Raw genomic sequence first — 69789 nt, 5'->3', positions numbered from 1 at the left:
GGGATGAGCCAGTGCATCAGCACCCGCAGTAATCGAGTTACAAACTCCATCACTGACTCACAGCTCCTCTTCTCCATCATCCCAGCCTCACGGACACCCCAGACTCCCGTCTGTTTCCAATTAGCCCGGCTCCCCTGGCCCCGTGCCGAGGTGATTTGTGTGCTCATCATCCTCACCCCATGCCCTGGGCACGCAGCCCCAAGGGAAAAGGGGGAACAGAATCACGGAACCTCAGCACAGACCTGAAATTCCATGGGCAGGGACCCTCCCTGCATCCCAGCCGTGCCCAAGGTTTGGGTACCCCGTGGATGGAGCCCCTGGATCTCTGTGGGGATGAGGAGAGCCTGGAATGGGATCCTGCAGGAGCCAACAGAGCTGCCCCAATATTCCCCTCCCTGCTGCTTTTCCCCTTCCAGGCCCATTCCCAAGGGGCTGATTCCCATTTTCCTGGAGAGTGCAGCGCTCCCCCATTGCACTTTAACCTTTATCCCATTATTGCAGCCATCGGCCCCTTCCTGTCCCCAGAGCCCCATCAGGGCCAGGCCCAGCCCCTCCTCCTGCCCTGACCCCCCTCTCCAGGGCTCCTGGCTCTTTTCCTCCTCAATTATTTGGGATTATTGATCCCAAATCCCCCTCGAGGGGCTCTGCTCTGTTATGGCTCCGTTTTTCCCACTGCTGTCATCCCAACAATCCCACAGCCTTCCCCCTCCCCCTGCATCCAACAGGAGCATGAAGGGATTGGGAATTCCAGGATTTCATGGGCAAAGATCAAAGAACCCCAGGATCAAAGATTCCTAGGATTGGAAATTCCAGGATTTCGTGAACAAAAATCAAAGGGCTAGGATTGGGAATTCCAGGATGTTGTGAGGAAAGGGCCAGGATTGGGAATTCCAGGATTTTGTGGGCAAAGATCAAAGGGTCAGGATTGGGAATTCCAGGATTTTCTGAACAAAAATCAAAGGGTCAGGATTGGGAATTCCAGGATTTTGTGAACAAAAATCAAAGGGTCAGGATTGGGAATTCCAGGATTTCATGAACAAAGATCAGAGGGCCAGGATTGGGAATTCCAGGATTTTGTGAACAAAAATCAAAGGGCCAGGATTGGGAATTCCAGGATTTTGTCAGCAAAAATCAAAGGTCCAGGATTGGGAATTCCAGGATGTTGTGAGGAAAGGGCCAGGACTGGGAATTCCAGGATTTTGTGAACAAAAATCAAAGGGCCAGGACTGGGAATTCCAGGATTTTGTGGGCAAAGATCAGAGGGCCAGGATTGGGAATTCCAGGATTTTGTGAACAAAAATCAAAGGGTCAGGATTGGGAATTCCAGGATTTTGTGGGCAAAGATCAAAGCAGGAGAGGAGATGGCTCCAAGCAAACCCCCCAGGCCGGTGGCAAACAACGTTTCCCCTGTGCTGGGAGTGCTTTCCTTGGGAAAAAGGGAGAACATTGCCCAAACCCACCTTGCCACACCCCAGAAAAGTCCAAAATTGCCCTCCGGGGCTTTTTCCCCCTAAAAAAACCGGGATTTGGGATGGAAAGCTGCTCCCAGCTGAGTGCCACCAGCAGGGATGGTGGGAATGAGCCCGGGTGTCCCCTCAGGGACAGGAGGAGGGCTCTGAGACCCTCAGGGTGTCACCGGCTGTGAAAACGGCGAAGGACCAGGAAAAATGGGATCACTGAGGGCTTTTCCCACCCGAAGAGGGACAGACCAGGAAAAATGGGATCACTGAGGGCTTTTCCCCTCCTGAAGCAGGACCGGGGTGCAGCTCCCTGTCCCTCAGGATGCTCGGCCTCCCTCTGCCTCCCTCTGCCGCCGGAGTTTGTCTGTTTGGGCCAACAAACGAACAAACAAACAAAACAAACCAAACCAAACAAACAAAGCTCTGCCAGCTCGGCCTCCCCCCATGCCCGGAGTGGATGCAAATCAATCCCGGAGCGGCAGCGGCACCCGAGGACCGGCAGAAGCTTCTGGAATTGCAGAGGGAGCCCGACCTGCGCCTGTGACAGCGGCCCCGGCTCCGTCCTGCGGGGCGGGGATGCGGGGAGGGGCTGCGGGGTCCGGGAATGGGGGAAAACGAGCCGGGAATGGGGGAAAACGAGCCGGGAATGGGGTTTGGGGTTTGGAACGGGATGAGGGCGTTCACGCCATGAACAGGGGATGTGGGGTCAAGGAGTGGGGGGAAAATGAGTTGGGAATGGGGTTTGGAGCAGGATTAGGGTGCCCAGATGGGGTTTGGAAAAGGATTTGGGTGTTCACACCACAGGAATGGGGTTTGGAACATGATTACGGCGTTCACACCCCAGAACAGGGGGTGCAGGATCAAGGAATGGGGGGAAAACAAGCCAAGGATGAGGTTTGGAGCAGGATTAGGGTGTTCACACCACAGGTATGGGGCTTGGAGCAGGATTAGGGTGCTCACACTGCAGACAGGGGATGTGGGATGCAGGAATGGGGCGGCACTGAAGGTGGGTGTAGGGTTTGGGGCGGGATAAACATGTTCACCCCACGGGGATGGGGCCTGGAGCAGGATAAATGTGTTCCCATGACAAGGATGGGGCTTGGAGCAGGATTAGGGTGTTCACACCATGGGGAGGGAATGTGGGATGCAGGAATGGGCTGGCACGGGAGGTGGGGATGGGATCTGAGGCAGGATAAACGTGTTTACACAACAGGATTGGGGTCTGCAGCAGGATTAGGGTGTTCACACCACAGGGATGGGGCCTGGAGCAGGATAAACGTGTTTACACTGCGGGGATGGGGTCTGGAGCAGGATAAATGTTTTCACCCCATGACGATGGGGTCTGCAGCAGGATTAGGGTGTTCACCCCGCAGGAATGGGGTCTGCAGCAGGATTAGGGTGTTCCCATCACAAGGATGGGTTTCGGGGCAGGATTAGGGTGCTCACCCCGCAGGGATGTGTTCTCGAGCAGGATTAGGGTGTTCCCACCACAAGGATGAGGTCTGGAGCAGGATTAGGGTGTTCCCATCACAAGGATGGGTTTCGGGGCAGGACAAACGTGCTCACCCCGCGCACGGGCAGTGCCCTGCACTCACCCCCCGCTCTCCCCTCCACCCCCGCACCCGGAGCCGCTCCCGCAGCCCCCGGCAGGCCCGGGTGCGGCAGGGAAGATTAGCGCTGTTTCCTTTTCGCCGCCGAGGAGCGTAATCCCCCCTTTGAAAGGCGCATCCCGCGCTTGATGCTTCCTGACATTAATATTATCATCCCCGAGCAGCCGCAGAGCGCGGCTGTCGCCCGCGATTAGGGCACTGACACAGATCGGTGCGAGATTTCACAAGCGGCTCATTACGGCTGACTCGGGCTCGGCTCGGCTTATATAACTCATCTTGCATAAAGCTGTCACCTGCAGGAGCTGCTGCCCCGCCGGGTGCTCGCCGAGGCTGCTCCGGGGCGCTCCGAGGCCACCGAGGCTTCCCCTGCCCGGCCCCGCCTGGATGAGCGTCCCTGCAGGGAGGGTTCGGGCATTTGGGGCTGGGATGGGCTGGGATGGGGTGAGAGGGAGGTGGTGCAGGGTTGGGAGGGGTTGAAGGATGGCTGGAGCCTTGGAGGGGTGAAAGGAACCCCCAGAAATCCGCTGGGGAGTCAGACTGGTTTCAGTGGTAGAGGAACAACTTCTAGGGGAATGGTGCAGGTTTGGGGGGGTTAAAGGATCGCTGGAGCCTTGGAGAGGTGAAAGAAGCCCCCAAAGTCCCACCCTGGATGGGACCCTGTGGAATTGTTCCCAGTCCATCCCATCCTGGCTGGGAACCTATGGAATTATTTCTGATCCATCCCATCCCAGATGGGACCCTGTGGAATTGTTCCCAGTCCATCCCATCCTGGCTGGGAACCTATGGAATTGTTCCTGCTCCATCCCATCCTGGCTGGGAACCTGTGGAATTGTTCCTGCTCCATCCCACCCTGGATGGGACCCTGTGGAATGGTTCCCAGTCCCTCTCATCCTGGATGGGAACCTCTGGAGTTGTTCCCGGTCCATTCCATCCTGGATGGGAACCTGTGGAATCATTTCCATCCCATCCCATCCCATCCCATCCCAGATGGGACCCTGTGGAATCCCAGGCTGGGAACTGGGATGTTCCCAGTCCCCCTCATCCTGGATGGGAACCTCTGGAATTGTTCCTGCTCCATCCCACCCTGGCTGGGACCCTGTGCAATGGTTCCCAGTCCATCCCATCATGGATGGGACCCTGTGCAATGGTTCCCAGTCCATCCCATCACGGATGGGACCCTGTGCAATGGTTCCCAGTCCATCCCATCACGGATGGGACCCTGTGCAATGGTTCCCAGTCCATCCCACTCCTCTGCAGGCCCCCCCAGCCCTGGCAGTGCTGCCGGTGTGACCCCGCTCCCCAAAGGGCTCATCTCATTAATCTGCAATTAATCAGAGCCCTCATTAGCGACTGCAGACCAACCGCGCCTCTGCTGGCTCCTGCCAGGCCTGGGGGCTCACAGGCAACATTTTGGGGCTTTTCCCTCTCATTTCCCAACGTTTTGGGTCTGAGCCTTCCCCCGGAGCTCCCAGCCCACGTTCTGGGGGTTTTGCTCCATTTCAGGGGCCCTGAACTCCCTGCTGAGGCGTTTTTTGGGGGTGCAAAGCCTTCCCTGGGGTTTGTACTTCCCCAATCCATGTTTTAGTGGCTCCGTGTGTTGTAGGGCAACATTTTGGGATCGGGCGGGCCTGGTGAACCCAACAAACCCATGAGACCCGAGCTGTGGAATCATTTCCACGCTACCTGAGCGAGAGGAGGCAACCCTTGCCAGCCCTGCTCGTTCCCAGACACCCCGGAGCCAAGGATGCCAGGGGATGCTGGCGCTGGCCAGGCCGGCCTAATTAAGGATAAATCATTAATGAGCAGCCCTGCCTCGCTGGCAGGTGGGGGGATGTGGCTCTGTGACCGTGCTCACAGGGGTTCGAGGATGAGGGAGGAGATGAGGATCCGACTCCATGGTTCAGAAGGCTGATTTATTATTTTATGATATATATTACATTAAAACTGTACTAAAAGAATAGAAGAAAAGATTTCATCAGAAGGCTGGCTAAGAATAGAAAAAGAAAGAATGATAACAAAGGTTTGTGGCTTGGACAGAGAGTCTGAACCAGCTGGGCTGTGATTGGCCATTAATAAGAAACAACCACATGAGCCCAATCCCAGATGCACCTGTTGCATTCCACAGCAGCAGATAACCATTGTTTGCATTTTGTTCCTGAGGCCTCTCAGCTTCCCAGGAGGAAGAATCCTAAGGAAAGGGTTTTCCATGAGAGACGTGTGCGCCATGGCACCGGGTTGTGGCACGGCGGGTGACAAAGCCACGGGCGCTCCGCCGGGGTCCCGCTGGCGCCGCCACCTGGGTTCCTGCCCCACCCCTTTCCTGTGTCCCCTTTGTCCCTCCTGTCACCGCTGTGACATCTCCTCCCGACACCCAGCCCCAGCCTTATCATTACATGGAAATTACGGGCAATAATCGCAGCCGGGAGAGAAATCGGGATGGGCTGGGACGGGGAAATGGAGAGCGAGGATAAAACCGGGACCATCAGGAGGAGGAGGAGGAGGAGCGGCCGCTCCCGCTCCTCTCCCGGGCTAAATGAGAGGGAGAAGAGGAATCCAGGCGGTGCCCGCCCTTCCCGCTCCCTTCCAGATCCCAAATCCCCTTTTCCCCGCACCCACGGAGCCTCCAGCCCGGCCCCGGCTCAACCCCTTTAATCTGCTGCTGTCAGCGGCTGCCAGAACCCAAATCCACCTCCCGAAATCCGGCAGGATAATGCCAGGCAGGGAGGGAGATGCTATCGGCTCCTCTCTACCTCCTCTCCCCGCTCCCTCTTCCCTCCCCATCCCTCCTGGGATGCAGGAATTGCTGTTTTGGGGTGCAGGAATTGCTGGTTTTGAACGCAGAAATTGTAGTTTTGGGGTGCAGGAATTGCAGTTTTGGGATGTAGGAATTGCTGTTTTGGGATGCAGGAATTCCTGTTTTAGGGTGCAGGAATTGCAGTTTTGGGGTGCAGGAATTGCTGGTTTTGAATGCAGAAATTGTAGTTTTGGGGTGCAGGAATTGCTGGTTTGGGATGTAGGAATTGCAGTTTTGGGGTGTAGGAATTCCTCTTTTGGGATGCTGGACTTGCTGCTTTGGGATGCAGGAATTGCAGTTTTGGGACGCTGAAATTCCTGTTTTAGGGTGCAGGAGTTGCTCTTGTTTTGGGATGCTGGAATTGCAGTTTTAGGATGCAGGAATTGCTCTTGTTTTGGGATGCTGGAATTGCAGTTTTAGGATGCAGGAATTGCTCTTTTTTTGGGATGCTGGAATTCCTGTTTTGGGATGCTGCAATTGCAGGTTTTTTCCAGGACACAGGAATTGCAGTTTTGGGATGCTGGAATTGCAGTTTTGGGATGCTGGAATTGCAGTTTTGGGATGCAGAAACTGCAGTTTTGGGATGCAGGAATTGCAGTTTTGGGACGCTGAAATTCCTGTTTTGGGATGCAGGAATTGCTCTTGCTTTGGGATGCTGGAATTGCAGTTTTGGGGTGCAGGAATTGCTCTTTTGGGGTGCTGGAATTCCTGTTTTGGGATGCTGCAATTGCAGGTTTTCTCCAGGATGCAGGAACTGCAGTTTTGGGATGCTGGACTTGCAGTTTTGGGGTGCAGGAACTGCAGTTTTGGGGTGCTGGAATTGCAGTTTCGGGATGCAGGAATTGCAGTTTCGGGATGCAGAAACTGCAGTTTCAGGATGCAGGAATTGCAGTTTCAGGATGCAGGAATTGCAGTTTTGGGGTGCAGGAATTCCTGTTTTGGGATGCTGCAATTGCCGGTTTTTTCCAGGACACAGGAATTGCAGTTTTGGGATACTGGAATTGCAGTTTCGGGATGCTGGAATTCCTGTTTTGGGATTGCTGTTTGGTAAGCAGAGCCCCGGGCTCCCACCTGAGCCTCCTGCCATCCTCTGGATGCTCCAGCACCAAAGCCCGCGCAGCAGGGGCTGCTGTCAGGACAATTGTCACCCTGGCGGGTGACAGCAGCCGCTGTCACACACGCGTTGTCTCCAGCCGGCGCTGGCTCCGCTCCGCTCCCAATTCCAGCATTTCCTCCGGAATTCAGCACAGCGGGGAGGGAAAAGGGCTCCTCCAGGCCCCTCTGCCCGTGGGGTGGCAGTGCCACCTCCCTGGGGACAGCAGGGGACGATGCCTCTGTCTCCTCTCGCTGCTCCATGCTGGGAAAAGGATTATTTTTATTTTAATTTTTTATTTTTATTTTTATTTTAATTTTTATTTTTATTTTTATTTTCATTTTCATTTAAATTTTATTTTTATTTTTATTTTATTTTTATTTTTAATTTTTTAATTTTTATTTTTTATTTTTATTTTATTTTTAATTTTATTTGTAATTTTAATTTTTATTTTATTTTTTATTTTTATTTTTAACGCCTCCTTCCACCTCTCCCGGCTTTCCTACCTGCGTAGGGAAGTGGGTGTGCCAGGATTGGGAATTCCAGGATTTTGTGAGCAAAGATCAAAGGGCCAGGATTAGGAATTCCAGGATATTGTCAGCATCCCAAAACAGCAATTCCAGCGCCTCAAAACAGCAATTCCAGCACCCCAAAACAGCAATTCCAACACCCCAAAACAGCAATTCCAGCACCCCAAAACAGCAATTCCAGCGCCTCAAATCAGGAATTCCAGCATCCCAAAGCAGGAATTCCAGCATCCCAAAACAGCAATTCCAACACCCCAAAACAGCAATTCCAACACCCCAAATCAGGAATTCCAGCATCCCAAAGTAGGAATTCCAGCATCCCAAAACAGCAATTCCAACACCCCAAAACAGCAATTCCAGCATCCCAAAGCAGGAATTCCAGCTTCCCAAAGCAGGAATTCCAACACCCCAAAACAGTAATTCCAGCACCCCAAAAGAGCAATTCCTGCCTCCTGAAAAAAGCAGCAAATCCTGCATCCCTGGGGAGGGGAATCCATGGGTTGTGGGAAAAGCCGTCCCACAGTGAAATCGCCCATCCCAAGCTGGGTGGGATTCCCTGTGCCCGGGGGTGGGGAGGGGGTGCCAGGGCTGTCCCCCTGCCCAAGGGGACCAGGACACAGGGACAGAGGCTCAGTGACCCCCCTGGGCCTGGAATTCCGGCCCCGGGAGCTGCCAGGCCAGGGCTGCCCTGGGATATTTTCCAGACCATTTGCATGGGCACCTCCAGGTCATTTCGATCACTTTAAGCCACTTATCCGCCCATTTCCCTGCCCATAATATTCCCTAATTCGATTACTGCAGCCTCCGCGCGCTGCAGGGAGATCAGCGGGGATGTCACCGGAGCCAGCGGCTGCAGCCACCCCCAGCGGCTCCTGCTGGGGACACCGGGGACACCGGGGACACCGGGGACAGTGGGGACATTGGGGACACCGGGGACAGTGGGGACAGTGGGGACATTGGGGACACCGGGGACATTGGGGACAATGGGGATGCTGGGGATACCAGAGACATTGGGGACAATGGGGACACCGGGGGCAGTGGGAACACTGGGGACAATGGGGACATTGGGGATGCTGGGGACACGGGGGACAGTGGGGACTTTAAGGACACTGGGGACAATGGGGACATTGGGGACACTGTGGGGACACTGGGGACATTGGGGACACTGGGGACATTGGGGACATTGGGGATACTGGGGATACTGGGGACATTGGGGACTTTAAGGACAGTGGGGACACTGGGGACAATGGGGACATTGGGGACATTGGGGACATTGGGGACTTTAAGGACACTGGGGACAGTGGGGACAATGGGGACACTATGGGGACATTGGGAACATTGGGGACACTGGAGACATTGGGGACATTGGGGACAGCAGGGACCTCAAGGACACTGGGGATGCTGGGGACATTGGGGACACTGGGGACATTGGGGATGCCAGGGACGCTGGGGACATTGAGGACATTGGGGACACTGGGGATATTGGGGACGTTGGGGACACCAGGGACTCTGGGGACACCGGGGACACAGGGGGTGCTGACAACACCAGGGACATCGGGGATGCCAGGGACACCAGGGACACCAGGGACACCAGGGACATTGGGGACAATGGGGATTCTGGGGACACCGAGGACACCCCCGGGGCCTGTCCCAAGGAGCCCCCAGGGAGGTGCCAGCCCCGGCCCGGGGTGCAGCCACCCTCAGGTGGCTCCAAGGGTTCTGATTTATCCATTCCAGGAAAAACGGGAGGGAGTGGGATTGAAATTCCAGCTCTGATCCCAAAGAGGGATCAAAGGGGATGGATGGAGGGAGGGAAGGGAAGGGAAGGGAAGGGAAGGGAAGGGAAGGGAAGGGAAGGGAAGGGAAGGGAAGGGAAGGGAAGGGAAGGGAAGGAAGGATCAGGAGATCAGGGATGAGTGGTTGGATCTGATCTTTCCCAGCCTGAAGAATTCCCCGACCCCGTGAGAACAGAGAGAGGAGATTCTGCCCCTGCCCATCCCAACCCCTGCTCGGAGCTGCAGGACCCGAATCCTTTCCAGGCTCATTCCCGCGGCTCCAGGGGGAGCCCTGCAGGCCAATCAACGCCAGGGCGCTAATGAGAGGCCCCGCGTTAATTGGCAGCTGCCTAAATGAAGCTTCCGTGTGCGCAGGAGGAGCCGGGATCGGTGGATTCGGAGCCGGGCACATCCAATTTGTGCGGGCAGCAGCCTCGGGAAGCTCAATTAAGCTGCTCTGGCTTTTCTAATCAATCCCACCCCGCTCGCCCTGGGCTGGTGAGGGGGTGAGGGCAGCACGGCCATGCCTGGATTCTGATTCCAATGGAATTTCCATCCTGGGATCCGCAGGCAGCCGGGAATTTGCCACCCTTATTCGTATTTTGTTTTTTTTTAATTATAAATCAACCTCCAAGTTTTGGAATTTCCATCCTGGGATCCACAGGCAGCAGGGAATTTGCTGCTCTTATTTGTATTTTGGGTTTTTTTTAAACTTATAAATCAGCCCCCAAGTTTTCCTTTGGAAAAGGTTTCCTTTGGAAAGGACGGGTTTGGCTTTTGGGTGGTGCTTGAAACGTCGTTCCCAAGGGAGATTGGCTCTGACCTGCAGGATCTGCTTCTTCCAGAGGGTTTGGAATATTTGGAATATTCTCACTGCACCCTCCTGCCCTCCTGGAATGTTCCTCAGGACATGGGCAGGAGAATGGGATTTTCCCACCCATGAGGATGTGGAGCTTTTGCTGTGTGGAAAGGAAGGAATTTTCCAAGGTTTCTCCAGCAGGGATTCCTTGCCTTTCATTTCAATCTCACTTATAGTTCCTATATTCTCAAAATCTTTTGCCAGACAATCATATTGATAAGGCTTTCCTGTTCCATCTTTCCCAACCCCTAATTAAGCTGGAAAAGGAAAGCAGCAAATCCCAGCTGGAGAGCCCCGACCCCATCCCTGCCCTGCTCATCTCCGGGGAATTCCCGAGGAATTCCCGAGGAATTCCTGAGAAATTCTGAGGGATTCCCATCTCCAGAGCGCTCCAGCCCCGGGGATGGGAACACGGAGCCGCCTGGGGAGGAAAAGCAGCCGGGGTGGAGGAGCCCGGAGTGCCAGGTGGGGATCAGATGGCAGCGAGGCCGCTCCTGCAGCTATAAATAAATAAATAAATAAATAAATAAATAAATATCGCTGCTGACACAGCAGGCAGGGCTGCAGGGCTGAGACAGCCCGGAGAGCCAAAGGGATCTGGGGACCTTGCCAAGGCCACCGGGGCTGAGCGGTGCCAGCAGAGCCGGGAGTGGCTGTGGCATCTCCTGGGTGGCATTGCCTGGGTGGCATCGCCTGGGTGGCATCGCCTGGGTGGCATTGCCTGGGTGGCATCGCCTGGGTGGCATTGCCTGGGTGGCATTTCCCGAGTGGCTCCTCCCGTGATGTTTTCCCAGGATGTGTCCCCTGCACGCCCCCGATGTCTCACCCTGGGGTGGCACCACCTTCCCTGAGCCTTTCCCAAGGCAGGGATCCCATCCCAGCTCCATCCTGAGCATTCCTGAGGCAGGGATCCCATCCCAGCTCCATCCTGAGCCTTTCTCGAGGCAGGGATCCCATCCCAGCTCCATCCTGAGCCTTTCCCGAGGCAGGGATCCCATCCCAGCTCCATCCCGAGCATTCCCGAGGCAGGGATCCCATCCCAGCTCCATCCTGAGCCTTTCCCGAGGCAGGGATCCCATCCCAGCTCCATCCTGAGCATTCCCGAGGCAGGGATCCCATCCCAGCTCCATCCTGAGCCTTTCTCGAGGCAGGGATCCCATCCCAGCTCCATCCTGAGCATTCCTGAGGCAGGGATCCCATCCCAGCTCCATCCTGAGCATTCCCGAGGCAGGGATCCCATCCCAGCTCCTGTTGGAGCCTTTCCCAAGGCAAGGTGGCCCTAGGGGGGGACAGACCCAGTGCCACCATGGATGCTGTGTCCAGCTCTTTCCTGTCACCGAGTTTTTGGGAGTTCACAGTGACCTGCACATGGCAGGTGGCCCTGTGAGGGGACAGACTCAGTGCCACCATAGATGCCACAGCCACCCCCTTCTATCACTGAATTTTTGGGAGTTTGAGGTGACCTGCACATGGCAGAGCCACCGCGCTGGTGACATCGCAGTGCCACCAGGGGTGCTGCAGCCACCTCCTCCTGTCAGTGAATTTTTGGGAGCTCACAGTGACCTGCACACAGCAGAGCCACCACTGGTGGCCTCGGCTGGGGACAGACCCAGTGCCACCAGGGATGCTGCAGCCACTTCTCTCCTGTCAGTGAATTTTTGGGAGCTCTCCGTGCCCTGCACATGGCAGAGCCACCACGCTGGTGGCATCCCAGTGTCACCATGGATGCCGCAGCCACCCCCTGCTCTCAGTGCATTTTTGGGAGCACACAGCAGAGCCACCACTGGTAGCCCTGCAAGGGGACAGACCCAGTGTCACCATGGATGCGGATGCTGCAGCCACTTCTGTCAGTGAATTTTTGGGAGCTCTCCGCGCCCTGCACACAGTGAAACAACCACGCTGGTGGCATCCCAGTGTCACCATGGATGCTGCAGCCCCCCCCTGCTCTCAGTGAATTTTTGGGAGCTCTCCGCGCCCTGCACGGGGCGGAGCCGCCGCGCTGGTGGCCCGGGTGGCCGGGAGGGGGGGACAGGCGCGGTCCCTCCCCGCAGGAGCCGCTGTCACCTCCGCTGCTCTCTCGGCCGTCAGCCTCGGCGAGCCCAGATCGCTGCTGACATTTCCGTGCCAGCCCTCGGCACCTGAGCCAGACGCCGGCGCCGGGAGGGAAACGCTGGGGAATTTTCTGTGCCAAGGAACAGATTCCTGCCCATCCTCGCTCTGCGCCGGCGTCCGAGCGGGGCCGGGATCACCGGCAGGGATCACCGGGAAGGGATCACCGGGAGGGGCCGGGATCACCGAGAGGGGCTGGGATCACCTGCAGGGATCACCGGGAGGTGGAGGGATCACTGAGAGGGATCACCGGGAAGGGCAGGGATCACCGGGAGAGGCCGGGATCACCAGGAGGGGCTGGGATCACCAGGAAGGGACAGGGATCACTGAGAGGGATCCCTGGGAGGGGCCGGGATCACCGGGAAGGATCACCGGGAAGGGCAGGGATCACCGGGAGAGGCCGGGATCACCTGGAAGGGACAGGGATCACTGGGAGGGATCATTGGGAGGGACAGGGATGACCGAGAGGGATCCCTGGGAGGGGCCAGGATCACCAGGAGGGATCACTGGGAGGGGCAGGGATCACCAGGAAGGACAGCGCAGGAATGGCCGGGATTTGGGATCGCGACACTGCTGGGATGGGCTGAGATCTTCCGTGGGGGACCAGAGGGTTCCCGTGGGATGGAGGGGGGAAAAGAGAGGGAATTGTTCCCATGGAATGCAGGGAGCAGGGATGGTGACAAAGGGAATGGTTCCCATTGGGTTGAGGGAACAGGTTTGATGAAAAAGGGAATTGTTCCCGTGGGATGGAGAAAACAGGGATGGGGGGAAAGGAGAGGGAATTGTTCCTGCTGGATTGAGGGAACAGGAATGGTGGCAAAGGAGATGGTTCCCATGGGATGGAGAAAACAGGGATGGGGGGAAAGGAGAGGGAATTGTTCCCATGGAATGCAGGGAGCAGGGATGGAGGCAAAGGGAATTGCTCCCGTTGGATGAGGGCACTGGGATGGAGATGAAGGGAATTGTTTCCATCAGATAAGGGCACAGGGAATCATTCCCACTGGATGAGGGCACAAGGAATTGTTCCCATCAGATGAAGGGAAGGGTGACAAAGGGAATTGTTCCCATCGGATGAGGGCACAGGGAATTGTTTCCAGTGGGTGAAGGGCACAAGGAATTATTCCCATGGGATGAAGGGAAGGGTGATAAAGGTAATTGTTCCCATTGGATAAGGGCACAGGGAATTGTCCCTGTTGGATGAAGGGCACAGGGATGGAGGCACAAAGGGAATTGTTCCCATTGGATGGAGATGGGATCAGGATTGGATGGATAAGGATGGAGATGAAGGGAATTGTTCCCATCGGATGAAGGGCACAGGGAATTGTTCCCATTGGATGAAGGGAAGGGTGACAATGGGATTTACTCCCATTGGATGGAGGCACAGGGAATTGTTCCCATTGGATGGAGGCACAGGGATGGAGATGAAGGGAATTGTTCCCATCAGATGAAGGGCACAGGGAATTGTTCCCTTTGGATGAGGGCACAGAGATGAAGGGCACAGGGAATTGTTCCCATTGGATGAAGGGAAGGGTGACAATGTTCCCACAGGATGAAGGGAATGGTTCCCATTGGATGAAGGGCACAGGGATGGCGGCAAAGGGAATTGTTCCCATGGGATGAGGGCACAGGGATGGTGACAAAGGGAATTGTTCCCATCAGGTGAGGGCACAGGGATGGTGACAAAGGGAATTGTTCCCGTTGGATGGAGGCACAGGGATGGTGACAAAGGGAATTGTTCCCATGGGATGAGGGCACAGAGATGGAGGCACAGGGAATTGTTCCCATGGGATGAGGGCACAGGGATGGAGGCGCAGGGAATTGTTCCCCTGGGATGAGGGCACAGGGAATGGTTCCCAATGGATGGAAGCACAGGAAAGGGTGACAAAGGGAATTGTTCCCATGGGATGAGGGCACAGGGAATGGTTCCCATGGGATGAGGGCACAGGGAATTGTTCCCATTGGACGAAGGGCACAGGGATGGTGACAAAGGGAATTGTTCCCGTTGGATGGAGGCACAGGGAATTGTTCCCATGGGATGAGGGCACAGGGAATGGTTCCCAATGGATGGAAGCACAGGAAAGGGTGACAAAGGGAATTGTTCCCATGGGATGAGGGCCCAGGGCAGGGCACCCAGCCCAGGGAGAAGGGGCCCTTGCAGAGGCTCGGGAGCACCGCGGGAGCAGCCGGAGCGGGGCCGGCTCCCTCCTCACGCACTCCCGGCCAGGGAATGCAGCAAATCGAGTTTGGCTGAGAGCTGGGGCCGGGCCGGGCGGCTGCTCCCGCCCCCCATTCCCGGGAATGAGATTTCCAGGCACTCCCAGGATGGTAAATGAGTAATTGCAGCAGCGCTGGCCTGGACGTGGCATCCTTGGCTGGTGCTTCCTGAGCCTCCACGGCTCCAGGGGAACAGCAGGGCTGGGAAACGTCTGGAAAAACACTGCATTCCTGTGTATCAGCAGAGCAGGCCAGGGTGGATGTCTCCTCATTCCTTGGGGGGACAGGAGAGGATCCCCATGCCATGAAAAATGGGAACGAGGCGTTAGAAATCCTCCCCTGTGAGGGTGGTGGGATGGAATTCCCAGAAAATGCCACCAGTGGTGGCTCTGCCACACACAGGTCATGGAGAGCTCCCAAAAATTCGGTGACAGGAGGGGGTGGCTGCAGCATTTATGGTGGCACTGGGCGTGTCCCCTCACAGGGCCACCTGCCATGTGCAGGTGACCTCAAACTCCCAAAAACTCGGTGACAGGGGAGGGTGGCTGCAACATCCGTGGTGGCACTGCCTGTGTCCCCAGCTGGGGCCACCAGCGCGGTGGCTCTGCCGTGTGCAGGTCACCTCAAACTCCCAAAAATTCACTGAGAGCAGGGGGTGGCTGTGGCATCTATGGTGGCACTGAGTCTGTCCCCAAACAAGCCCACCTGTCACGTGCAGGTCACCTCAAACTCCCAAAAATTCACTGACAGGAGGGGGTGGCCGCAGCATCCATGGTGGCACTGGGTCTGTCCCCAACTGGGGCCACCTGCCACGTGCAGGTCACTGTGAATGCCCAAAAATTCACTGACAGGAGGAGGTGCCTGCAGCATCCATGGTGGCACTGGGATGCCACCAGTGTGGTGGCTCTGCCATGTGCAGGTCCCAAAATTCACTGACAGGAGGGGGTGGCCGCAGCATCCATGGTGGCACTGGGATGCCACCAGCGTGGTGGCTCTGCCGTGTGCAGGTCCCAAAAATCCTGTGACAGCAGGGGGTGGCTGTGGCACCTGTGGTGGCGCTGGCTCTGTCCCCAGCTGGGGCCTCATGTGCAGGTCACCGTGAGCTCCCAAAGCTCGGTGCCAGGAGCGGGTGGCATTTCTCACCGTGGCTCCCGAGCCGTCAGGGAGCAGCAGGGAAGGGCTTGGATTGCCCGGCAGAGGTTAAAGAGGCGAAATCAGTTCAGAAACAGCAGCGAGGGCAAAAATAGCCTGAGCTTTGCGTGGAGCTGTCGGGGTCCATCAGTGTCGGGGTGCTCCAAGGACTCCCGTGGCCCGTGGCCACTGTCAGCAGCCGCCCTGGGAACGCCATTCCCGAGGAATTCCCTGCGGGAAGGGCGAGCTGAGGGCCGGGCTGGGCCCCGCGGCTCCGGGAGCGGAGCGAGGATGAGGATGAAGATGAGGATGAGGATGAGGACGCGGGGCTCTCCCAGCAGCGGGAGGAGCTCTGGCAAAGGGGAGGGACAGGGAATGTCCCCGAGGGTGTCCTTGTGCCCGCAGTGACCCCGCCGCGCTGCCGGGGCTGGGGGAAAACCTTGCCCCGAGTGAAAAATAATAAAAAATATCAAGAGTCACATCGGCAAGGGCAGGAAATGAATTCCAGGCCGGGCTTGGAGCAAGCTGGGATGGTGGGAGGTGGCACTGGGTGGCTTTAGGGTCCCTTCCAAGCACAGCGAGCTGGGGGTCTGTGCTGGGTGGGATTCCAGAGTTTGGGAGCCGGAGGATTTAATCAGAGGGGCTCGGTTTGGTGCACAGCCCGGGAGGGGAAAGCCCCGATCTGGGAATTGCCAGCCTCAAACCGGGCTCAGGGAGGTGATGCCCTACTCCTGTTCCCTCACTGGGATTCGGGAGCAGAGAAGCAGAGGTGAGGCCCCCCCTTCCAGCCATCCCTGACACCCTAAAAACTCCGAGGGGAGTTAAAAAACCCCAATTTTGGGGCTCAGGCTGCTGCAGGAGCCCAACACGGGGCATTTGAGAGCAGAGCCAGGGCTCGGCAGGGGGAGAAGCAGCATCCAGGTGCGGATGTCCCCTCTCGTCACCCAGGTGTGCCCGCGGCCGAGCTGCTGGGGCTCCTCCCGGCGTTTTTAGGATGAGGAGCGGGCGGGAGAGCGGCTGTGTCCCCAGGGATTACACCGCTAATGCCGAATCCATCACGGTAACAACCTCGGCTCCCATTAATGTGATAACGCTCGGCGGAATTAAAGCCCGCAGTCGGGAGGGTGAGCAAATCCCACCCATGTTAATGGGGCTTAAAGGGAGGGAGGGAGGGACGGGAGGGATCCGCCGGTGCCATCGATCAACCCCCGAGCGGGAACAAAGCCAGGGAGGGCTCCCGTCCCCAGGGACTTCCATCGGGATCCTCTGGAAGTGGGGGAGAGCAGCCAGCCCTGGCTGTGCCGCTGGCGGCACTGGGAGCACTGGGAGCACTGGGAGCTGGCTGCCTGTAATCGGCTTTGCTGATTAACCTTATCACCCCTCAAAGGCTGCCAATAAAGTTGTGGAGTTTCTTGTGTTTTCGTAGTTTTGTGGTTTTTTTTTTTTTTGGTAGGGTTTTATTTTTTTCCTCCCCTCCCAAGCCTGAATATTTCCGTCGGTGCTCGTTCCTCTCCTCCACCACGGTGAGGCCTTGCCGGTCTCCTGCGATCCCAAAACCCGGATCTGCATCCCACCCTGACCCCTCCGAGCCTCCTTTTCCTTCTGAGCAGGACGGGCAGCTCCAGACAGAGTCCCCTTTGTGCAGGGACGGCTGAGCAGGGACTGTCCCCTGCGTGTCCCCTGCGTGTCCCCTGCCTCTGGAGAATCCAACCTCCCCTGCCCCCAGAACCCGCCGTGAGGAGGGACCATGAACCGCGGGTGCTGCCCCCGGTTTGAGGAGCTCCCAGGCTGCAAATTGGGCTGGAATAAAGAAATTTAATTTTAAATTAATGGAATAAATTCGGGCTGGCTCCCCCAAATGAGAGGCCAGGGAGCTGCCGGTTCCTGGACAGGGAACACTGCGGGATTAACCCCACGGGATCCATGACCGCGATCCCACCCCGAGCTAATTAACGTGCTCAGGTAATTAGAGGGGGCGTTTCCCGCTGGATCCCACCCCCGGCAGGCTCTGGGGCGGGGGCTGAGGGAATAAAACCCGGGAAAGGCCGGGTGGAGCTGTGGCTTCCCTGCTGGAGCAGCTGCGGGGACAAAAACCCTGCGGGGTCACCTCGGGGGGACCGAGCCCCCTCTGGCACAGCCCTGGGAGGGGATGGAGAGGGAGAGAGGATCCTGCTCTGGGAATCCTTTCCCTGGAGCCGAGGGAACAAAGATGGGAATTATCCAGGGATCCAGGTGGGATTTATCCAGACATGAATTAACCAGGGGTTATCCAGGCAGGAATTATCCTGACATGAATTTTCCAGGGATCCAGGTGGGATTTACCGAGGGATCCAGGCAGGAATTATTCAGAGATCCAGGTGGGATTTATGCAGGCATTCAGGTGGGATTTATCCAGACATGAATTAACCAGGGGTTATCCAGGCAGGAATTATCCAGACATGAATTTTCCAGGGATCCGGGCAGGCATTATCCAGGGATCCAGGCAGAAATTATCCAGGTGGGATTTATGCAGGGATCGAGGCAGGAATTATCCAGACATGAATTAACCAGGGGTTATCCAGGCAGGAATTATCCAGACATGAATTTTCCAGGGATCCGGGCAGGCATTATCCAGGGATCCAGGCAGAAATTATCCAGGTGGGATTTATGCAGGGATCGAGGCAGGAATTATCCAGACATGAATTTTCCAGGGATCCAGGTGGGATTTACCGAGGGATCCAGGTGGGATTTATTCAGAGATCCAGGTGGGATTTATCCAGACATGAATTAACCAGGGGTTATCCAGGCAGGAATTATCCAGACATGAGTTATCCAGGGATCCAGGTGGGATTTACTGAGGGATCCAGGCAGGAATTATTCAGAGATCCAGGTGGGATTTATCCAGGCAGGCATTATCCAGGGATCCAGATGGGAATTATCCAGACATGAATTTTCCAGGGATCCAGGTGGGATTTATCCAGACATGAATTAACCAGGGGTTACCCAGGCAGGATTTATCCAGGGATCCAGGCAGGAATTATTCAGATATGAATTTTCCAGGGATCCAGGTGGGATTTATGCAGGGATCCAGGCAGGAATTATCCAGGTGGGATTTATGCAGGGATCGAGGCAGGAATTATCCAGACATGAATTATCTGACGATCCAGGCAGGATTTATGCAGGGATTTTTCCAGGGATCCAGACAGGATTTAGCCAGGGATCCAGGCAGGAATTATTCAGGAGGGTGTTACCCAGGGATCCAGGTGGGATTTATGCAGGGATCGAGGCAGGAATTATCCAGACATGAATTAACCAGGTGGAATTTATCCAGGGATCCAGGTGGGATTTATCCAGGTGGGATTTTTCCAGGGGTTCAGACAGGAATTAACCAGATTTTTCCAGGGATCCATGTAGGATTTTTCCAGGGATCCAGGCAGAAATTATCCAGACATGAATTAACCAGGTGGGATTCACCCAGGGATTCAGGCGGGATTTATCCAGGAATTATCCAGGCAGGAATTATCCAGGAGAGCATTACCCAGGGATCCAGGCAGGATTTATCCAGGCAGGATTTATCCAGAGATCCAGGCAGGAATTATCCAGGTGGGATTTTTCCAGGGATCCAGACAGGAATTTTCCAGGCAGGATTTTTCCAGGGATCCAGGCTGGATTTTCCCAGGGATCCAGGCAGGGAAGGAGCAGGAATTTGCTGTCCTGAGGAAGAGGCAGAGGGGCCTGGCCATGGCCTGAAGCGGCTCCCACCGCTGGGATCCCATCAGAGCGGGAAGGGGAGGGAGAGCAGCGGGATCTGTGTCCCGGGAATGGATTTTGGGAAATCCTGGCCAAGTGGAAATGTCCTGGTCACTGCTGGGGAATGGGGACACCCCCAGCACCGGGAGCCCCCTCCCCTCCTGCTCCCCAGGGCCTTCATCGGGGTGATCCCAGTGGAGCATCCTCCTCCTCCTCCTCATTCCTGCTTCCCACATCCCTCGGGCTTGGGGGGTCCTGACCCCAAAGCAGGGGCAGAGAGAGGGGTGAGGGGTTCCAGCACCCTGTTGGGGCTGGGGGATGAGGATGAGGAAGGCTGCACCATGGCCCTGCAGGAGGTGGTGACCCCAATCCCACTCCCAGTGTGGGGCAGAGGGTTCAGGCACTGGGAATCTGGGGTTCCCTGGAACCTGTGTGGGTGTGACCCCCAAAAACCCCGCAGTGGGGAGGGCCCAGCCCCGGCTGGGTGCCCCTTTTGGGTGGGGTCCCCCTGGCACCGGGTGGCACTTTGTCCCCTTGTCCCCCTCTGCCACCCCCATGGCTGTCACCCATCACCACATCCAGGGATATGGCACCTTGTCCCTGCAGCGCCCTGGTGTCCCACAGTCACCCACCCGGGGATGTGGCACCTTGTCCCAGTGTCCCCCTGCCACTCCCATGGCTGTCACCCATCCATGGATGTGGCACCTTGTCCCTGCAGCGCCCTGGTGTCCCGCTGTCACCCCCATGGCTGTCACCCATCTCGGGATGTGGCACCTTGTCCCAGCGTCCCTCTGCCACCCCCAGGGTGTCCCCATTTCCCATCCCCACGGTTCTCACCCACCCATGGATGTGGCACGTTGTCCCTGCAGCCCCCATGGCTGTCACCCATCCCGGGATGTGGCACCTTGTCCCAGTGTCCCCCTGCCACCCCACGGTTGTCACCCACTCTGAGATGTGGCACCTTGTCCCTGCAGCCCCCATGGCTGTCACCCGCTCTGAGATGTGGCACCTTGTCCCAGTGTCCCCCTGCCACTCCCATGGCTGTCACCCATCTCGGGATGTGGCACCTTGTCCCTGCAGCGCCCTGGTGTCCCTCTCCCATTCCCACTGTTGTCACCCGCCCAGGGATGTGGCACCTTGTCCCATTGTCCCCCTGCCACCCCAGTGGCTGTCACCCGCCCATGGATGTGGCACCTTGTCCCTGCAGCCCCCATGGCTGTCACCCGCCCATGGATGTGGCACCCTGTCCCTGCAGCCCCCACTGCTGTCACCCGCCCATGGATGTGGCACTTTGTCCCTGCAGCCCCCGGGTGTCCCCTCCTCTCCCCCCCTCGGCGGGAGCAGCACGGGGGGCCCGGGGGTGGAATTTGGGGAGGGCTGGGGGGGGCGGGGGGGGTCTCGCCTTGGGCTCTGCGGCAGCGCGGGAGCCGCGGAGGGGCCGGGCAGGTGCATCCCAGCCAGGACGGACGGACGGACGGACAGACGGATGGATGGATGGATGGATGGATGGATGGGGACACGGGCATGGAGGATAACGAGCACAGGTCCGCACCGAGCCCCCCCGACCCCCGCCCCGGGCGGAAGGGCGGCCCCGGCGGAGGGGCGGGGAGGGGACGGCGGCCCCGCCGGCTCTGCCCCTTCGCCGGGGCTCGGCGGAGCGCAGCCGCCCCTCGCCGCGCCCCCTCCCCGGCAGCCGGAGCTCGGCAGAAGCCGGCGGGAGCCCGGCGGAGCCCGGAGCGCGCAGCGGAGCCCGGCGGGGATGCGGGAGGCGGCGAGCGGCTGAGGACCCGGCTCCGGCCGGGCGGAGCAACCCCCCCTTCCTTCCCTCCGCTTCGGATTTGGGATCTACCTGACCGCCTTGGGAATTATTCAATTTTTTTCCTCCCCCCCCCTCCCCCCCTCTTTTTTTTTTTTTTTTTTTTTTTTTTTTTTTTTTTTTTGGTGCCTGATTTTTTTTAACATAATTTTTTCGCACACGTGGAGGAGCGCGTGGATTTCCTACCATGATCTTGGCAAACGCCTTCTGCATCGTCCTCTTCGTAGGTGAGTGGCCCCGGCGGGGGTGCCGGGGGCGGGGTGGCGGCTGTCGCCCGGCCGAGGTGGCGCGTCCCCCCCTCCCTGGGCGAGGGGCTGCGGGGCTGGGGCGGGGGGCGAGCCCCTCCGAGCTGGCACCGCCGCTGCGGCAGAGAGAGAGAGAGAGAGAGAGAGGGGTTCAACTTCATCCCCTATTCCCCGTCAACTTGAAACGGGGAGGGGGGCTCGGGGGGCTTCGGGGGACACGGGGGACTCGGGGGACACCAGCCCAGCCGCCCCCTCGGGGCCGGAGCGGGCAGGATCACCCAGCAGCGCAGCCCTGCCCGTCTCCCATCCCCGCTCCCCTTGGCAAAGCGGGATTTGCCTTTCGGGGCAGATCTCCCCCTCCCGCTGCCCTCCATCCTCGCCCCGATCATTCCAGAGCTTGGGAACGCGCTGTGGGCACTCGGCGGGCAAAGTTGAGCTCGGTGGCTCCGGTTCCTGCCTGGGGAAATCGCCGTCCCCGCGCCCCGATCGAGCCGGAGCCGCGGGCTCGGCTCGGAGCTTTGTGCCCGGAGAACGCTCCCGATCCCCGGCAGCCGCCGCTGGCAAGGGGAGCACCCGCAGACCGCGCTGGGTTTGGGGCGAAAAGGAAAAGAAACGGGCAATGCTGGGGGTTCGCCCTCCGCGGCTCGGGCGTGCCGCGCTCCCGGCGCCGCTCCCGGTTCCCGCAGCCCCGCGGCTGCCGGGGATGCGATCCCCGCTCGCTGCAGCGCCCGGAGAACTTTGCGGAGCCATCCTGGGCTCGGGGACAGGCACAGGGGACAAGGGACGAGCGACAGGGACAGGCACGAGGGGCTGGAGGCCGCTGGGGGAGACTTGAAGGTTGGCACAGCCTCGTCCCGGGGGGCTCCCGGTGGAACGGGGGGCTCGGGCTCTGCCCGGCTCCCAGCGATGGACGGGCGCCCCCCAAACCTTTGGGGAGGGGGCACCGAGCCCTGGGTTGGGGGAGCCCCTGCCCGGGGGGTGCCGGGGTCGGGGGGCTCGGGTGGAGCCCTCAGACACAGAGAAAGGGGCACTGGGGTGGGGACACGAGTGGGGACAGCCCCGTGCAGAGCGGGGGAAGAGTGCTCCAGCCTGGCCGGGGGCACAGCTGGACGTGTGTGGGCACAGCTGGATGGCTCGGGGGGAAATTTGGGGCACAGGGACCTCCAGGGGGACAGGGGTGCCCGACCTCAGGCATCCGAACCAGGGCCCACCCGCCCTCACAGCGGGGTTGGCATCAGAGCGGGACCCTGCACCCCCATTGCTGGGTGTCCCCCCACATCCCTGGGTGACCCTGAGCAGGGACCCTGCACCCCCAGATCCAGGGATGGGGTGACCACGGTGTGGCCTCGCTCTGAGGATCCTGGAGCAGGGAACATCCAGCTCTTCCCAGCCGGGATCATTCTGTGGGGTTGGCATCAGAACAGAACCCTGCACCCCCATTGCTGGGTGTCCCCGAGGTTCTGGGGACCCCGAGCAGGGACTCTGCGCCCCCAGATCCAGGGATAGGGTGGCCAAGGTTCTTTCCACGGCGTGGCCTCGCTCTGAGGATCCTGGAGCAGGGAACATCCAGCTCTTCCAAGCCGGGATCATTCTCGGGAAGCCAGAAAATCCCTGGCTGGTCCTGGCTGGGAATCTGCGTGTTCCGGCGTGATCCCCGCCAGGAGAAACATTTCCCTCTAAAGCTGCCGAGTGTCCGGAGGTCTCCGGCAGCAGCAGAGCAGGAGAACATGGATTAGAGCTCGGGAAGAGGCTGCTGGAGCCGGGAGAAGCGGCAGGAAAAGAGGCCAGCGCCTTGTGCAAATCCTCGCTGTGCTCCGGCACCCCCGAGCCTGCCGGGGATTAGCCGGGAATTCTCTGCAGATGTTTCAGCGCCGGGAGTTCGGGGAGGGCGGCTCTGTCGGGAAGGGTTAATTTTTATTGGGGATAGAAAATCATCCCCGTCCTCAGCTTCCCCCTCCACACAAACTGCCCGGTGGAAATGAGGAGCCGGGGGCTCCAGGGGAAGTGGCCAGGCTGGGAAAAGCCCCAATCCTGCGGGATTTGGGGGCAGCACAAAGGGCTGAGCCCGCCCTTCCCACTCCCGGCTCCGGCGGTGCCACCGAGGGGCCGGCAGGACCCCGTTCCCGGCAAAACTGCGGGGGAAAAGTGGGAAAAATGGCAAAACCCAGGAGGATTTGGGCCAGGTCGCCCACACAGCTCATCCTGCTCCCCAGGGTTGGATTTCTTGTGGGGCTCCCAACCCGGCCCAGCTGGCACCAGGAGGGCACCCGAGGATGTTCCAGGTGGTGCCAGGGCGAGGATGGGGCCCTGCCCTGTCCGTGGGGGACAGGAACGTGGCTGGAGGAGAGGATTTTTGGGGAGAGGCTTCTGGAGAAGTGTGATTGGAGCTGGAGCTGAGCTGGGAGAGGCTGGAACGTGGTGGAGCTCTGGAATGGTTCTCCACACCCAACAGAGCTCTGGAACGGTTCTTCAAGCCCAGCAGAGCTCTGGAATGGTTCTCCACACCCACTGCAGCTCTGGAATGGTTCTCCACGCCCAGCAGAGCTCTGGAATGGTTCTCCACGCCCAGCAGAGCTCTGGAATGGTTCTCCACGCCCAGCAGAGCTCTGGAATGGTTCTCCACACCCAGTGGAGCTCAGGAATGGCTTTTCACGCCCAGTGGATCTGTGGAATAGCTCTCCGTGCCTGGTGGAGCTCTGGGATGGCTCTCCATGGCCACGGAATTCTGGAATGGCTCTCCAGACCCGGTGGAGCTGAGGGATGAATCTCCAGACCCGGTGGAGCTCTGGAAAGGCTCTCCATGGAATTCTGGAATAGTCTCCGTGCCTGATGGAGCTCTGGAACAGCTCTGCACAGCCAGTGGAGCTCTGGAATGGCTCTCCATGGAATTCCGGGCCAGCTCTCCGTGCCCGGTGGATCTCTGGAATGTCTCCAATGCCCTGGAGTGGTTTCCCTGTGGCCATGGCTGCAGCAGGATCAGCTTTTCCCAGTTTCTCATTTTTTTGGGTGCTTCAGGATGGGATTTCCTGGTGTGTGAAGGGGCAGAGTCCCAAGGCACCACCCGAAGGCATCACCCATGGCCCATGGTGAGGGTCTGGCACTCCCAGCCCCGGGATCAGCGTTTGGGGTCCCGTTTCTCCTCTGGTCCCTCCATGGATCCTGTGTGGAATACAATCCTGCCAGGCCTGGCCTGGCCTGGCCTTCCCAAGGGGGATCTACTGCTCCAGCCTGGATCTAACGTGGCTGTGGGGGCTCCTGGGTGCTCTCCAGACCTGCCAGAACCCAGCGGGGCCCGTCTGGGGACATCGGCCGGACACCGGGATCTGTGGGATCTGTGGGATCTGTGGGATCGGTGGGATCTGCTCCTTGGAGTGACCGCAGCCAGCGGAGCTGTCCCCGCCTGGGCACTGCCCACCCTGCTCCTGTCCCGCCTCAGAGGCCCCTGAGGTGCGCAGAGCTGCCCAGGGACGCGCTCCAGGGCCAGGGACCTGCTCCGGTGCCCAGGGACCTGCTCCAGTGCCCGCTCCAGAGCCAGGGATCCACTTCGGTGCCTGCTCCAGTGCCCAGGGACCCTTTCCAGTGCCCAGGGACCCACTGCAGAGCCAGGGGCCAGCTCCAGTGCCAGGGACCCTTTCTGGTGCCCAGGGACCCTTTCTGGTGCCCGGGACCCACTGCAGTGCCAGGGACCCACTCTGGTGCCCACTCTGGTGCTGGGGACCCACTCCGGTGCCCAGGGACCCTTTCTCGTGCCCAGGGACCCTTTCTGGTGCACGGTGCCCGCTCCAGTGCCTGCTCCAGGGCCAGGGACCCGCTCCGGTGCCCAGGGACCCTTTCCGGTGCCAGGGACCCGCTCCGGTGCCCGCTCCGGCGCCAGCCGCTCCCGAGGGCGCGGGCCCCGTGCCCAGCCCCGGCGGTGGCAGGGGAGCCGCCCCGCCCGCTGGGGGGGACACACGGGTGGCCCCTGTCGCGTTCCTGTAGGTGTCACTGTCCCCCTGCCAGACCCGGGCTGGGAAGGGGCTGCCAGCGGTGCCAGGCGGGAGGGGACAGGGACGAGGGGTCCCCCGTGCCCACCGCCCTCGGGGGGCACCAAGGCGGGCACAGAGAGGGGCCCAGGGTCCCCTCCAGGTCCTGTCATTCCCATTTTTCCCTGCTCCAAGGCGGGGGAGCTGTGGGAATGCGGGGCAGGGTCCGAACGGGGACAGGGACAGGGACAGGAGCCGGCCGGGCGGGCACAGAGAGGGGTCCCCTCCCCATCGCCCCCGGAGCGGCTCAGGGTCCCCTCCAGGTCCTGTCATTCCCATTTTTCCCCGCTCCAGGGCTTTCCCTGGGAGCTGGGGGGTGGAGGAGGGGCCGGCAGTGACAGCGGGTCCTGTCCCCACCACCCTGGGGACGTGGGGGGACCAGCGCCGCCTGTCCCCAACTGCGCCGAGAGGGGACAAGCCAGGCTGTGCCTGGGCCGGATTTAGCAGCAATATTTTATTTCCAGGGGGAAAAGCAGACGCGGAAATGCTGGGGATGGCGGGGGAGCGGTGGGAATGCGGGGGCAGGGTCCGAGCGGGGACAGCGACAGCGACAGGAGCCGGCCGGGCTGGCCCGGTGCCACCCGAGGGGGAAGCGCCTGTTGGGAGCCGCAGCTGCCCCGCGGCCCTGCCAAGGCTCCAAAAACCATGAGTCAGATGCCCTAAAAATCCCGTGACGGGGATGGGAACGATGAGCAGCCAAAGGCAGGATCGGGAATGGGGCTCGGGATGGAGCCGCTGCTTCCCGGGAACGGATCGGGGCCATCGATCCATTCGGATGGAGCAGGGAACATCAGATCCCCCGGCTGAGGTGCGGGGTTAACCCTGCACCTTCCCACCCCACCGGGGAGTCTCGGCTGTGGAGATTCCACTTCCCTGGAAGTGCTGCAGGACAGGATTTTGGAGCCCCGCGGCCCTGCCAAGGCTCCAAAATCCGTGAGTCAGATGCCCTAAAAATCCCGTGATGGGGCTGGGAACAGCCAAAGGCAGGATCGGGAATTGGGCTCGGGATGGAGCCGCTGCTCCCGTGGCTCCGGAGAGCTCCGGGAACGGATCGGGGCCATCGATCCCTTTGGATGGAGCAGGGAACAGGGATGGAGCAGGGAACATCAGATCCCCCGGCTGAGGTGCGGGGTTAACCCTGCACCTTCCCACCCCCACCAGTTTTTCCCAGTTTCCCATTTTTTGGGAATCTCGGCTGGGGGGGAGCAGGGACATCCCTGGAATTGCTCCAGGACAGGCTGGAGGCGGCTCCCTGCCCGTGCTGGTTTTAAGGTCTCCTCCAACCCAAATCCTCCCGGGATTGTGGGGTCTCGTTCCAGCCCCTGCCATGGGCAAGGGCACCTCCCACCATCCCAAGGCGGCCTCGAGCACTTCCAGGGACGAGGCAGCCACAGCTCCTCTGGGAATTCCATCCCAGACCCTCCCAGACAGGAATCCCTTTCCTTTCCTCCCCTTTCCTTTCCTGGTGTTTTAATCTGAAATTCCTTGGGGTTTTAACCTGAAATTCCTGGGAATTTCATCTGGGGGTTTAGTCTGAAATTCCTGGGATTTTCATCTGGGCTTTTAACCTGAATTTCCCTGGGTTTTTAATCTGAATTCCCTGCCCATTTTCCCTCCTGGGGCCTCCATCTGCCCTATCTGAGGTGCTCACGTGGGTGTTTGAATTTGAATTTCCCGGGGGTTTTCACCTGAATTTCCCGGGGATTTTCACCTGGATTTCCCGGAGATTCTAACCTGAATTTCCCGGGGATTCTAACCTGAATTTCCCGGGGATTCTAACCTGAATTTCCCGGAGATTCTCACCTGAATTTCCCGGAGATTCTCACCTGAATTTCCCGGAGATTCTCACCTGAATTTCCCGGAGATTCTAACCTGAATTTCCCGGAGATTCTAACCTGAATTTCCCGGAGATTTTCACCTGAATTTCCTGGGGATTTTCACCTGAATTTCCTGGAGATTTTCACCTGAATTTCTTGATGTTTTCTCTGAATTTCCTGGGAAAATTCAGGAAAATTGAGGTTTTCCCCATCTACCCTATCTGGGGCACTCCTTCATGTCAACGCTCACCTTCCTCCCTAACCGTGCCCTCCTCTCGCTCCCTCCCCGTCCCAGACGAGATGCTGCACTCACTGGCCGGGCCGCCCCCGGTGATGCCCGTGGACTGCGTTCGAGCCACGGAGCTGGGCTGGATTAAAACCCCCCAGATCAAACCTGGGGGTTCTAACCTGAATTTCCCTGGGTTTTTAATCTGAATTCCCTGCCCATTTTCCCTCCTGGTGCCCCCATCTGCCCTATCTGGGGTGCTCACCTGGGTGCTTTCACCTGAATTTCCCGGAGATTCTAACCTGAATTTCCCGGAGATTCTAACCTGAATTTCCCGGAGATTCTAACCTGAATTTCTTGATGTTTTCACCTGAATTTCCTGGGGATTTTCACCTGAATTTCTTGAGATTTTCCCCATCTACCTTATCTGGGGCACTCCTTCGTGTCAATGCTCACCGTGCCCTCCTCTCGCTCCCTCCCCGTCCCAGACGAGATGCTGCGCTCGCTGGCCGGGCCGCCCCCGGTGGTGCCCGTGGACTGCGTTCGAGCCACGGAGCTGTGCGTGGCGGACCCGGGCTGCAGCTCCCGGTACCGCACCCTGCGGCAGTGCCTGGCCGGGCGCGACAGGAACACGCTGCTGGCCAACCGCGAGTGCCAGCTGGCCCTGGGCGTGCTGCAGGAGAGCCCCCTGGAGCGCTGCCGCTGCAAGAGGGGCATGAAGAAGGAGCTGCAGTGCCTGCAGATCTACTGGAGCATCCACCTGGGGCTGGCAGAAGGTACGGGGGGCATGAAGGAGGGGTTTGGGGTGGGGGGGAAATGGGGAGAGCCCGATGGATCAGCGTGGGATGATGGGGAGACCCCAAAGGAGAGTTTTGGGGTGGGGGAGAACCCGAAGGAGTGCCCTGGGGGTGATGGGGAGATCCCAAAGGAGCATTTTGGGGTGTGGGAGACCCTAAAGGAGCACCCTGGGGGTGATGTGGAGATCCCAAAGGAGCGTTTTGGGGTGAGGGAGACCTCAATGGATCAGCGTGGGGTGATGGGGATGGGGAGACCCCAAAGGAGAGTTTTGGGGTGTGGGAGACCCTAAAGGAGTGCCCTGTGATGGGGAGACCCCAAAGGAGCGTTTTGGGGTGATGGGGATGGGGAGATCCCAAAGGAGAGTTTTGGGGTGGGGGAGAACACAAAGGAGCAGTTTGGGGTGATGGGGAGATCCCAAATGAACAGTTTGGGGTGGGGAGATCCCAAAGAAGTGTTTTGGGGTGGCGGGGAGATCCCAAAGAAGTGTTTTGGGGTGATGGAGACCCCAATGGATCAGCATGGGATGATGAGGATGGGGAGACCCTAAAGGAGCATTTTGGGGTGGAGGAGACCCTAAAGGAGCACCCTGGGGTGATAGGGAGACCCCAAAGGAGCATTTTGGGGTGGGGGGAGTGGGGAGACCCCAATGGATCAGTGTGGGATGATGGGGAGACCCTAAAGGAGCACCCTGGGGTGACAGGGATGGGGAGACCCCAAAGGAGCACCCAGGGTGGTGGGGATGGGGAGACCCCAAAAGAGCATTTTGGGGTGTGGGAGACCCTAAAGGAGCACCCTGGGGGTGATGGGCAGATCCTAAAGGAGAGTTTTGGGGTGATGGGGAGATCCCAAAGGAGTGCCCTGTGATGGGGAGATCCAAAAGGAGAGTTTTGGGGTGAGGGAGACCTCAATGGGTCAGTGTGGGGTGATGGGGATGGGGAGACCCTAAAGGAGCACCCTGAGGGTGATAGAGAGACTCCAATGGATCACCCCAGGGTGACGGGGATGGGGAGACCCCAAAGGAGCATTTTGGGGTGTGGGAGACCCTAAAGGAACACCCTGGGGGTGATGTGGAGATCCCAAAGGAGCGTTTTGGGGTGATGGGGAGATCCCAAATGAACGTTTTGGGGTGGGGAGATCCCAAAGAAGTGTTTTGGGGTGTGGGAGACCTCAATGGATCAGCGTGGGGGGACGGGGATGGGGAGACCCCAAAGGAGAGTTTTGGGGTGGGGGACAACCCAAAGGAACACCCTGGGGGTGATGTGGAGATCCCAAAGGAGAGTTTTGGGGTGATGGGGAGATCCCAAATGAGCATTTTGGGGTGATGGAGACCCCAATGGATCAGCATGGGATGATGAGGATGGGGAGACCCTAAAGGAGCATTTTGGGGTGGAGGAGACCCTAAAGGAGCACCCTGGGGTGGAGGAGACCCTAAAGGAGCACCCTGGGGTGATAGGGAGACCCCAAAGGAGCATTTTGGGGTGGGGGGAGTGGGGAGACCTCAATGGATCAGTGTGGGATGATGGGGAGACCCTAAAGGAGCACCCTGGGGTGACAGAAATGGGGAGACCCCAAAGGACAGGCCTGGGGAGACCCCAAAGGAGCACCCAGGGTGGTGGGGATGGGGAGACCCCAGAAGAGCATTTTGGGGTGTGGGAGACCCTAAAGGAACACCCTGGGTGTGATGGGGAGATCCCAAAGGAGCATCTTGGGGTGATGGGGAGATCCAAAAAAGAAATGTTTTGGGGTGAGGGAGACCTCAATGGATCAGCATGGGGTGATGGGGATAGGGAGACCTCAAAGGAGCGCCCTGGGGGTGATGGGGATGGGGAGGGGGTTGCTATCTCCAGATAGAACAGACGTGGAGCCCAGGGGGGAAAAATGGGCACCCCAGGAAATTCAGGTGAAAATCCCAAGAAATTCAGATTAAAACTCCAGGGAATCCAGATGGACACCGCAGCCCCAGCACTGAGCCCCCAGACCCACCTGTGCTCGTGCCAAAATCCCCTGGGCTGCTGGCAGAGCTCCCTGCCCATGGCAGGGGGGCTGGGATGAGATTTTTAAGGCCTTTTCCAGCCCAAATCAGGCCAGGAATTCTGGAATCCTGTGGGAAAGGTGTGGCTGAGGGTGGGGAAGCTGGAGCTGAGGATGGAGGAGTTGTGCCTGAGGATGTGGGGAAACTCATCCAGAGGGTGGGAAAACCGGGAAAACTCTTCCAGAGGGTGGGAAAACTGGGAAAATCTGTTCCAGAGGGTGGGAAAATCTGTTCCAGAGGGTGGGAAAACTGGGAAAACTCATCCAGAGGGTGGGAAAATCTGTTCCAGAGGTTGGGAAGACTCTTCCAGAGGATGTGGGGGAGCCGTACCTGAGCCCAGGGCCCCCCTGGGTGAAATTCCCTCCAAATCTGGGTCAGTGCAGGAATCAGAGCCCCAAAGCCCGGCCCAGAGCAGGAATTAGGCCCTAATTGTTTTTTCCCTCTCATTAACTGCCCTCATTGAGCAGCTTCCCGGGGTTTTTTTGGGAGCGAATGAGGGAATTGGGACGGCAACTGCACCTGGAGGAGGAGGAGGAGGGAAGAGCAGCGATTAAACCGAGGTTTAGGGAGGGAGGGGAAGCTTCGTGGCGATCCTTTGTGGCGCTCAAACGCAAATTTGTGCCTTTTAGCGGGGATTTTGGGGTTCCCCTCCTCCCCCCCGAGCTCTCCCTGCCATTAGGGAGGCTCCAGCCTCCTTCCCGGGGGTTAATTGCGGCTGCAGGCAGGTCCAGCGCCCCGTTAATGCTCGGTAATTTCCCCGGCGAGCAGCAGGAGTCAAGCGGGTGTTTAATTATTGATGGCAGCGATGGAGCTCGCGCTGGGTTCGAGCGGGAGAGGCGGGGAGGGGACAGGGAACGGCCGGGAGCGGGGTTTGGGTCCTGATCCCGGTCCTGGGCAGGATCAGGAGCCGCCCTTGGGGCGTTGTCCCCAAATCCGATCATCCTGAGAGCAGCGCTGAGAGCCCATGGGGAGCAGGGACATCCCAGTTCCCTCCCAAATTCTCCCCTCTCCCTCCCAGATTTCCTGGGAATGTCACTGAGGAGTGGGATTTGGGTCCCGTTCCCGGGCAGGATCAGGAGCCGCCCTTGGGGCGTTGTCCCCAAATGCCATCGCCCCGAGGGCAGCAGAGCAGCGCTGGGAGCCCGCAGGGAGCAGGGACATCCCAGCAGGGCCTTTCCCTCCCCAGTTTGCCGGGAATGGCCCGGAGCAGGGTGTGGATCCTGATCCCGTTCCTGGGGAGGATCAGGAGGAGCCCAAATCCCAAATCAGTTGTACCCAAATGCCATCAGTCCCCAGAGCAGCGCTGGGAGCCCACGGGGAGCAGGGAGATCCCATTTCACTCCCAAATTTCCCTCCAAATTCGCCTGGGAATGGGGCCAAGGAGCAGGGTTTGGATCTTGTTCCCATTCCTGGTGAGGATCAGGAGGAGCCCTTGGGGTGTTGTCCCCAAATCCGATCACCCTGAGAGCAGCAGTGAGAGCCCATGGGGAGCAGGGACATCCCAGTTCCCTCCCAAATTCTCCCCTCTCCCTCCCAGATTTCCTGGGAATGTCACTGAGGAGTGGGATTTGGAACCTGTTCCCGTTCCCGGGCAGGATCAGGAGCCGCCCTTGGGGCGTTGTCCCCCCAATGCCATCGCCCCGAGAGCAGCAGAGCAGCGCTGGGAGCCCGCAGGGAGCAGGGACATCCCAGCAGGGCCTTTCCCTCCCCAGTTTGCCGGGAATGGCCCGGAGCAGGGTGTGGATCCTGATCCCGTTCCTGGGGAGGATCAGGAGGAGCCCAAATCCCAAATCAGTTGTACCCAAATCAGTTGTACCCAAATCCCGTCAATCCCCAGAGCAGCGCTGGGAGCCCACGGGGAGCAGGGAGATCCCATTTCACTCCCAAATTTCCCTCCAAAATTGCCTGGGAATGGGGCCAAGGAGCAGGATTTGGGTCCTGATCCCGTTCCTGGTGAGGATCAGGAGCTGCCCCTGGGGTGTTGTCCCCAAATCCGATCATCCTGAGAGCAGCGCTGGGAGCCCATGGGGAGCAGGGACATCCCAAATTTCCCTCCCAAATTTCCCTCCCAGATTTCCTGGGAATGGCCTGGAGAGGGGTTTGGATCCTGTTCCCATTCCTGGTGAGGATCAGGAGGAGCCAGAGCTGCCCTTGGGGTGCTGTCCCCAAATCCCATCGCACTCGGGACAGGGAGAACCCAGCCCAGCATCCCAGTGGGGTCTTTCTCTCCCAAATTTTGGGATTTCCCTCCCAAATTTCCCGGGAATGTCACCGGGCCCAGAGCAAACCCTCCTGCTTTGCTCCCCGCTGGGATTTCCACGCAGGGGATTCCTGAATTCCGTTTTTAGGGGATTTTGTCACAATAAAAGAACCCAGAGTTGAGAACAGGTTTTTAGGTTTTTTTAGGTGTTTTTAGGGTATTTTGTCACAATAAAAGAACCCAGAGTTGAGAACACGTTTTTTAGGGTTTTTTAGGTGTTTTTAGGGGATTTTGTTACAATAAAAGAACCCAGAGTTGAGAACAGGTTTTTAGGGTTTTTTAGGTGTTTTTAGGGTATTTTGTCACAATAGAAGAACCCAGAGTTGAGAACACGTTTTTTAGGGTTTTTTAGGTGTTTTTAGGTATTTTTAGGGAATTTTGCAGCAAGAACCCAGAACTGAGAACAGGTTTTTAGGGTTTTTCAGGTTTTTAGGGGTTTGTAGGCATTTTTAGGGGAATTTGTAACAACAAAAGAACCCAGAGTTGAGTGGGGACCCCAAAACTTCCAGCCTTGAACTCAGTCCCTGGAATATCCCAACCCCAATTCCCCCCAATTCTGGAATCCTTTGGGATTGGCCACCACCACATCCAAAATTCCCAGAACCTCTCCCAAACCCCCTTTTCCCTTTAATCCCAGTGCCTGGAACCCTTTTTTCCTTTTCCCTCCCCAAACCAGGGGGGTGTCTGTTTCTGGAACTGGCTGAGATTATTCACCACAAGCTTTAATTTGCTTTTTTTCTCTCCCTTTTTTTCCCCCCTGCCAAAGGAGAGGAGTTTTATGAAGCCTCCCCGTACGAGCCGGTCACCTCTCGTCTCTCTGATATATTCAGACTCGCTTCAATTTTCTCAGGTAATAAAAGCTCCGTGTTTTATCTCCTGCCTTGAGCACAGAGCTGCTCCCAGCCAGGGAAATCCTCCATCCCTCACCTCCCTCCTCCTTTGCTCCTCCAGCCTCTCCTCCCCTTCTCTCCCCCCCAAATTTGGGGTCCTGTGCATCACTCTGATGCGTTTTTGGGGTGGGTTCTCTCTGTTTCAGATCATCCCAGGCTGGGATTTAGGGTTTTAGCTCTTTGCTTCCAGTATTTATTTATTGGAGGGTCTTGGAGGATCCTGGTGTTTGTTCATTCTAGGGTCATCCCAAACCAGATCCTGGTGTTTGTTCATTCTAGGGTCATCCCAAACCAGATCCTGGTGTTTGTTTGTTCATTCTAGGGTCATCCCAAACCAGATCCTGGTGTTTGTTCATTCTAGGGTCATCCCAAACCAGATCCTGGTGTTTGTTTATTCATTCTAGGGTCATCCCAAACCAGATCCTGGTGTTTGTTCATTCCAGGGTCATCCCAAACCAGATCCTGGTGTTTGTTCATTCCAGGGTCATCCCAAACCAGATCCTGGTGTTTATTCATTCCAGGGTCATCCCAAACCAGATCCTGGTGTTTGTTCATTCATTCTAGGGTCATCCCAAACCAGATCCTGGTGTTCATTCATTCTAGGGTCATCCCAAACCAGATCCTGGTGTTTATTCATTCTAGGGTCATCCCAAACCAGATCCTGGTGTTTGTTCATTCTAGGGTCATCCCAAACCAGATCCTGGTGTTTGTTCATTCTAGGGTCATCCCAAACCAGATCCTGGTGTTTGTTTGTTGCAGGGTCTCCCCAAGAGTTCATTCCAGTTTGGGTTTCTATAAAAAATGGCTGGAAAATGTGGAATTCCCGGGATTCCCTGGATCTGTGCCGTCCCCAGCACCGGGGGAGGCACAAAGCCAGCCCTGGCCCCAGGGGGGTGCAGCTCCTCCCATGGAATTCCCCATGGAATTCCTGGTGTTCTGCAGGATTTGGGACCCTCAGGATGGGAGAGGGATGCTGAGACCCTTGGAGCATCCCTGTGTCCCTTTGGAGCATCCCTGTGTCCCTTGGAAACCCCTGGAGCATCCCTGGGTCTCTTGGAGCATCTCTGAGCCCTTTGGAGCATCCCCGTGTCCCTTTGGACCATCCCTGTGTCCCTCAGAACATCCCTGTACCCCCTGGAACCCTTTGGAGCATCCCTGGGACCCTTTGGACCATCCCTGTGTCCCTCAGAACATCCCTGTACCCCCTGGAACCCTTTGGACCATCCCTGTGTCCCTTAGAACATCCCTGTACCCCCTGGAACCCTTTGGAGCATCCCTGGGACCCTTTGGAGCATCCCTGTGTCCCCTGGACCCCCTTGGAGCATCCCAGGGTCCCTTTGGAACATCCCTGTGTCCCTTAGAACATCCCTGTATTCCCTGGAACCCCTTGGAGCATCCCTGGGTCCCTTTGGAGCATCCTTGAACCCCTTGGAACATCCCTGGGTCCCTTGGAAGCCCCTTGGAGCATCCCTGGGTCCCTTTGGAGCATCCCTGTGTCCCTCAGAACATTCCTGTGTCCCTTGGAGCACCCCTTTGTCCCTTGGAACCCCTTGGAACATCCCTGGGTCACTTTGGACCATCCTTGTATCCCTTAGGACATCCCTGTATCCCCTGAAACCCCTTGGAGCGTCCTTGTATCCCTTAGAACATCCCTGTGTCCCCTGGAACCCCTTGGAGCATCCCTGTGTCCCTTTGGAACATCCCTGTGTCCCTTAGAACATCCCTGTGTTCCCTGGAACCCCTTGGAGCATCCCTGAGTCCCTTTGGAGCGTCCTTGAACCCCTTGGAACATCCCTGTGTCCCTTGGAAGCCCTTTGGAGCATCCCTGGGTCCCTTTGGAGCATCCTTGTATCCCTTAGGACATTCCTGTGTCCCTTGGAACCCCTTGGAGCGTTCTTGTATCCCTTAGAACATCCCTGTGTCCCCTGGAACCCCTTGGAGCATCTCTGAGCCGTTTGGAGCATCCCTGTGAGCCTTTGGAGCATCCCTGTGTCCCTTAGAACATCCCTGTATTCCCTGGAACCCCTTGGAGCATCCCTGGGTCCCTTTGGAGCATCCCTGGGTCCCTCAGAACATTCCTGTGTCCCTTGGAGCACCCCTGGGCCCTTTGGAACCCCTTGGAACATCCCTGGGTCCCTTTGGACCATCCTTGTATCCCTTAGGACATTCCTGTGTCCCTTGGAACCCCTTGGAGCATCCCTGTGTCCCTTTGGAACATCCCTGTGACCCTTTGGAGCATCCCTGTATCCCTTAGGACATTCCTGTGTTCCCTGGACCCCCTTGGAACATCCCAGTGTCCCTTTGGAGCATCCCTGTGTCCCTCAGAACATTCCTGTGTCCCCTGGAACCCCTTGGAGCACCCCTGAGGTTTTTGGGGTGACGCTGCCACTCCTCGGGCCGGCCTTTTTGGGATTAATTTGGTGTCAGAAAAAACTTGGGAGCTGCGAAATCTGTAACAATAAAAGAATCCAGAGCCGAGAATTTTTAGGGTTTTTTAGGTTTTTTTTAGGGGATTTTGACACAATAAAAGAACCCCGAGTTGAGAACAGGTTTTTAGGGGTTTTTATTTAGGTTTTTAGGGGGTTTTGTAAGAACAAAAGAACCCAAGCTGAGAACATGCTTTTAGGGGTTTTTTAGGTGTTTCTGGGGGATTGTGTCACAGTAAAAGAACCCAGAGCCGGAAATCTGAAAAGCAGCGAGTCTGGAGCGGGGATTAGGCACTGAATTATCCGGGAGGCGCAGGAAAAGCCGCGAGGGGAGATTTTGGGGATGGGGAAAGGTGGCGAACGGGGCTGTGAGCGCCGGGGCGGCCTCGCTGCCGCTGCCACCCCGTCCCTGTCCCCTCCCCGGGGCCATCCCCGAGCGGGGCTGTGACCCCGCCGCTGTCCCCGCTGTCCCCTGCAGCCCCCGGGGGGAATTTCCCGGCCCTTCCCAGGTGGATTCTCCCCGGGAGCTCGGCGCGGGTTTTTGGGGTGACGCTGCCACCCTCTCCCGCCTTTTTTGGGATCGCATTGACGTCAGAAAAACCCTTGGAGCTGCAAAATCCGGAACCTTTCCAGCTGGAAGTCTGGAGCGGGGATTAGACACCGAATTATGCGAGAGGCGCAGGAAAAGCCGCGAGGGGAGATTTTGGGGATGGGGGAAGGTGGAGAACGGGGCTGTGAGCGCCGGGGCGGCCTCGCTGCCGCTGCCACCCCGTCCCTGTCCCCTCCCCGGGACCTCCGGGGCCATCGGCGAGCGCTGAAGCGAGCGCGTTCTTGGAGCCGTTCCTGGAGCAGGAGCTGTTAATTGCCCGCAGGGATAATTGGGAGCGGAGCGATGGCTGCGGGAGCAGGGGCTGTGTAACCTGCGCGTAACCTGCGCGTAACCCGCGCGTAAAGAGCGCGCAGCGCCCGCGGAGCCCCCTCCCCGCGCTGCGAGACCCCCGCTCTGGGCAGGGAAGCCCGGGATGCTCATCCCTGCTGGATCCCGAGGAAATCACAGCCCGTGGAAGACGGGAGAGGCTCCAGCTGGGAATTCTCCACACCCAAACCCCCCCATCCCCGGCAGCGCTGCCCCATCTTCCTCCTCCTCATCCTCCTCCTCATCCTCGTCCCCTGTGCCCAGCGGCCGTGGGGACGCGCAGAGGGGACAGCTGGTGGCCCCAGCCCCCGTCCCCAGCTCCTCGGGCCCCGCTTCCGTCTCTGCTCATGAAATTTTCATGCTCGTGCTTTATTAATGAGCTCCCCCACAGGAGCGCGGCGCTTCCAAAGCCGCGGCTCCATTAAGATGCAGCCGGGTCCCCGCAGGTCTCGGGCAGGGCAGGAGCGAAGCTCCCGAGGAGGAGACAATCGGCTGCCGCTTCCCACGGATCCCCGACACCCGGCCTCGTGCCGGGAATCCGCCGCTCGCCCCTCCAGGGCTCCATGCATCCCCCAAAACCAGGGGAGTGGAGAGACCCTGCTGTCCCCCGTCTTTTAAATGCTCCTTTTCCCACCTCTTCAATCCCCTTTTCCTCACTGCTTCAATCCCCTTTTCCTCACTGCTTGAATTCCCTTTTCCCACCTCTCCAATCCCCTTTTCCCCACCTAAATCCTCTTTTTCCCACCTCTTCAATCCCCCTTTTTTTCCCAACCTCTTCAATCCCCCTTTTTTTCCCCACCTCTTCAATCCCCCTTTTCCCCACCTTAATCCTCCTTTTCCCCTCCTCTTCAATCCCCTTTTTCCCATCTAAAATCCCCTTTTCCCCCACCTCTTCAATTCCTTTTTCCCCACCCAAATCCACCTTTTCCCCACCCAAATCCACCTTTTCCCCACCTAAATCCTTCTTTTCCCCTCCTCTTCAATCCCCCTTTCCCCACCTCTTCAATCCCCTTTTCCCACCTAAATCCACTTTTCCCCCGCGTCTTCAATCCCCTTTTCCCACCTAAATCCACCTTTTCCCCACCTCTTCAATCCCTTTTTTCCCACCTAAATCCACCATTTCCCCAAATAAATCCACCTTTTCCCCACCTAAATCCTCCTTTTCCCCACCTCTCCAATCCCGTTTTCCCCCTTGATGTGTCCATCCCCTGCCCTGTTAATTAGCAGCACCCTCCAATTAGGCCAATTAGGAGCTTTCCTTGGTGCCAGCAGAAGCTGGGAGGCGATGGAGGAGAATCCATGGATTTGGCTGGGATGTGGAGGGAAGGGAATGAGGGATGAGGAGAATTCAGAAGCAGCACCTGGGCTGTGGAGGGTGATCCATCATTCCCAGCACAAAAAAAAAAAAAAAGGAAAATTCAGCATTTGTTCCCAAGCTGGGGCTTGGCCTCATCCGTCCTCTCCTGAGGGATGGGATTTGTGGGATGGGATTTGCAGGATGGGATTCCTGGGGTGGAACTCTCAGGATGGATTCAGGATGGGATTCCTAGGAAGGATGTGGGATGGGATAGATTCCCAGGATGGAGGCGGGATGGGATTCCTAGGATGGGACTCTCAGGATGGATTTGGGATCGGATTCCTAGGATGGGTGCAGGTTGAGATTCCCAGGATGGGATTCCTGGGATGGATATGGGAGGGGATTCCTGGGATGGGATTCCAGGATGGATTCAGAGTGGCATTCCCAGGATGGATGAAGGATGGGATTGCCAGGATGGATTCAGGGTGGCATTCCCAGGATGAGATTCCCAGGATGGATTCTGAATAGGATTCCTAGGATGGGTTCTAGATGGGATTCCCAGGATGGGATTCCCAGGATGGATTCAGGGTGCCGTTCCCAGGATGGATTTTGGATGGCATTCCCAGGTTGGATGCAGGATGGGATTCCCAGGATGGGATTCCTGGGATGGATTCAGGGTGGCATTCCCAGGATGGATTCTGGATAGGATTCCTAGGATGGGTTCTGGATGGGATTCCCAGGATGGGATTCCCAGGATGGATTCAGGGTGCTGTTCCCAGGATGGATTTTGGATGGGATTCCCGGGATGGACATGGGATGGCATTCCCAGGCTGGATGCAGGATGGGATTCCCAGGATGGGATTCCCAGATAGATACGGGATTGATCCTCTCGTCCCTTTCCTCCCTATCCGGAGCTGTCCCACTTTTGGGGAGCCCCAGGAGGGGCTGTGGGAGCCACACTGGAGCTGGGTTGATTATTCCACTTTTGGAGTTGAATAATCATTAATTAATTAATAATTAATAACCATTCTTTGAAGAATTGACGATAGGACAGAAACGTTGCAAATTCACGGCCTGGATTCTGCCCAGAGGGCCCCGGTTTGGGGGGTGTTGATCCCCCAGATTGTGCCTGGAGTGGGATGGGGTCAGCCCAGGGATGGGATGGGGTGGAGATGCTGGGAGGTGACACCAATGCCACGGGGGTGACACGACGCCTGGCACATCTTCCCCAGGTTGAGGGACTTCCCCCATCCTGCTTTTGAGGGCATCTCCTCATGGTTTGAGGCCATCTCCCTATGGTTTCAGGGCATCTCTCTGGGTTTTGAGGGCATCTCCCTATGGTTTGAGGGCATCTCTCTGGGTTTTGAGGGCATCTCCCGGGGTTTGAGGGCATCTCTGCAGTTTTGAGGGTGTCTCCCCGGGTTTTGAGGCCATCTCCTCATGGTTTGAGGGCATCTCTTCAGGGTTTGAGGCCATCTCCCCGTGTTTGAGGCCATCTCCCCGTGTTTGAGGCCATCTCCCCGTGTTTGAGGGCATCTCCTCAGGGTTTGAGGGCCTCTCCCTGGGTTTGAGGGCACCTCTGTGGTTTTGAGGATCTCCCCACGTTTGAGGGCTTTTCCCTGCCCCAGTTTTGAGGACATCTCTTCAGCTTTGAAGCTTCCTCCCCATCCCAGGTCAATGCTGTTTCTTCATCCTGGGTTTTGAGGGCATCTTCCTGGGTTTTGAGGGCATCTCCTCAGGGTTTGAGAACATCTCCCCAGGGTTTTGAGGGCATCACCCCAGGTTTGAGGGCGTCTCCCAGGTTTTGAGGCCATCTCCCTGGGTCTGAGGGCTTTTCCCTGCCCCAGGTTTTGAAGACATCTCTCCAGCTTTGAAGGTTCCTCCCCATCCCAGGTCAACAGCATTTCTTCATCCCAGATTTGAGGACATCTCCTCAGTTTTGAGAAATTCTCCTCATGCCAGGCTCAGCGATATTTCTCATCTCAGGTTTGAGGGCATCTCCCCAGCTTTGAGAGCATCTCCCAAGCCCAGTTTAAGGCTGTTTTTGAGGGCATCTCCACAGCTTTGAGAGCATCTCCCAATCCAAGCTTAAGGGCATTTTTGAGGACATTTCCCCAGCTTTGAGAGCATCTCCCAAGCCCAGTTTAAGGATGTTTTTGAGGACATTTCCACAGCTTTGAGGGCATCTCCCAATCCAAGCTTAAGGGCATTTTTGAGGACATTTCCCCAGCTTTGAGGGCATCTCCCAAGCCCAGTTTAAGGCTGTTTTTGAGGGCATCTCCCCAGCCTTGAGGGCATCTCCTGGGGTCAAGGCCAATTCCCCCTCCTCAATCCCACCTTCCCACACTCCACCTCCCCAGCTTTACGCCATCCATCCATCCATCCATCCATCCATCCATCCATCCATCCCTCCATCCATCCATCCATCCGTCCCTCCCCACCTCCCTGACCCCAAGTATCCTCTTCCCTGGGCAGGAATGGACCCGGCCACCACCTCCAAGAGCAACCACTGCCTGGACGCGGCCAAGGCCTGCAACCTCAACGACAACTGCAAGCGCCTGCGCTCGGGCTACATCTCCACCTGCAGCCGGGAGCTGTCGGCCACCGAGCCCTGCAACCGCCGCAAGTGCCACAAGGCCCTGCGCCAGTTCTTCGACCGCGTGCCCGGCGAGTTCACCTTCCGCCTGCTCTTCTGCTCCTGCAAGGACCCGGCGTGCGCCGAGCGCCGCCGCCAGACCATCGTGCCCTCCTGCTCCTACGAGGACAAGGAGAAGCCCAACTGCCTGGACCTGCGCGGCGCCTGCCGGGCGGATCACCTGTGCAGGTAAAGGGCGCGCCACGGGGGTCTTGGGGTGTGGGACGGGTGTGGTGTCACCTCCCTGGGGTTGGTGTCACCACCCAGCCATCAGTGTCACCTCCTTGGCGTTGGTGTCATTGCCTGGTCATCAGTGTCACCTCCCTGGGACTGGTGTCACCGCCCAGCCATCAGTGTCACCCCCCTGGCACTGGTGTCAGCCTCCAGTAATCAGTGTCACCCCTTGGCATTGGTGTCACCTCCCTAGCATTGGTGTCACCACCCAGCCACCAGTGTCACCCTCCTGGAATTGGTGTCATAGCCCTGGTCATCAGTGTCACCTTCCTGGCATTGGTGTCACCCTCTTAGCATTGGTGTCACCCTTCTGGCATTGGTGTCATTGCCCTGGTCATCAGTGTCACCCTCCTGGCATCAGTGTCACCCCCTGGCATTGGTGTCACCTCCCTAGCATTGGTGTCACCTTCCCGGTCATCAGTGTCAGCCCCCGGCCATCAGTGTCACTCTCCTGGCATTAGTGTCACTACCCAGCCATCGGTGTCACCCTCCTGGCACTGGTGGCACCTTCCTGGCATTGGTGTCACCCCCTGGCCATCAGTGTCATCCTCCTGGCATTGGTGTCATCTTTCCAGCCATCAGTGTCACCTCCCTGGCATCGGTGTCACCTTTCTAGCACTGGTGTCATCTTTCCAGTCATCAGTGTCACCCTCCTGGCATTGGTGTCACCACCTGGCCATCAGTGTCACCCCCTGCCACTGGTGCCACCTGGGCACTCTGGGGGTTTCTCCTGGCACCCTCCCAGCATCAATGTCACATTGGTGCCACTCCCCACCATCAGTGTCACTGCCCTGGCATTGGCATCATCCTCCCAGCATCAGTGTCACCCCCAATACTGGTGCCACCCCCTGGCATCAGTGCCACCCCCAGTATCAGTGTCACTGCCCTGGCATTGGCGTCATCTCCCGGCATCAGTGTCACCCTCCTGGCATTGGTGTCACCCCCAGTATCAGTGTCACCTCCCGGGCTCTGTTTTCCCCCCTGTCTGGCTCTGGAAGTGGCACTGGGACAATGCCCTGGGGACACCCAGGGGACAGACCCCAGGGATGGAACTGTATCCCCCAAAACCTCCCCCGGCTGCCGAATTCCCGCTGTTTCCCCCTTGGCAGCGCAGAGCTGGGCACCGAGGCTCCTGCTCCTTCTGTCACCCGTTTGTCACCGGGCACGACCCCTCCTGTCCCCCTCGGGAGCCGGGTCCGCTTCCCGATGGCTCCCGCCAGGAGCGGGATCTTCTCCCGTCAAGGTGATGGAGCTTCCCAGCGCTCAGCAGGGAAATAAATGCGAGCTCCGGGCCTTCCCCAGGCTGCGAGCGGAGATGTTTGAAATGTGGGAATGTGGCTTTTTATCAAAAAGTAATCCAAGGAGCTGGTGGCCATGAATAAAAGATACCCGGGAATGGCAGCTCCTCTCCATCAGCGCGCTCCGAGGCGGATGCTGCCGACGGATCCGCGCTCCGAGAGGGATAACGGGGCTGGGAGAGCTGGGGGGGCTGCAGAGCTTTAATTCCTGCATGGAATGGAATCCCCACACCAGGAGGGAAAGGGGGAAAGGGGGAAGGGGCAGCAGCCGCTGGGAGGGTTTGTTTGCTCCAAGGTGGAAATGTGGTTTTTTGGGAGAAGCGTGGGAGAGCCGGGATGGGGGCTCTTGCTCTGGAAAATGCCCAGATCTGGGGTTTATTTGTGTTGGTTTTGCTGTAGAGTTTTGCTGGAACCTCGGGGATTTTTTTCCTTGGGATGGGGCAGGGATGCATTCCTTGGATCTGGGTTTTCAGGAGAAAATCCCATCCCATCCACTCCCCTCCGGCATCTCCAGCTGGGAATGGGACACGAAACCCCTGTGTGCCCTCACCCTGGGGAGCAAGGCAGGGCCATGGGATTTCCCATTTTCCATGAGTTTATCCAGCCAAACTCCTCCCAGTCCTGGAGGACAAGGCAGGGCTGGGCTGTGCCAAGGGACTTCCAATCATCCAGGAATTTATCCATCCAAAACTCCTCCCCATCCTGGAGGACAAGGTGGGGCCATGAGATTTCCAATTTTCCACGAGTTCACCCACCCAAAACTCCTCCTGATCCTGGAGGACAAGGCAGGGCCATGGGATTTCCCATTATCCAGGGATTAATCCGTCCAAAACTCCTCCATGTCCCCTGATCACAGAGGACAAGGAAGGCAGGGCCATGGGGTTTCCCATTTTCCATGAGTTTATCCAGCCAAAACAACTCCTGATCCTGGAGGACAAGGCAGGGCCAGGGGGTTTCCAATTGTCCACGAGTTTATACATCCAAAACTCCTCCTGAGTTTATCTACCCAAAACTCTTCCTGCTCCTGGAGGACAAGGCAGGGCCAGGGGGTTTCCAATTATCCAAGAGTTTATCCATCCAAAACAACTCCTGATCCTGGAGGACAAGGCAGGGCTGTGGGACTTCCAATTGTCCACAAGTTTATCCATCCAAAACTCCCCCATGTCCCCTGATCCCAGAGGATAAGGCAGTTCCATGGGGTTTCCCATTTTCCATGAGTTTATCCAGCCAAAACTGCTCCTGATCCTGGAGAACAAGGCCGGGCCATGGGATTTCCCATTTTCCATGAGTTTCTTGATCCGACATCCCAGCCCGATGCTCATCCCGATCCGACAGGGGTCTGGTGAGTCTCTGGAGCCAGAGCAGATCCCAAGTGCTCCCAGAGCTGGAGGCAACAGGAGATGAGATAATTCTCCTGCCAGAGCAATTAACCTGCCAGGGTAATTAATTGACCCTCCTGGCTGAAAGCCTAATGAGGGAAAACCCTTTCTGGTGGGATAGGATTTTCCAGAGGGATTTTTCCTGCATGGAGGTTGATCCAGGGGCTGCTGCTCCTGTAGGGCAAGAATTCCACACCGAAAAAAGAGCAGAATAATTGGAGGAGAGGGAAAATTAATATTCCAGCATGGAAAACAGCCCTTCCAGAGCTTTTCCTGCCTCTCTTTGCTCTTTCCCAGCTGTGTGGGGCTGCTGGGGTTGGACACCAGCCCTGTCCCCTCGGTCACAGAGGTCACAGGGAAGCCACCAGCTGCTCCATCCTGCCGGGAATGGCTCTGCATGTGGAATGTTCTGGATGCAGGAGGGGTTTAACCCTTCCCTGTTGTCCTTCTGAAGGCACAGAGGGTCCGGGATGTCCCTCCTTGTGTCCCCTCAGGGCCTCAGATCTGGGTGAGGGGACAGGATCTTTGGAGTGCAGGGTCTGGTTTGTCCTGGGCTGAAATCCCAGTTTGTTTCCTCCATACAAATCTATTCCAGTGGCCTTGACCCGGCCTCAAATCCCAAGGGAGCTGCCCCAGGACTCTGTGAACAACTGAGCTGGGATTTGTGCAGCTCCGGGATGCTTTTCCCAGCTTTTCCCAGCTTGGGAAGCTTTCCCCCATCACTCTTTTCCCCCATCACCTTCCCCATCTTTCCCCCCATTTTTCGCCCACCTTTTCCCCACCTTTTCGCCCATCTTTCCCACCTTTTCCCCCATCCCCTTTTCCCCCATCCCCTTTTCCCCCATCCCCTTTTCCCCCATCCCCTTTTCCCCCATCCCCTTTTCCCCCATCACCTTTTCCCCCATCATCTTTCCCCCCCATCTTTCCCCCCCATCTTTCCCCCCCATCTTTCCCCCCCATCTTTCCCCCCATCTTTCCCCCCATTTTTTCCCCCGTCGCCTTTTCCCCTGTCACCTTTTCCCCCGTCACCTTTTTCCCCACCATCTTTCTTTCCCCCCATCTTTTTCCCCCCATCTTTTTCCCATCTTTCCCAGCTCACAGGAGCTGACAAAGTCCCGGAGTTTTTGTGGCTGATTGCAAGGGACAGGTTTTAGCTCCCGGAATACAAAAACCTTTGGCGAAGCACAAACCTCAGCGAAGGGGAAAGGGAAGGCAAGGGGAGAAAAGAGCTGATTTCAGCAGCTGCAGCTCGCTGGATTTTTCATCTTGCATCAGCAAGTCGGGAGCACAAATAATCTGCTCTTACACGCTCCAGTGGTGCCGGTGCCGGAGAAATTCCCAGCCTCCACTGGCTGGAGCTGCTCAGCATCCAAACTGGGGATGTTGGGCCATTTCCAGGATTTTTATCACAGTTTTTGGTGTGTTGAAATCCAAGGGGATGAGGGATGCTCCCTCTTACAGGATATTTGTGTGAAGAGGATTTTGGCTGGGATTGGAGCATCCAAAGTGGGGATGTTGGGTCATTTCCTGGATTTTTTTTATCCCTGTTTTTGTTGTGTTTAAATCCAGGGGGGTCAGGGATGTTCCCCCTCTTGCAATATTTGTGTGAAGAGATTTTGGCCAAGGTTGGGCTGGAGTTCCTCAGCATCCAAAGTGGGGATGTTGGGACATTTCCAGGATTTTTATCCCAGTTTTTGCTGTGTTCAAATCCAAGGGGTCGAGGGATGCTCCCTCTTACAGGATATTTGTGTGAAGAGGATTTTGGCTGGGGTGGGTCATTTAACTGATTTTTTTTTTTGTCCCACTTTTTTGGTGTGTTTAAATCCGAGGGGGTCAGGGATGCTCCCCCTCTCGGGATATTTGTGTGCAAAGGATTTTGGCCAAGGTGGGGATATTGGGACATTTCCTGTCTTTTTTATTCCAGTTTTTGGTGTGTTTGAACCAAGGGGTATCAGGGATGCTCCCTCTTACAGGATATTTGTGTGAAGAGGATTTTGGCTGGGATTGGAGCATCCAAAGTGGGGATGTTGGGTCATTTCCTGGATTTTTTTTATCCCTGTTTTTGTTGTGTTTAAATCCAGGGGGGTGAGGGATGCTCCCTCTCACAGGATATTTGTGTGTCAATGATTTTGATTGGGGTTGCAGCATCCAAAGTGGGGATGTTGCATCATTTCCCTGTTTTTAGTTTTAAGTTTTTGTTGTGTTTAAATCCAGAGGGGTCAGGGATGTTCCCCCTCTTGGGACATTTTGTTCCCCCTCTTGGGACATTTGTGTGAAGAGAATTTGGCCAAGGTTGGGCTGGAGCTCCTCAGCATCCAAACTGGGGATGTTGAGTCATCTCCAGGATTTTTTTATTCCAGTTTTTGGTGTATTTAAATCCAAGGGGGTGAGGGATGCTCTCTCTTATAGGATATTTGTGTGAAGAGGATTTTGGCTGGGGTTGGAGCATCCAAACTGGGGATGTTGGGTCATTTCTCAGATTTTTATCTCTGTTTTTGGTGTGTTTAAACCCAGGGCTATCAGTCATGCTCCCTCTCACAGGATATGTTTGTGAAGAGGATTTTGGCTGGGGTTGAAGCCTCCAAACTGGGCACGTTGAGTCATTTCTCAGATTTTTCTTTTTATTTTACCCCCACTTTTTTTGGTGTATTTAAACCCAAGGTGCACAGGGATGCTCCCCCTCTTGGGACATTTGTGCACCAAGCATTTTGGCCAGGTTTGGGCCGGGGAAGGAGGGCGAGGGGATCCAGGCTGGCTGGGGATTGATGGAGCACCAAACATGGGAAGGGAACGCGGCGGCTCCGGGCGCAGACGGACGCCGCCCGTAATGGATGTTCCCTTGATAAACAGCAGCTCAGCTCCTCATTACTCCCTGTAATGAGAGCCTGTCTGGGAAGAAGAAGGAGCAGGGGAAAAAAATTGCTCTGGGATTTAATGGGAGCTGGGAGAGCTCGGGTGCTGAGGGATGGGACGTGGAGGAGCCTCCAAAGATCGGGAAATGTGTGAAAACCCCCAAATCTGGTGGGTTTTGAAGTGGAGGGGCTGCAGCAAGGGGGTCCCTTACATGAGGAGGAGGAGCAGGGAAAGAAGATGGAACAGGGAAAAATTGCTCCAGGATTTAATGGGAGCTGGGAGAGCTCAGGGGTTTGGAGGGGAGTGGAGGAGCCTCCAAACCTGAGAAATCAGAGAAAATCCCCAAATCTGGTGGATTTGGAAAGCCAAGGGGCAACACTGGGGGGAGGTCCCTCACTTGTGGAGGCAGCTGGGGAAGAAGAGGAGAAGAGAAAAATTTCTCCTGGATTTAACAGAATTCTGGATTTAACAAAATTTCTCCTGGATTTCACAGATTTCTCCAAGCTGGGAGAGCTTGGAGAAATCTGTGAAAATAGGGGAAAATCCCCAAATCTGGTGGATTTCGAAGCAGAGGGGCAGCACCCAGGGGTTCCTCACACGTGAGGAGGTGGTGGGGGAAGAAGGGGAGAAGAAGGAGCAGGGAAAAATTGCTCCAGGATTTAATGGGAGCTGGGAGAGCTCGGGCGCTGAGGGACAGGACGTGGAGGAGCCCCCAAAAATTGGGAAATGTGTGAAAACCCCCAAATCTGGTGGGTTTTGAAGTGGAGGGGCTGCAGCAAGGGGGTCCCTTACATGAGGAGGAGGAGCAGGGAAAGAAGATGGAACAGGGAAAAATTGCTCCAGGATTTAATGGGAGCTGGGAGAGCTCAGGTTTGGAGGGGAGTGGAGGAGCCTCCAAACCTGAGAAATCAGAGAAAATCCCCAAATCTGGTGGATTTTGAAGCAGTGGGGCAGCACCCAGGGGTCCCTCACACGTGAGGTGGTGGTGGGGGAAGAAGAGGAGAAGGAGCAGGGAAAAATTGCTCCAGGATTTAATGGGAGCTGGGAGAGCTCAGGGGTTTGGAGGGGAGTGGAGGAGCCTCCAAACCTGAGAAATGAGTGAAAATCCCCAAATCTGGTGGATTTGGAAAGCCAAGGGGCAACACTGGGGGGAGGTCCCTCACTTGTGGAGGCAGCTGGGGAAGAAGAGGAGAAGAGAAAAATTTCTCCTGGATTTAACAGGAGCTGGGAAAGCTTGGAGAAATCAGTGAAAATCAGTGAAAATCCCCAAATCTGGTGGATTTCGAAGCAGAGGGGCAGCACCCAGGGGTCCATCCCACGTGAGGAGGTGGTGGGGGAAGAAGAGGAGAAGAAGGAGCAGGGAAAAATTGCTCCAGGATTTAATGGGAGCTGGGAGAGCTCGGGTTCCGAGGGACAGGATGTGGAGAAGTCTCCAAAATTGGGAAATGTGTGAAAACCCCCAAATCTGGTGGGTTTTGAAGTGGAGGGGCAGCAGCAAGGGGGTCCCTTACATGAGGAGGTGGCTGGAGAAGAAGAGGAGGAGGAGCAGGGAAAGAAGATGGAAGAGGGAAAAATTGCTCCAGGATTTAATGGGAGCTGGGAGAGCTTGGGTTCCGAGGGACAGGACGTGGAGAATTCTCCAAACCCGATTTTGTGAGCGGGAAATCTGTGAAAATCCCCAAATCTGGTGGGTTTGGAAAGCCAAGGTGCAGCACCAGGGGGTCTCTCACATCAGGAGCAGGCTGGGGAAGAAGAAAAGAAGGAGCAAGGAAGGAAGGAGCAGGGAAAGAAGGAGGAACAGAGGCAAAGATTTCCCCTGGATTTAACAGGAACTGGGAGAGCTTGGAGAAATCTGTGAAAATCCGTGAAAACGCCCAAATCTGGCAGAGGGGCAGCACTGGGGGGGGTTCCCCCGCATGAGGAGGAAGAGGCTGGGGAGGGCTCGGCTCCCTGCGGGCTCGCCGGGGCTCTCACCACGAGAATCAGTCAATTCCCGCTGAATAATTAACTCGAGAGGCTTCCCAAGTATTGACTTAACGTGACAGCGAGTCTGTCTTGAGCCGGGCTTTGCTTGTGTAAACACAATCTCCTGTTGGGCTCAGTTAGCGGCTCAATGGGACAGAACAGGCCCGCAATTAAAATCAAACGGCGCCCGCGCTCCGTCCTCCCCTTCCCCGGGAGCTTCAGGGCTCGGGGATGGAAGAAAATCCACCCAAAAAAGGCCTTTGAGTCACTGATCTCAGCGCCGGATCGAAATTTGGCGGCCCGAAACACGCGTGGAGAACAAAATTGTTAATTAGGAACTGCCGGCTGTGAGGTTCTGCGCTGTTTTGCCTCTTGCTGGGTTTCCTCTGCTTTGGGAGTTTCTCCCCGGGTTTGTTGTGGGTTTGGGGTTTTCCTACCGTGTCCACAGCCCTGAGCAAGGGATTGCAGAGGCTGGGAAAGTCCTCCAGGAGCAGAGTCCAACCTTTGGAACCCCCTTTGTCCCCAGCCCAGAGCTCTGAGGGGCACCTCCTGGTGCTCTGTGGGCACCTCCTGGGCTTTCCTGGGCACCTCCAGGGCTTCCTTGGGCATCTCCAGGGCTTCCTTGGGCATCTCCAAGGGTTCCCTGGGCATCTCCTGCTCATCCTTGGGCACCTCAAGGGGTTCCTTAGGTATCTCAAGGTGTTCCTTGGACACCTCCCGGAGTTCCTTGGGCACCTCCAAGGGGTTCCTTGGGCACCTCCAAGAGGTTCCTTGGACACCTCCGGGGGTTCCTTGGGCACCTCCTGGCATTCCCTGGACACCTCAAGGGGTTCCTTGGCCACCTCCAGCTGTTCTTTGGATACCTCCAGGTCATCCTTGGGTATCTCAAGGGGTTCCTTGGGCACCTCCAGGCCATCCCTGGACACTTCCAGGAGTTCCTTGGGCAACTCAAGGCATTCCTTGGATACCTCCAGGGGTTCCCTGGACATCTCCAGACATTCCCTGGACAACTCCAGGGGTTCCTTGTGCACCTCCAGACATTCGTGGACTTGTCTGGGGGTTCCTTAAGCATCTCCAGGCCATCCTTGAACACCTCCAGGCATTCCCTGGACACCTCCAGGTCATCTCTGGACACCTCCAAGGGTTCCTTGGACACCTCCAAGGGTTCCCTGGACACCTCCAGGCATTCCCTGGACACCTCCAAGGGTTCCTTGGGCACCTCCAGGTGTTCCCTGGACACCTCCAGCCACGGAGACTCCAAACCTCCCACGGGCAGCCCCTTCCCAAGCCTTGACCCCCTTTCCACACGGAAATTCCTCTGGAATTCAGGCCGAGAGCCTCAGAACTGCAACAAAAATTTCCCTTTTTCCCTCCAGCCTCCCGCGGCTCGGCCCAGAACAGGTGACTCCTCTCCCCAGACGACTCCTCCTGGATAAAACAAATCCATCCATTGATCTTTCTTTCCCCTCCCCTGTGAACTCCTCGCTCGATTTGGCAGCGGGTCATCCACAAAAGCCGACTTTTATATTCCAGCTTCCCTCTTTCCTTCAGCCGCTCCCCCTCCCAGGGACTCTTTGAATTTACCTGGGAGCGTTTCGAGGGGAATTTTTTTTTTTTTTTTTTTCATCTCAGCATCTCCCAGCTTCAAAGGAATCCCTCTCCAGCAGGATGGGAATGTTGGGAGGGCGATGCCCAGCGGGATTTTCGTGTCTCGCCGAGTTTTTTCCGTGTTGTCGCAGCTTCCTGAACATCCCCAGCTGGGCAGGAGAGGGGGAGCAGATTTTTTTCCAAGCTCTTTTTTTTTATTTTAAATTCCCTCAGTCCCCATAAATTGCCTGTTAAAAAAAAAAAAAAAAAATCAAATCCACTTCTGGAGGAATCCCGGTGTCTTTCCCATGAAATATTCAGGAGCAGGATGCTGTTGGGTTTGATGTGTGCTGAGTTATCGCTGCGGCTGGGGGGGATGGGAGTATTTAACACTCAATTAAGAGCTTTAAAAAAATCACTAAAAAAACCCCCCAAACCCATCCTAAAACCTCCGTGTTTGGTAAATTTTAATGTCAAAGCCAGTGGGGTTCTGGTGGTGCTGGATTCCTGCAGAAAAACAGGGAATGGGAGAGGAGCTGGAGGCAGGTGGGCTCTGTAGGGATGATTGAAATCCTCTAAATTTGGGATTATGTGCGCTGGGGGCGGGAGGACAGAAATAAAAATCCCCTAAATTTGGGATTTATGCACCTGGGATAAATGCACAGGTACTAAAAATCCCCTAAATTTGGGATTTATGCACCTGGGATGAAAGTACAGGCACAAAATGTCCCCTAAATTTGGGATTGTGTGTGCTGGGGGTGGGAGCACAGAAATAAAAATCCCCTAGATTTGGGATTTATGTACCTGGGATAAATGCACAGGTACCAAAAAAATCCCCTAAATTTGGGATTTATGCACCTGGGATAAAAGTAGAGGTACAAAATGTCCCCTAAATTTGGGATATCTGCACCAGGTGTTTGTGTAGGAACCCACAGAGTCCCTTAAATTTGGGATTCAAGCACTTGGGATAAATGTACAGGTGCACAGAACCCCCAAAATTTGGGATTTATGCACTGGGATTTAAAGGTATGGAATGAAAAAGCCCCTTAAATGCAGGATGTTTAAGGGGATCCGGGGATCCAGGTGCTTGGGAAGTGCCTGGATTTGGGAGCAGGGCCTGCTCAACCCCAGGATCCTGGGGCTGCCTTTCCTGGCATTTTTCCTTCAGGAATCCAAGAGGAGCAGTTTGGAAGCCCCTGCTTGGGAATCCATCCTTGGAGCGGGTTTGGGATGGCAGATCCGAGGGTGTATCCAGAATTAATGTTTAAAATCCCTTTTCTTCCACTCCTTTGGGGTTTTTTTTGGTGGGGGGAGGCAACTCTTAGGAAAATCCTCCTCCATCCCTCATCCAGAGCCAGCCCAGCTCTTCCCAACTTTTCCAAGCCATCCCCACCTGCCTCCTCCAGCTGCCAGCAGCGACTTGGCACCAATCCCTCCTTGTTCCCGCTAAAATGGACTTGGCTCCTTCTCCTTTCCCTTTTTTTTTTCATTCCTTTGGAGCCCTTGAAAGCCAAAACCCGCCAGGCTGGGGCTGAGCTTTTATTCCTGGCAGCGAATCCCATCCGGCGTCTTCCGAAGTCGCCGTGTCCAATGGGAAGAGTGACATCTGGCTTGGATATTCCTGAAGGATTTCCCAGCTGCATCCTCATGGGTTATGAAAGGAATAACATTTGCCTCGGAGGATGCTCCAGGCCGGGAGCGGAGCCCCGGGGAGCAGCGGTGACAAATTTTCCTGGCGCTCCGCGCTGAACTCGCCGCGCTTCCTGCAGGGAATTGACGTCCCTTCGCCTCGGATTTGGGAAGAGAGGGAAATGCTGTCGGAAAGTTTTATTCCTCTCCCGCGGAGAAGCTGGGGGAAGGAGCAGGTTTTTGGATTTCTGCCATTCCCACCCTGGTGCTGAGGTTTGGCTGCAGGGAGGGTGGAGCGTCCCCAAAAAATAAAAATGCTGGAAAAGCTTTCCTGGGCTTTGTGCAAGGAAAATTCCCTTTTTCCCTCCTCTCTTCCAGGAGTTGAGGATCTGCCCCGGGAATGGGAGTGGGATGGAGCCTCTCTGCTCTGTGGGGAGTTTTCCATGGGCTGAGTCACAAGGAAGGAAAATAAACATGGAAACAACGCTCCTGGTGGGGGAGTTTGATATCCAGGAAGAAGGAGGGGGAGAAAGTTTTCTCCTCACCTCACACATCATTGCAGTGCTTCAGAATCCTGGTTTTCCCTGGAATTCCTGCTTCTTCCTGAGCTCTTCCTCCTTCCCCATCCTCCCATCCCCATCGTGGAGCAGCCCCTCAAACCTCCCCAATTCCATCCCTTCCCGAGGATGGTTGGGGGAGTTTTATTTCCAGGAAGAAGGAGAGGGAGAAAGTTTCCTCCTTGCCTCACTCACCACGGCAGAACTGCAGAATCCTGGTTTTCCCTGGAATTCCTGATTCATCCTGAGCTCTTCCTCCTTCCCCATCCTCCCATCCCCACCATGGAGCAGCCCCGCAGACCACCCCAATTCCATCCCTTTCCGAGGACATTCCTCTTGTGTTTTTGCTGTTCTGTTCATTGGGATCTGAGCCGTGGATGAGCACGGCCATTCCCAGGATCCTGTCTCCTCTTGGGAGCGCTTGGATAACCCAGCTGGAGAGCCTGAATTGCCCTGGAATTCCACAGCCACTGTGTGGGGATGTCGGGAACAGGGCACTTTTATTCCGTTCAAAAATTCCCGCTGGCCGCGGGATCACTCTGGGATGGAATTGGCGCTAAAATCCCATTGTTTCCCCACTTTTCCTCCTCTGCAGATCCCGGCTGGCCGATTTCCACACCAACTGCCAGGCCACCTTCCAGTCCCTGACCAACTGTCCTGGGGACAACTTCCAGGCGTGCCTGGGCTCCTACGCAGGGCTCATCGGTGAGTGCCGGGAGTCGGGATCGGGAATGGCTTTTCCCACTGGGATTTCATCTCCATTCCCTCCTCCTCACCAGGCTTTGACATCACCCCCAACTACGTGGACGCCAGCACCACCAGCATCACCATCTCGCCCTGGTGCTCCTGCAAAGGCAGCGGGAATATGGAGGAGGAGTGCGAAAAATTCCTGCGGGATTTCACGGAAAATCCCTGTCTCCGTAAGGCGCTTCCCCGCCCCGCCCCTTTTCCCTTGTCCTGTCATTCCCATCCTTCCTAAATCTCTCCCGCCGCCAGGAAACGCCATCCAAGCTTTTGGGAACGGCACCGACGTGAACCTGGCTCCCAAAATTCCCAATCCCGCCGTGACGGCGCTGCCGAAGGCGGAGAAGAGCCCGGTGCTGCCGGACGACGTCAACGACAGCAACACCGCCTACGACACGAGCGTCATCAGCACCTGCACCTCCCTCCAGGTGTGGCCCAGCCCCTGCCGCAAACTGGGAGCACTGGTGGGGCTGTGGGACACCGGCCGCATCCCGTGGGATTGGGGAAATGTCCTGCTTGGAGTCATCCGGGGATGGATGGGATCCCTTGGAGGGATCCAGGCACTCTTTGGGGTGGGAAATGGGATTCCCCACCCGTCTTACCCCTCAGCTGCCAAGGTGGCTCCCTGAGCCCGACTTCTCCTTGTTTGGGAGCTGGAATTCCAGGGTTTTTTGGGAAATATGGAAAATCTGTGTTGTCCTGCCCAAGCGCTGGGCTTGGGTATCCATGTTCTGTTCCATGGGTGGAAAAGGAGTTGGAGGGAAATGGGATTGGGGAATGGCTGGGAATGTTCCGGGAATGGGAGAAAAATGGGACTGGGGAATGGCTGGAGATGTCTCAGGGATGCAGGGAAATTGGATTGGGGAATGGGATTGGGGATGTTCCAGGAATGGGGAAAAAATGGGATTGGGGAATGGTTGGGAATGTCCCAGGAATGCAGGGAAATGGGATTGGGGAGTGGCTAGGGATGTTCCAGGAATGCAGGGAAATGGGACTGGGGAATGGCTGGGGATGCAGAGAAATGGGGTTGGGGAATGCCTGGGGATGTCCCAGGAATGGGAGTGGGGAATGGGATTGGGGAATGGCTGGGAATTCAGGGAAATGGGATTGGGGAGTGGTTGGGGATGTCCCAGGAATGGGATTGGGGAATGGCTGGGAATGCAGGGAAAGGGGATTGGGGAGTGGTTGGGGATGTCCCAGGACTCCAGGCAGGGTCACAGTGGCAGTGAGGCAGGACCCACGGAAACCCCTGGGCTCCCTGTGGAGATGGGATGAGCCATTCCAAAATCTCCCTGCGCTCCATCACCCGCTCCAAGCTGATTCCCAGAGGGAAGTTCGGGATCCCAAACCAGCTCCAGGGGCACATTCCTTCCCTAACCATTCCCGATTTCTCCTGCCAGGAACAAGGCCTGAAGCCCAACCAATCCAAGGAGCAGAGCTTGTGCTACTCCCAGGTACTTGGGCGATCCCGGGGCTGGGAATTCTCTCCCAAAGCAAACATCTTGGGAATGCCATCCCAGAGGTGTCTCCCAACTTTGGGATGCTTTTCCCTAAAACCCCACTCCTGTCCCTCCTCGCCAGGCCCAGCTGACCACGGATGTGATGCCGGACCAGAAGACTTTCATGGATCCCAAGGCGGGAAGCAGCCGGCAGCGGGAGAGCCGGATCCTGCTCCTCATTCCCATCCTGATCCCAGTGCTGGGGCTATAGAGGGGCGGGAAGGAGCGGCCAGTGGGACGGGGACGCTCGGACCAGTGCCACCAGTGCCACCAGTGCCCACCAGTGCCCACCGCCGCCGCGCTCGTGCCGGAGACTGGAACGCTCCCAAATCCCGGGAATGCCGAGCTCTGGAGAGGCAGGAGGAGCCTCCGCCACGCTGGGAAACTTTGGTGGTTTTCTTCCTACTTTTCGTTTTTTTCCCGTTTTTTTGGGGGATTTTTTCTTTTTTTTTTATTTTTTTGTGGTCTTTTCTGGGTTGGTTTTCCCGAGCGGCTCCTGGGAAAAGTCCCTGGAATGGGCCTGGAATGGGGGTCTGGAGCTGCCAGCGGTGCCGGGGAGGGGAAAAAAGTCGGAGAAAGGCGCTGGGAAAGGTGAATTTCAGGATTCTTTGCACTGGGGTGGCCCCAGGGACAACGAGGATTCCGCAGGGGAACATCGTGGAGGATGAAGGCGCCATCGGGAGCCGCCTGGAGGGGACTCCTGCTGCTCTTCCCGTTGGTTTTTCTGGGGGATTTTGGTTGGGGTTTTTCCTCGGAGAGTTTCCGAATGGAAGAGAAAAGAAACTGGTGTGAAACGTGTGAGGTTGTGCTGATGTTTTCAATCATTCCAGGGGAAGAGGTTCCATTTTCTTTTTTTTTTTTTTTTAATTTTTTTTTTATTTGGAATTTGGGTTGGGAGTGGAATTTGACCCATCCAGGGTCAGAATTCCCTGTTTTCCCTCTCCATGTTATTTCCTATATGCATATAACATATGGATATTCCCATATACATAACCCTTACCCATGCTGTGGCTTTTTAATTCCCATTTTTCCCTTTATTTTCCCTCTTTTTTTAAATTTTTTTTTTTTAATTCCTCCGATTCCCGCAACAACTTCCAAATGTATTCTTGGAAAATTTATTTTTTTTAACGATGTCTATAATGGAAAAAAAAGAAAAACCAAAATAAACCAAGGAGAACAAACCAAGGAATGAAACAGCCCTAAAATCCAAGATTCCATAAAAATCCCCATATCTGGGGGCAGGGGGAAAATGGGAACCTTCAGCTGCAGGAATGCCAAGATTTGGGTTGGAATTCAGAAATTCCCAGCCTTTTTTTCCTGCAGGAGACAACAAACAGGAAAAAATTCCCAAGGAGCTGCCACATTCCCGTTTTCTGGTGGTATTTTGGGAATTTTTATGTGCAAGAATTTCAAGTTTCGAGTTCCCATCCCTCCCTTGACGGGGTTTGGAAATTTTTTCTCCCAAGGCAACCTGGCAGTGCTGAAAATGCTGGGATTTGGGGCACAGGAAGAGTGAGGGGCTGGAGATTTTTATTTATTTGGGATTTTTATTTGGTGCAGCGGATTTTTATTTGGGGAGCGGAAATGTCAATTCCCATCCAGCTGTGCCCGTGTGAAAAAAGGGATTTCGGGAATCTTGGGAGCCTGGGGATGGTAAAATTGTGGAATCACAGAATTCCAGACTGGGATGGAGTTTAAAATCATCTCATTCCAGCCTCTGCCATGGACTGGCACAATTCCCATTATCCCAGCTTGTTCCAACGAGGCCTTGGATGTTCCAGGGATGTGGAAAATGGGGATGGAAGGATCCCAGAGCTGTTTTCTGGGAGCTGGAGCTGCCTGAGAGAGGAGGGAGGGATGAACATTCCCTTTTCCAGCATGGAAAATCCAACGGGGGGATGTGGGAGCTGGCACAGGAAACATAAACAAATCCCGCCTCTCCTGGAATTCCTGCCGCAATCCCAAGGCTGCTTTTCTCCGGGATGGGGCAGCTCTGAGCTGGAGCCGGGTGTGGGGCAGCCAAAAAAAAAAGGGATTTGGGAGCTCCACGGCAAAATCTGGGATCCCTCCTTGGGGTGATTCCCAAATCTGGGTGTTCTCAGGGCGGGCTGGGAGCCCTGAGTGCTGCTGGGTTTCCTTGGGAAAGAGGCTGGAAAATCCAGCAGGGATTTCTTCCTGGTGCTGGGGGCGTTTCCCTGGGAAAGCTGGGAGTGCTCTGGGATTTTCCTGAAGGAGTGGGAACCGCTTGGAAAGGTCAGGGAAGCATCTGCATCCAGCACCACTGGGTATTCCCAGTATTCCCTGCCCGGGAATTGTGATCCGTGGAGATCCTGGGGTTACTGGGAAGTACTGGGAATGGGGATTTGCTCCAGGATTCTCTCCAGGAATGGCGGTTCCAACATTGGGAATGGGGATTTGCTCCAGGATTCTCTCCAGGAATGGTGGTTCCAACATTGGGAATGGGGATTTGCTCCAGGATTCTCTCCAGGAATGGTGATTCCAGGACTCCCTCTGGGAATGGGCGGTTCCAGCACTGGGAATGGGGTTTTGGTCCAGGATTCCCTCTGGGAATGGCAATTCCAGCACTGGAAGTGGGTTTTGCTCCAGAATTCCCTCCAGGAATGGTGGTTCCAACATTGGGAATGGGGAATTGATCCAGGATTCCCTCTGGGAATGGCAATTCCAACACTGGGAATGGGGAATTGATCCAGGATTCCCTCCAGGAATTCCAGCACTGGTATGGGGATTTGCTCCAGGAATGGTGATTCCAGGATTCCCTCTGGGAATGGTGGTTCCAGCACTGGGAATGGGGTCTTGATCCAGGATTCCTTCTGGGAATGGGGAATTGATCCAGGATTCCCTCTGGGAATGGTGGTTCCAGCACTGGGAATGGGTTTTGCTCAAATATTCCCTCCGGGAATGGCAATTCCAACATTCCCTCTGGGAATGGCAATTCCAGCACTGCTCTGTGCCCCGGTTTGGAGTCATTCCCATCCCCTCTCCGCTCAGATTCCCAAAATCTCCGCAGCTCCACCCCAAACCCTGGTGCTGCCTCCACCACATTCCCAGCGCTTTAATTACAGGAGAGGAGAATTCCCGTGCTTTGTGTGGAAGTGAAAAACGCTGGGATGTAAAACCCCGGCTGCCAGGATGGATAATTAACTCTGGAGATAATTCCCTCTTCATTTGGACTCAATTACTTTCCCGATAGGAGAAAGTGCTGAAAACACAAATTTTTTTTTTTTTTTAATTTATTTTATTTATTTTTTTTTTTGGGAGGATGTGGCACAAAATAATAATGGGAAAAAATCCACTCGAGCTTTTCCTGGGAGAGCTTTTCCTTCCTGGGATAAAGCAGAGGATAAATCCCAGTTAATGCTCCAGAATTCCAGCTTGGCATCGCCCTCCTGTCCTTGGAATTTTTGGGTTTTGGGGGGGGAAAAAAAGAAAATTTTGGGGTTTTTTAGGATGGATCAGCTGGGGTGGGAATGTCACAGGGTTTGCTCCAAGGAGGAATTGCTGAGAAATGAGGTTTTTATGGGACACTTTGGAATTCTGGAGGAGTTTTAAGGAATATTTTATGTCCCTGGGGTCATCTTGTGGTGCCCTCACCAAAACTCCTACAAATCCTCAAATCCCGATGGATAATTCCATGAGGAATGCCCCCTATTCCCCAGCTGGAATCTCCCATTCCCAGCCATTCCAAGGGGAATAAAAAGCCATTTAACCTCTTTGGAAAGCAAAGCATTTCCTGGAATATTCCACATGAATTCCCAAGCTTTTTCCTCCTGGCCACGTCCTGATTTCGTGACGGGAATTTTTGCCTCCTTAAGGAATTTTTGCCTCTCCAGGTGTTTTTATTCCTTCTCCCTGTGCCCAGGGCTGTAAATCCCATCTGGGCCCTTCCGAAGGAAATATTCCAAGAGGGATTTTTTTTAATTTTTTTTTTTGCATCCAGGTTTTTGGAGCAGCTAAAAAGTCCCCATGCTCCTCGGAGGAAATGCCAAGCAGTGGGAGCAGGGAGGAAAAAATAGATGGAAAAGGGTTTTAGGGAGGGTTTTAAAAATAGCGGATCTTTGGAGGAGAAATCTGGGAAGACGTCAGGAGGGAGCCTCAAACCCAAGGGGGAAAGAATATTCTGGAAAATTGGGATTCATTCATTGCTGGATTGGGGCTGTCTTGGTGTTTTGGGGTTCTCTCCTCAAAATCCAAGGAAAAGGGGTGAAAATGTGGGAGAGGGATGGGAGGATTTGCAGCTGTTTGGGATGGGAGGGGGAACATTGCTGGGTTTTCATCCAGGGGATCCAGGAGAGCTGGGAAAGGGATGGAGGGACAGGACACAGGGAATGGATTCCCACTGCCAGAGGGCAGGGATGGAGGGGATTTTAGGAAGGAATTCCTGGCTGGGAGGGAATTCCCAGAGGAGCTCTGGCTGCCCTTGGATCCCTGGGAGTGCCCAAGGCCAGGTTGGGATAATCTGGGGCAGGGAGAGATGTCGGAGCTGGAACTGGCTGATCCCTAAAGTCCCTTCCAACCCAAAGCATTCCAGGATCCCGTGATTCTCCCAAAAACTTTGCAGGAGAGACCAAACCTTCCAGTAGAGGAGGTTTCAATCCCAGTAGATTCCAGTAAAATGCCTGTCTGGAGGCTCCTTGGGGAAAAAAAACAAAACCAAGATCCAAACCAGGATAAATGACAGCCATGGAAGCTCTTCTGTTTAACCTCTGGCCTTGGGAAGAAATCCATGAAAATGAGGAAAAGCTCCCGGGATTCACACGGGGTTAAAGACAGCAAATCCTGGGATGTGCCAGCAGTAATTCCCTGCCAGCTGGGACGTTGCCCTGCAGTGGGAGTGGGGGGCACAGCCAGCAGCCTTTTCCAGGAGGGGAATTCGCAGAATCATGGAATGCTCCGGCTTGGGAGAGACCTTGAAGCTCCTCTCATCCCACCCCTGCCAGGGGCAGGGACACCTCCCACGATCCCAGGGCGCTCCAAGCCCCTGCCTTCCAATTCCTTGGATTTGGGTGCCTTTTAAAAGGGTTGGAAAACCGGGAAAAGCTCTCCCGAACCTCTGCAGGGGGAGGTTTTGTGGTTGTGGCCGGGGCAAGGCCCGCGTGGAGCCTTTTCCGCGTCCTCCTGAATTATTCCGGAATTATTCAGGAATTATCCCTGCCTCCCGCTCCAGCGCTGCATCTTTGCATCCGTTAATTAGGCTCGGTGGGTGAAATGAGTCCCGGCCCTAATTCCCTGTCTGGATATTCATTATGGAAGCAGCAGCAGCAGCCGGGATGTCAAGGAGGATTAAGGCAGGAGCTGGGAAGTCACAGGTGGCTCCAGCACGGATTTCAAACCCGTGCATGGAAAAGCTGATGGATCCCGCTGGAATCAAACCCAAAACCACCCCAATTTCCCTGGGGCAGCGCGGGAAATTCCTTCCCAGCGCTCCCATTTTCCCCCAGGCTGGTGCTGAACCGGTCACGGCGTCCTGCTCCCTGTTTTTCTCGGGGATGGCCAATGGGGTTGGATCCCCCCCAGCTCCAGGAATTCTCCCGGCCCCATTCCCAGAGCTCGAGGCATAAAGGCAGCATTTTCCAGAGGATGCTCCAGCCCCTGGATGGTCCCCGAGGAGCCCCGGGAGGAACAAGGGCTCCGCTGTCCCCGTCAGCCCCGCGGCCCCGGGGTCCTCTGGATGACCCCGCGCGGCCACTCCTGGAGAAAATCAAATGGATAGCAAGGGAAGGGGGGGAAAAACTTGGAATTTCCCCCCTGGATCTGCTCCCAACCCCTCCCCGTGCCTTGATGGGGGCGGGGGTCGAGCACCGACCGCAACTCGGAGCGTTTGGGAATCAATGAATCAATCCCGGCGCTCATTCCGGGGATTTGGGATTCATTCCCAGCCCCGTTCCCGGCGCGGCAGAGCGGAGGTGTCCCGAATTCCCGAATTCCCGAATTCCCGGCGTCCCGGGGAGGCAGCTCCGGGCCGGGGTTTAATTAAGCGCTGAACATGACGCCGGTTTTAATTCCGTGCGTTCGGAGCTGCCCACACACCCCCGGTTGCCGTGGCAACCTTAATTTGTTTTGGAGCCTTCGCTCGGGTAGATTTGGGAATTTTTTTTTTTTGTTGTTTGTTTGTTCCTCGCCTTTTCCTTCGCCCTCCTTTTCCTCCCCCCTCCTTTTCCTTCCCCCTCCTTTCCTTCCCCCTCTGCCCCTTCCATTCTTCCCATTCCCTCTCTCCCGACTTTTCCCCCTTATTCTCTCTCCCCACTCCCTGAATGAAAAAGCACCGAAAATTCCTTGCGTGGAATAAAAAATTCCATCCGCATCCCACAGCCTCGGATTTCCCGGGACTCATCCCAAATTATCCCAGCTGCCTTCCCAAATCGTGCTCCTGCTCCCAAAACCTGAAGAGATCCACGGTTTCCCTTTCCCACACCCTGTCCCGGGTGGAAAACTGGGAATAAACCTTTTGGAAGGCCTGGCTGGGGTGCCTGGGCTCCTTGGAATGTTTGAAGGGAATTTTCAGGATCCCTTGGAATGTTTGGAAGGGGATTTTCGGGATCCCTTGGAATGTTTGGAAAGGGATTTTCAGGATTCCTTGGAGTGTTGGAAAGGGATTTTTGGGATTCCTTGGAATGTCTGGGAGGGATTTTCAGGATTCCTTGGTGTGTTGGAAAGGGCTTTTCCATCTGCTGAACCGGTGAGGGAGGGAAATTAGGGGAAAGAACCAAGGGACGCTCATTTCCCGCTCTCTCCATCCATAAAATCCAATGGCAAAGGGATCAATCCACAAATTTCCTTGGGAATGATGGAAAAGCAGCATCTGGGGCAGCTTCTCCTCTAATTAGGGTAATTAAGAGGAGAAGCTTCCAGAGCCATCCATGCTTTATCCTGGGAGAAGCTGGGTTAGGATCCAATCCCTGATTTAGGATCCAATTCCTATTTTAGCATCCAGTTCCCATTTCAGGATCCAATTCCCATTTTAGGATCCAATTCCCATTTCAGGATCCAACTCCCATTTTAGGATCCAATTCCCATTTTAGGATCCAATTCTTGTTTTAGGATCCATTTCCCATTTTAGGGTCCAATTCCTGATTGAGGATCCATCCCAGAATGGATTCCCAGCCTGGCTTATGGGAGGTTTTCCCAAAAGGCGTTGAAGCACTGGGATTTTTGGGATTTTTGCTTCCCACTCCTGGCTGGAGCAGGATTGAGCCTGGAATTCTGTCCTGCCCTACTCTGGGAATTGAAAGAGGATCCATGGATATCGCAGGGAAGAGAAAAAACCGGGAATTTTTGTCCTTCCAGTGGGAACCACGCATGGCTTTTCTCCTCTCCAATGGAAAATTCCCATTTTTTGAGCTCCTGAGCCTCACCCCAAATCCCAGATTTTAAACCAACACCCGCCTTCGCCTCCCAGAAATCCGTGGATTTGCCCAGGCCGTGTTTTCATGTGGATTAATGATTCCAACACGGAATTTCTTGTTCCATAATGGATAAATTCCCTGTTCGGGGAGTGCCAGCCGTTATTAATTAAGCCCAGCCCAAGGATTTGTTTGCTTTGATGTCTAAAGCTGCAGCTTTTCTTTTTTTTTTCCTCCCTGCTTGTTAAACTTAATCAAAAGCAATCAAAAACGCTTCCCTAAATTAGAGCAAATTAATTCCCAACAAAAGGAGAAAGTCTCCGGTAGCACAAATGGAAAAGGAATTAAAAATAATTGGAGATGGGAGTCGGGGTAATCTAAATTTAAATATCAGGTTTGGCTCCTGGGCTCCATTTTGGAGGGGTGGGGCAGGGTCAGGAAAGGTTTAAATGCTGCTTTTGGTACTGGGTTTAATTCTGGGTGGGATAGGAAAGGATTAAATGCTGAGTTTGATGCTGGGTTTAATTTTGAATGGATAAGGCAAGAATGGTGCAGGGTTTTAATCTGAGCTTGGTGCTGGGTTTAATTCTGGATGGGATAGGAAAGGTTTAAATGCTGAATTTGGATTTTGGGGTTTATTTTGGATGGGTTAGGACAGGTTTAAATGCTGTGTTTCATGCTGGATTTAATTCTAGATGGGATAGGAAAGGTTTAAATGCTGGATTTGGTTTTTGGGGTTTATTTTGGATGGGATAGGCCAGGTTTAAATGCTGGGTTTGGTGACATTCCTGAGCCGGAGCTCCTGGATCCCAGCGAGTTCCTGAGGCTCCTGTGTCCGTGTTTATCCCTGTTTATCCTTGATCCTCCCTGGCACCACCTGCTGCTGTGTGGGAAAAGCCGGGAAGTCGCGGCTGCCCACGAAATCTGGGAGCAGGAACCGTGCCCAGGAGTTGTTCCCGGTGCCTGGAAAATCGGGATTTGGGGAGGAGGAGTGGCAGCCTGGATGTCAGCGGCTCAGGGAGAATCACGGAGTTGTGGAATTCCAGAGCGGTTTGGGTGGGAAGGGACCATAAATCCCATCCATGTCCAACCATGACAGCTCCCACTGTCCCAGGTTATCCCAGCCTGGCCTTGGGCACTGCCAGGGATCCAGGGGCAGCCCCAGCTCCTCTGGGAATTCCATCCCAGCCCCTCCCCATGCTCATTCCTTCCAAAAATCCCACCCCAGTCTCTCTTTTTCCAATTTGGAGCCATTCCCTGTGTCCTGTCCCTCCATCCCTTGTCCCCAGTCCCTCTGCAGCTCTCCTGGAGCCCCTTCAGGCCCTGGAAGTGACTCTGAGCTCTCCCTGGAGCTTTCCCTTTTCCAACAACTCCAAGTCTTTGCTCATCCCAAGACTCTGTTGGATTTCTGGGTCAAACTGAGCTTCTCATCCCCCAACACCCCAAATTCCTTGTCCAGCCTGTCCCTGGGCTTGGAGCCACCTGGGCTGGTGGGAGGTGTCCCTGCCCATGGGTCTGGCTGGGATTTAAGGTCCTTTCCAACCCAAACCATTCCAAGACCCCATTGCGACATGGAATTGAGAATTCCTGCTCCGAGACCAAGCTCTGGAGGGTTTTGGTTAAAGGAAAAACTAATTCCTGAAATTGAGGAACATTTAATGGGAGTTTAAATCTCCCCAGTTGTTCCATAAACACCCAGTGAGGAAACATCCCAAATCCACCCCTTTCCCTTTGGAATTCCCTTCCCTGAACCACACTGGGAGCCACACTTGAACAATTGGAATATTCTCCAAGCGGGGTTTTATTGGAATAATTACCAATATAGCAGGACAGGACCTGCCTGAGCTTGTCTGGCCCTTGGTGCTGAACCAAACAGCAGCAACTGTGGTGTTTGACCCCACAGACACTTTGGGCTGCCTGGGTGTGTGGTGTTTCACCCCACAGACACTTTGGGCTGCCTGGGTGTGTGGTGTTTCACCCCACAGACACTTTGGGCTGCCTGGGTGTGTGGTGTTTCACCCCAGGGACACTTTGGGCTGCCTGGGTGTGTGGTGTTTCACCCCACAGACACTTTGGGCTGCCTGGGTGTGTGGTGTTTCACCCCACAGACACTTTGGGCTGCTGGGTGTGTGGTGTTTCACCCCACAGACACTTTGGGCTGCCTGGGTGTGTGGTGTTTCACCCCACAGACACTTTTGCCTGCCTGGGTGCTGCAGCTGGGCCCTGCAGACAAGTCCAGGCCTGCAGGAGCTCTGGTGCTGCTGGGATGGAGCTTCCCCCCATACCAGGGGCTGCCCCTCAGGTTTCCCTCTGTGGAGAAGCTTTCAGGCCATGGTGAAGGAAAGGAGTCGGTTCTGAGGGAGGGTTTGGATCCAGAGCTTTATTCTGGCCCTCAGGCCTCTGAATGCAGCACCAGCTCCCACAGAACTCCCTGAGCCCGTGGCTGCTGCTCCTTTGAAGCCCGGGGAGAGGGGCAGGGAAGGGGCAGGGAGGCACCAAGCAGGGACAGGAGGGGAGGGACAGAGGGACAAAGGACACCTGGATGGCCCAGGGCCCCCCAGGGGTAGAGGGCATCCTTTGGATCTGCCCAATCACTCGAGGCCCTTCTGGAATGCCAGGACTGACAGACAGTGCTGGGAGGGGCAGGAGAGGTGACTGACACACCTGGCAGGGAATTATCAGGGAGGGACCCGAGGTTCTGAGGTAAACCCTGAAATCCCAACGCAACAGGGCTTCCCAGTGCCAGACACCCGGGATAATCCGTTCAGGCACCGCGGGAATCCGCTGCCACCAAGGGCCGTCCCCGGTGTCACCCGCGCTCAGCGTCAGGGCCCGCTCCTCGTTAGCGCCAACGCCGAACACACCCCGCTGCTTTCCCGTCTCCGGGAGAGGGGAAAAAACCCTTCCTGACAGCTTGGATAACCTTTCCCTGCTCCCGTTCTCACTCGGGAAGCGCTGACGCTCCCGGTTCGGGGCAGCTGTGAAGAGCAGAGGGCGGCGAGCAGGGGGTGGGAAGTGTGGCTAAAAATACGGCGAGTCTGGCACGTTCTGCCTTTTCCTTGGAATTCAGAATCCCTCCTGTGCTGCTCCAAGGGTGGCCCTAATTAGGGGTGTCAGAGCGTGAACAGATTTTTTGGGGTGTGGGGATTTTTTTATTCCCCTTTTCCCACCGCAGATTTTTTTTTTTATTTTTGGGAGGGGGGGGTGTTAGCAGCAAATCACACTCAGAAAGAAGGGAATGGCTTCCCACTGCCCCAGGGAAGGGATAGAGGGGATTTTGGGAGATTCCCAGAAAAAAATCTGTCTGCCACATCCCTGGAAGCGTCCCAAGCCAGGCTGGAATCACCTGGGATAATGGAAGGTGGAACAGGATGGGATTTAACTCCATTCCCACCCCAACCACTCTGGAATTTCATTCCTGGTGCCGTTTCCTGCTCCAACAATCAAGTGGCAGGAGGGCCAGGAGCCTTTGTGTCCCCTCCTGGTGCCGGTGACGTCCTTGCAGAGGAAAAGCCCCCAAACAAAGCCAGGAGTCGTCAGTTAATTGCGTTTTAACAGCAAAATAATTCCGTGAGTCAAAGCCATTGATTGACTCGATCCCGTCCTTCTGCGGGGGCTGAGGATTCGGGGGTTGTTTATTCCCATTAAATTCCTGCCAGGGAATTTATTCCCATTAATTCTCCTGCCAGGGGATGCAGGAGAAAGTGATGGGAGGCCCACAAAAGCTGCTTGGTTTGGGGCAGATTTGGGGTTTTGGGGCTGTTTGGGGAGGAACCCAACAACTGCAGCATCCCCGATCCCCAAATCCGCGCCCTTGTCCTTGTTCCTCAGCCTCGGGATGGATCCCAGCTTTGGGGTCCTGCCATGACCTCCCTTCTCCCAGACCAGCCAGTGGGAGGCGAGACCCTTCTGGAAGTGCCTCTTTTCCCCCTTTTCCCCCCCGTTCTGACTCGGGTGACTCACGCAGCTCCTCCAGAGAAAGCTTTTCCTCGGGGGAGCTGCAAAATCCGTGGCGCTTGAGGAACAGCGGAGCTTCAAACCTCGCCTTGTGTTGGCAAACGTCGGCCTGCGAATCTGGCCTGGGATTTTTTCAATTAAGCTTTTCTTTTCGGGGTTGGGGTTTTTTTTTTTTTTTTTCCTGTGTTTTGTGGGTTTGTTGTTTTTTTTTTTTTTTTCTCCTCTCTGTGAGGCGAATTAATTGATATTTGCTCAGTGTGTCAAAATAGCTGCGGTGCGTTGGAGTGCCGCGCTCGGATCGGGGAGGGAAGGGAAGGGAAGGGAGGGTGACTCAGTGGGAAGGGAATTAAAAGCAGCAGCTCCTGCTCAAGGCCAGGCTCGGTTCTGCTCCGAGGAACGGGAGGGGAGCACGTGGATTGCAGGGAAGCTGTTCCCAGGAAACCGGCCCCGAGCTGCTTTGGGGGGCATTCACCTCGTTTTGCCTCTTCCCAGGGTTTGATGGAAAAGTTGGAGTGCAGGGTTGGGGGCTGAGGCAAAGTGGGGTGGAATTCCTGGAGAAGCTGTGGCTGCTCCATCCCTGGAAGCGTCCAGGGCCAGGTTGGAGCCACCTGCAGTAGAGGGAGGTGTCGTGGATGGGATTTAAGGTCCTTCCGACCCAAACCATTCCAGGGTGTTGTTTTCCCATCCCTCTGTGGGTGCTGCAGGAACAGCCCTGGACACTGGGAATCTGCTGGGAAGGAGAGCCTGGAGTGCCAGGACACGGGGAATGGCTTCCCACTGCCAGAGGGCACAGGGAGATGGGATTCTGGAAGGAATTCCTGGCTGGGAGGGTGATGAGGGGCTGGGCTGGAATTCCCAGAGCAGCTGTGGCTGCCCCCAGATCCCTGGAAGTGTCCAAGGTCAGGCTGGAGCAACTTGGGATAATGGGAAGTGTTGGGATTAGAACTGGCTGGGATTTAGGTCCCTTCCCAATCCAAAGCATTCCATGATTCCCCGATCCTCATCATCCATGGAGGATGAGGAGGGGCTGGGCTCCTGGACTGGGGAATGCCATGCATCCATTCTCATGGCTGGATAAACGTATCCCTGGATTTGTTTGCTCAGGCAGAGACACTGTTCCTTGGAGGGGGTGAACCCTCTTAGAAACTTTAATTCTATTAAAGGTAATAATTAAGAATCTATTAATTCTATTATTTTATCTCGCCTGGGTCATCCCCAGCCCCACCTGGCAGCAGGAAAACCCCTGGATGTGTTGAATTCCGACTTTCCCAGCTCCCATTGCAGAAAGCCAGAAACCCCGGTTCCAGGGGCTCCGACTTTCCCCAATAAATCCTGTTTTTTTCTGTGCCCTCCCTCCCTCCTCCTGCTCTGCTCCCATTTATCTGCCCTCATTTGTCACCTTGATCCGTTCCCAATCTCCCACCGGGGCCGTGGGGTTGAGCGCGGGATTAGGGGGAGTTTAATTGGATCTCCCTCCCACCATCAGCTCCAATAAAACTTTATGGAAAGATAAAATTCTCCCAGGGCTCTCCGGAACAAAAGGGGCCGGGGAGGGGACCGGGATCACTTTTTCCACTTCCCATTTCATTTTCTATTTTTTTTTCCGGTTAAATTCCCTGCCAAGCCGCGTTTGAGGCTGATTAAGCAGGGGAGGGAGGATTTCTGGGAGCTGTGTTATCCCATTTTTCCGTGTGTAAGCACTCGCTGGCTGCTGCTCTCGCCCTCTCGCCGTGATTCCCCCTGACAGGAAGATGAATTGGGCTCCGGCCGGGGAGAAAATAACATTTATTTCACATGGAAAAAGTGCTGAGCCGCGGGAGAAGCGGGAGCAGGGAGGTCAGGACAGGGGAGCGGGGATGGGAAGGGAGGGATGCGCCTGGATTTGGGATCCTTGGGTGTTGAACCCTCGGTTATCCCGGTTTGGGGGCTCAGGTTTAACATTCCAGGCACTGGGAATGTGTTATTCCAGTTTAGTGGAACATTCCTGGTTATCTCCAGGCACTGGGAATGTGTTATCCTGGTTTAGTGGAACATTCCTGGTTATCTCCAGGCACTGGGAATGTGTTATCCTGGTGAGGTGGAACACCCCTGGTCATCTCCAGGCATTTGGAATGTGTTATCCCAGTTTATGGAACATCCTTGGTGATCTCCTGGCACCAAGAATGTGTTATCCCAGTTTAGTGAAATGTCCCTGATCATCTCCAGGCACTGGGAATGTGTTATCCTGGTTCAGCAGCTCCTGTTGAACATTCCCAAGGATCTCCAGGCCCTGGGAATGTGTTATCCCGGTTTGGTGGAACATCCCTGGTGATCTCCAGGCACTGGGAATGCGTTATCCCAGTTAATGGAACATCCCTGATCATCTCCAGGCACTGGGAATGTGTTATCCCAGTTTAGTGGTGATCTCCAGGCATTGGGAATGTGTTATCCCTGTTTAGCAGCTCCTGTTTAACGTTCCTGGTGATCTCCAGGCATTGGGAATGTGCTATCCTGGTTTATCAGCTCCTGTTTAATGTTCCTGGTGATCTCCAGGCATTGGGAATGTGTTATCCCAGTTTGGTGGAACATCCCTGGTGATCTCCAGGCACTGGGAATGCGTTATCCCAGCTAATGGAACATCCCTGATCATCTCCAGGCACTGGGAATGTGTTATCCCAGTTTAGTGGAACATTCCTGATGATCTCCGGGAATTGGAAATGTGTTTGGTGGAACACCCCTGGTGATCTCCAGGCAGTGGAATGTGTTATCCCAGTTTGGTGGAACATCCTTGGTGATCTCCTGGCACCAAGAATGTGTTATCCCAATTTAGTGAAATGTCCCTGATGATCTCCAGGCACTGGGAATGTGTTATCCTGGTTCAGCAGCTCCTGTTTAAGATTCCCAAGGATCTCCAGGCACTGGGAATGTGTTATCCCAGTGAATGGAACATCCCTGATCATCTCCAGGCACTGGGAATGTGTTATCCCAGTTTAGTGGTGATCTCCAGGCATCGGGAATGTGTTATCCTGGTTTAGTGGAACATTCCTGATGATCTCCAGGAATTGGGAATGTGTTATCCTGGTTTATCAGCTCCTGTTTAACGTTCCTGGTGATCTCCAGGCATTGGGAATGTGTTATCCCGGTTTAGCAGCTCCTGTTTAACATTCCTGGTGATCTCCAGGCATTGGGAATGTGTTATCCCGGTTTAGCAGCTCCTGTTTAACGTTCCTGAGGATCTCCAGGTGTTGGGAATGTATTTCCAGCCTGTAACTTCCATGGGAAGGCACGGTGTGGTTTTTTGGGGGACCTGGGGCCCCTCCAGCCTCTCCCATCCTGAATCCCCATCCCGTTGTGCTCATCCCATCCCGTTTTCCCAGCACACAGAGAAGATCCCACTGTCCTCATCCCGCTCCTTTTCATCCAGGGATGACTGAGGCCTTCCAGAGGGACCTGGGATGGATGGGAGCTGACTGGGGCCACCTGACCCTGGGGAAATCTGGGAATGATCCCAACTCCCTCATCCTCCACCACGGAGCCCCAAATCTTCCTCTGCTGGGGGCTCTCCCAGCCCAAAGCAAAATTCCCAGGAAAAATGGGAAGTGCCACCACTCCAGAAGAACACGAGGAGCTGCTGGATCCTTGCAGAAAAATCCAATTAAAATCTGGGAAAAATCTGCCCTTTCCTTGCTGGTTTTGCTCCCCTCCTTTATCCCAGGAGCTGTTCCTGCTAGGGAGAAAAATCCAACCCTAATCATTAGGGTGGGAATTGTTCCCATTCCTGTTAAAAATAATCCTGGATGGGTTTTTTTTTCCTGCTGCTTTTGAGTCTTTTGGGTTCTCGGCCCAACTTTTTCTTCTCCTGCAGTGACATTTGGAGGAGAAAGTGGGAGAAGTGTGAAAGGAGGAGGTGGAACAAAGGAAGGGCACAAAAATATGGAAAATTGGGGGTGGATGGCGGGGAAAGAAGGAGGGGAGAGCTTGAGGCTCTTGCGAAGTGAAATTCCCCTCCCAAACCCCCCCAAAAACAGGGAAAAGGCTGCAGGGAAGGTGCTTGACCCTGCAAAGA

At 55.8% G+C, this 69789-nt stretch overlaps 1 protein-coding gene across 1 annotated transcript; it reads left to right on the top strand.

Annotated features, from left to right (window-relative positions):
* The first annotated feature begins 20930 nt into the window (after positions 1-20930).
* Positions 20931-55224, top strand: GFRA2 (GDNF family receptor alpha 2). The gene is made up of 9 exons (XM_071454672.1): positions 20931-21344; positions 27916-28203; positions 33284-33367; positions 40522-40870; positions 52779-52888; positions 52963-53103; positions 53180-53355; positions 54328-54381; positions 54509-55224. Exons 1-9 carry the CDS (start codon positions 21305-21307, stop codon positions 54635-54637), a joined length of 1371 nt encoding a protein of 456 aa, XP_071310773.1. The 5' UTR covers positions 20931-21304; the 3' UTR covers positions 54638-55224.
* The last annotated feature ends 14565 nt before the right edge of the window (positions 55225-69789 follow it).

The sequence above is a fragment of the Agelaius tricolor genome, unplaced genomic scaffold, assembly GCF_023055355.1.
Source record: "Agelaius tricolor isolate 1412-34295 unplaced genomic scaffold, bAgeTri1.0.p SCAF_41, whole genome shotgun sequence".
NCBI lineage: Eukaryota > Metazoa > Chordata > Aves > Passeriformes > Icteridae > Agelaius > Agelaius tricolor.
Note: the sequence above shows the minus strand (reverse complement) of the source record. Positions and strands in the feature narration are given on the sequence as shown.

Excerpts from the sequence above, each read along its gene's own strand:
- GFRA2 (XM_071454672.1), top strand. The coding sequence starts at position 21,305 with ATGATCTTGGCAAACGCCTTCTGCATCGTCCTCTTCGTAG. Across the intron at positions 21,345-27,915 it reads CTGCATCGTCCTCTTCGTAG|ACGAGATGCTGCGCTCGCTG; the intron begins GTGAGTGGCCCC and ends TCCCCGTCCCAG. Across the intron at positions 53,356-54,327 it reads GCACCTGCACCTCCCTCCAG|GAACAAGGCCTGAAGCCCAA; the intron begins GTGTGGCCCAGC and ends TTCTCCTGCCAG.